The sequence below is a fragment of the Lissotriton helveticus genome, chromosome 2_1, assembly GCF_964261635.1.
Source record: "Lissotriton helveticus chromosome 2_1, aLisHel1.1, whole genome shotgun sequence".
Lineage (NCBI taxonomy): Eukaryota > Metazoa > Chordata > Amphibia > Caudata > Salamandridae > Lissotriton > Lissotriton helveticus.
In genome coordinates, this window is record NC_136059.1 from 120,678,715 (window position 1) to 120,750,803 (window position 72,089).

Here is a 72,089-nt window from a genome sequence, read left to right on the forward strand (position 1 = left end):
CGGCTGCACCAGGACTGCCATTGGCGTTCCACTCGGTTGGATGGCCGGGGAACCGCTCCGGTGGCCGGGGTGAAGAGCGGCTGCTGCTGCGGAAAGCTCAAAATGGCGGCCGACTCCCCGGATTTGGGCCTGGTCCACTAGAACGGCTCTGGACTACCCTGGAACTCGAATGCTTGCCTGCTCGGGCATGAGCCCCACTCTTGAAGACGTCCTCTCAGTTTTAAAGGTTCTACGAGAGTCGTTGTCCCTCGACTCCCGCGGGCTTCCGACGGGGGCAACCACCACTGTTGCTCGACTATCCCCCATGGATATACCGCTGCCACGGGTGTCCTCCGCCTTATCCACATCTGGTGCCGTGAGGGAGGCTGATTCAGTGCATCGACGGAGGGATACGCCTGCTGTCCCGCTCTCCGGAAGTGGCCACAACATTGTCACAGGATGGTAGTGCTCTCATGCTGACGCCAGTTTTTGTCCGAATTACTAAGAGACACTGTAGACTGCCAACTTGATCAGCTCCGGTGGGACCTCAGCGTGACCCGGTAGGGAAGATTTTGCCTCCCTCGCCTTTGAGTCATGGTTCATGCTGCCTGTTCTTTCTGTTGACGCTAACAAACTTTTTGAACTGCCGAAAGGGATTCTGGTCCTGCCGCTAGTTATTGGAGACATTGAACTATACTCTGTACTGTAGAAGTTACAAGAAATTAAGAATATAAATAGGGAAATTGCTATAGTTTGAAGACATTTCTGAGGATTTTGTGATTATCAAACAATTTCAGGAATTAATGTAAATTATTGCTTTCCAGGATTAGTGGTATGCATCACATTTCGGAAAGCAGAACTTCAATCTGGCGGGAATTTCTACATTCCCACTGTGACACAAATGTGCTTTTCACATGTAACTATTGTCAATGAAACACATCTGGGCTCAGGCTCACCCAGGTAAAAGGAACGTATACGCCCAAGCGTGAGATCGTCTTGACACAAACCTGACTCAAGTGTTGCTGCTGATGCTATGCAGACAAAAACTGGTTTTCAGTTTATACATTCTGCAGGATTTTTCCATCCAAGGCTGGTTGAGAGTTTGTAGAAGGATGGCTTCAGATTTTCAACATACTACTCTTCAACATTCTTCATAAATGTAAGAATGTGAGACTCACTAGGAGAACGGCCGTTTATCTTTCCTTTCAAAATGCTGCCAACAATATTTTCTGAATGGAAGACACCATCTTGTAGCATAAAGGGCTGCGTCAAGGGTGGTTTAGCCCAGAATGTCTTGTTTTCAAGTGCTCGTAATGACGAAGCCAGGACTGTGGCAGAGCGTCCAAAATCCACAAAAAACACCACTGTCAACTCTTCAATAACTTCCATCACCCATCACCGCATTTCCAAAGGAACAGCATAGCAAGCTTTCGTGGCCTTTAGAGTTTTCGGAAGCAGTTTCCCAAGACCATCACTGCAGCCATTGCAATCCAACAGAGGAACTTTTTCCAAGATCGGCATATTAACAGGGCTGCTGGTGTAATCGGGGCTCTTGCAGCCATTCAACTTAATTGAGGCTTTCACAATGACAGACCGCCCACTGAACTTCGTGCCATGACATTTACTTATAACATTCTGCTGGGTCTTCGCCGAACTGAAGTCTACAAATGCAAAGCATTTCATTCCGCTTTGACATTTCTTGACATGTAGTGGGTTGAAGTCTTTAAAGAGGTCCACAATTTGCTCCTCAGTCACATCACTTGAAAGATTCCCCAAGCCAGGCAGGTCCCACACCACTTGAAAGGACCTGCCTGGCCTCGACCAAAATGGCGCCAGTATGGGAGCGACTTGCAACTCCTTATGACGTTCTAGTTACTTAGCCTTGACGTTATGGGGGATGTATGCGGTCTTTGTGCACATGGCGGGCGGGGAAGGGTACTGACTGGGCATACGGACAACCCTATTGATGTCGGTTTTTCATTATTGATTATTGTATTATTAAAGCTTCGAAGTAATGTTACCCATGATACTCGCCCATGGTGTGCGTATGGACGATTTTATTGTAACTGATCCTGTTATACTTTCAATTATAAAATCAACCTTCACTGATCCTGCAACCGTTTGTCACGTTTAGTTGTTTCAATTAAATGGCTCGCTTGTTACATACTCCTATACCCCTGGCCTTTCCTACGCGCGGTCTGTACTACCGCCCTCGGGCGATCTATGTAAAGAACAGACTACCATTGCCGAGACACAAGGGACTGCATCTCAGAGAGATAAGTCAAGTACGTGGTTTATGCACGCTGATGTGCTTTGAACGCTGCCCCCCCCCTCTTTTCTTTTTCTGCAGGTTACATTGGAATTTCAGCTGAAGTATGGAGAAGACCTAAACCGCACCGTGTTCCACGCGAGGAAAAATAGGCTAGCTCTGTGAGATAGTACATTATATGTAGGAGCTATCTCTGGGAGCGTGAAAGATTGTATGGTATGTATGTGCGCATGGGCCCTGATTTGTACGGTATGAATGCGTATGTGTGGCGCACGACTGGGTCAATAAAAGAATGCTTTTTGTATGACTGAGGCGTTGATCGAACGGTTAATGGAATGAGAAAAATAAGCCCAAACATGGTATCCGCATGTGAAGGACGAAAAAAAATATAGCACTTTCCTTACTTAGGAACGACTCTCTCTGGAGCTAGTGAATGGGAGAGTAGCCTACACCAGAAACTTGAAGGGTTATTTCAGTACGACAAACCCGACCCCAACCGATATCCCAAATGTACACCCAAAATATTGCGCACCAGTAAATCAATTTATGTGCTGACTAAATAAGAGAAGTTGAGAGTACCCCGGGTTGGGGTTCATCCAAGATCCACCTCAGCCCAGAAATTAGGGATATTGTTATGTTTTAGATTTACCCCTTCTTCTCCCACCCTCGTAGAAAAGTCAGAATTGTACCATCGCACGTCCGACTGACACCCCTCCTTTACATCAGCTTGGATCATCATTTTCTAGATGTTGGAAGGCCCCACCATGAGTATAAGCACGACTGGACTAGTGTCCGACCAACTAAAAAAGGAGTAAGTGTTTTCGAAAACGAGGTTACCAACAAAAATTGTCTACTATTAGGAAGGAAGTAGAACAAAGAGCTCGACCCCCAAATGAATGAATTGGAATACTGAGAATACGCAACGCGCATGAAAAAGTCCTTATGCCCAAAATAGCTCTGTGTTTTGTCTTCAGTTTCCGTACTTGATGTATGTAATGTTGCAACCTGTCTGGTATTGTGTGTACGTAAATTATGAATTTATGTTTTCCCTCAGCTTGTGTTTTATACGTGAAACCGACCCGTACTGTTCTATATGTGTGTGCACTGAATAACCTATTATTATACACGTTTTTCTCTCTCTCTCTTTATGTTGTACGTGTACTAATAGCCTATTTGGTGCGCACAACGCTCTCTCCCTCTGAGGGCTCCATTGCTCCCTTTTGAATAAATGACGACACTGTACCTCGCCGGTACAGGTATAATTGGCTTTAGACACGACAGTGTTTGAACAAATTGATAGAAACAAAACGATCGTATTTTGCCATATTACTACCTCTCCTTTCTGTAAAATGTTGGAACTTAATTGGCTGAGAAAGAAAGGACAGGTAAGACGACTGATATCCCCTAATCTGACCCTTAAAAGGGAACTATATGTCAGTGGTTTTTTGTTTTAATGACTTAGTAACACCACCCTCATCATTTAGATTACCACCGCCCATTGCACAAAAGCGTACCGGGCGCTCCCTACGCAAAAAAAATGATTTTTTTGTTTTCTTTTTTTTTTGCCCCGCGGGGCCCTTTTAAAGCCTCCACATCAAACCTAGGGGGTCAGGGAGGATCTACTATGCCCCCTTATGGTAATTTCCCCCTTTGTTTTAGCCTCCTCTTGTCTCTCGATCCTACCAAGAGACAAGATGGCGGCCGCTCCGGACAGTTTAGAATGTTGACAGACACCGGAGAGCCAATCAGCTTCACTTCGCGAAGTTCCGTTACGCGTCAAGTTTGCGAACCGGGGCGCTACCCGGAGCGCTGTTACAGATATATATATTTTTTTGAACGTTAATTTATCAAAATCCACTGGAGCACATATATTGAGACCTAGCAAAGGCACATCGGGCTAACAGTCCCTACAATTTTGCCAAGTTTCATGCAAATCCATTCAGCCGTTCGGGCTAAAAGTGAGGCCAACCGCCCTATGGAAATTAACATGGGAAAAACGTGTTTTGGGACCCCCTTTTTTCTCGGCCCCCCCTTGACGAACCCCCCCAAATTTTCAGGGGCTGCTCAGACACAAAATGTTCCATTTTCCTGAAAATTTCAGCCAATTCCGTCCACAAACGCCAAAGCTATTAGACATAGAATTTTCAAAAATCCCATAGAGAAAAAATCCTAACTATATATACTTACTGGCGACCGCCAGTAGGTAATATATATATTTCTTGTACCTCCTCTTCTGTTTCATTTCCCTCACTTGCACTATTTACTATTTTTTATTTAATTTTTTAATTTTCTATTTTTTTCCCCCCACCACCATTACACTCTTTTCCTCTATATCTATCCTTTGTTCGACCTTTAAATGATATAGTAAGATGTAACATGTAAATGATGACTATAATGGTTGAACTTGGATATACTGTATATATTGTATATATTGTACATAATGCCTATTTGGCCAGTCTAATGCTTTAGCGTTGCCATAGTCGGTGACATGCCGATACACGGCGAGATCGTGATCTATAACCGACTTGGGTTTGCTTCTGCTTGAAATGCAAATAATGATGATTCATAAGCAGCCCGTGGCGCAATGGGAATCTTGAGCATTCATCTGATCTGGGATGTTGTAATTTGTATATACTCTGTAAATAGGATTCGCTGGATTCCGTGATTTGCCGATACACGGCGAGATTGCAATTTTCACTGATATTAAGTGATTGTAGGAATCTGTATAAATCAGGGGTCAGACGTGCTTGGTGGGAATAGAACCACGCATGGGAAATACCCACTTAGAAATGGCCGCTCCATTTACACAGTATATCATGGTGTCTGTTTCCCTTCACATGTGACAGGAAGTAAAGTCCGCATATAATGTGCTAGTTAACATTGCATGCATTGACACTGACGAAGGACTTACAGTCCGAAACGCGTCTGTTTATCTGTTGGAAAAAGCCGAATAAAATTGACTGAGTAACTATACCCCCGCGAGTGCGTGATCGTTTCCTTGGATGTTGGGACGGTTGGAGCTGGAATATATATATATGCATGGGGCATTTTGAATTGTCGAGGTATCGTTTTAACTCGTGGCCCGCCACCCGCTCCTCAGGCATCAGGACGCTGCTGGTTTGTAACCGCGGATTGAGACTGCTGGGTGAGGCGCTAGGAACACACTCGCGCCCCCGTACCTGGTATCCTGAGAAGTGTGTGGCCAGAAAGAAGGGGACAAAAGGCATCAATTGCAGATAACACCAAGGCTGCTCTCCTGGACAGTGAATAGACGGTATGCAGCATTATGGGACTAGTAGTCCCCAACACTAGCGCAACCCGACGTTCATTGGGCGTGAGGCTCCTGGACACTGTTAAGAGGAGCCAGCGTCGACAAGAGAACACGCCTATTGACTTTGTATCTGAGGAAGGCACACGCCGAAACCGGTCATGCACCATCGTCAATAAAAGCAACCCTTTTGAAATCCCGTGTGTGTCCCTGGTTTCTCTGTTTCTCTGTTCCGGCAGGAAGGAGTTATTGAGTTTATATATATATATATATATATATATATATATATATATATATATATATATATATATATACACTGAAAAAACCATAGGTTTTACACCAGTTATAGTTAGGAATTAGCATTAAAAAAAACTATTAAATTCACTGAAAAAACCATAGGTCTTACACCAGTTATAGTTAGGAATTAGCATTAAAAAAACCTATTAAATTCACTGAATAAACCATAGGTTTTACACCAGTTATAGTTAGCTGAAAGTCTTACTCGCATAAAACCATTGAAATTCCCTCGTTATAGTTAGTTGGACTCACTATAACTTGCGCGTGCAATGCACTGCTGATGACGTCACATATTACATCACTCATGACATGGTCAGTGACATCACTCATGACATCACTGATGACACAATCCAGTGAATGTGTGTCTTTCCGAAAAATAAATATGTGTTATATATGTATATGTAAAAGTTGATGGAAGAATAAATGTTTAAATACGTGTGTACATGGATGTTTTTAAAAAAAAATAATTGATTGGTTAACTGGCTTATTAAGTGTATCGTAGGCAACACATATATTAGTGAGTAATGTTTAAATATTTAAATATAAGGATTAGTGTTTCACTTTGTGTATAAGTGGCAGCATGGGTTGGTGAGTAGCTACATGTGTATGTATATGGGTTATTAGATGTTTGTTTTAATATCATTATGAGTGTCTATATGGTTTGGTGGGGGTATTACTTAACACATAAATGCATGAATGAATGACTCTCTCTTTGGATCTGTTTTGAAGACAGCATATGTGCAGGACTGTATGGGTGGATGAGTGTGTATATGTGTGTGTTAGTGAGTGAATGACTGTCTCACTAGTGTCTTTATCAATAACTACATATGTTTTAATTTAATTTAATCTATTATATGTGAATATTGATGTATATAAGTGAGTATATGTGAGCGTGAGGGATTGTAAGAGTTCCTGTTTAAATTAGTATGTGTTTCTATAAGTGATTGTTTAAGAGAGTAAGTATGTGTAAGTTTCCGCAGAAGAAAAGTGGTAGTATGTGTATAGCTGTATATGCAAATAAATGGATGTTCAATAGTTTATTTGCATGTGTGAGTATGTGTGTGAATAACTTTTGAATGACTGTCGGTGTGTAACAGGATGTATAGGTATATCACTACATATGATCAGTGAGTATATGTATGAGTGACTATATAGAACTGTTGGTGAATGAGTGGATGTGTATATAGATAGTGGAATTATTGAATTGGTTGTTGTAAGTGGTATGGGTATCTCTATTTTTTTGAAAATTTTACTTTCTATTTTTGAATATGTGTTTCAAGGGTTACATTACAGTGAAAGGAGGTCTCTCACTCTGTCACAAGGATGGTGTCATCAGTGATGTCATGAGTGATGTCACTGACCATGTCATGAGTGATGTAATATGTGACGTCATCAGCAGTGCATTGCACGCGCAAGTTATAGTGAGTCTAACTAACTATAACGTGGGAATTTCAATGGTTTTATGCGAGTAAAACTTTCAGCTAACTATAACTGGTGTAAAACCTATGGTTTTTTCAGTGAATTTAATAGTTTTTTTTAATGCTTATTCCTAACTATAACTGGTGTAAAACCTATGGTTTTTTCAGTGAATTTAATAGTTTTTTTTAATGCTAATTCCTAACTATAACTGGTGTAAAACCTATGTTTTTTTTAGTGAATTTAATAGTTTTTTTAATGCTAATTCCTAACTATAACTGGTGTGAAACCTATGGTTTTTTCAGTGAATTTCAATGGTTCTTTAATAGCATCTCTTTATAGGTATAAAAAGTGAAACATTTTAAAACGAATTTTATATTGTATAAATATGTTAATTTTTATTAATTTTTTTTTTATTTTTGACCCCAGGTCGCTCCCGGGGCGCGTACCGGTGAACACACGGGTAAGCGCAATATTACGGCGCGCCCTGGGGGAGCGTCCCGGGAGCGCTATTCCCACGAACGAAAACAACATCTTGATGTATCGCGTAGACGCGTGATGCGTCATATGACGCACAGCGTAATCGCAACCGAAAGCACGCGATCGCATACGATCGCGGAACGTCCTGACGTGCTTACGCTATGCACCCACGGGCGCGACTACGGGACACGCCCTGGGGCGCGTAGCGTAAGTGCGTCGGGTCATGTGACCTGAAAATAACACTTTCAATTGGTGCAAAACAGTTTTGGTTTCCAAATGAGTATAGCCTGGGTCTTGTGACCAGCCTGGGTCTTGTGACCTGAAAATAACACTTTCTATTAGTGCAGAACAGTTTTGGTTTCCAAATGAGTAAAGCCTGGGTCTTGTGACCTGAAAATAACACTTCTGATTGGTTCAGCACAGTTTATTTTTCCAAATGACAAAAAACCCCACCTTTCTTCCTTACACTGACTTTGTCCTTTGACTGAGGAAGACCTGTTTCATCTACAGAGACAATTCTTTTGTACTTTGAAATGGCTACTGTAGCAGCAACAGCTGGAGCATTTGCACCACCACCACCACCACAACCACCAAGAGGACCACCACAACAATACATTGGTGGTGAAGAAGAGGAGGAGGAGGAAGAGGAAGAGGAGGAGGGGAGTAGATGGCTGCCTGAACAAAATACCCCATACAAGCCAAAAGAACACATTGTATGGGAGTTTTTTTCTTTTCCAGAGGGCAAGAAAAAAGTTAATGCGGCCAAGGTAACATGTCGAATCTGTGGTGCAGAACTCTCAAGGGGCAATCCAGATAAAAAAATATTCATTTGGTAATAATACCATGATTCGGCATATGATCCGGAAGCATCCTAATAACTATTCTCGTGCAGAGATCAGGGAACTGGCCAGTCACCTCCCCCAGTGTTCAAGGACCAGCTCCAAAAGAAAGCAACTCAGTCAATCGGGACCAGAAACAACAGAGATGATGCCTTGCATACAACCACGTTTTGCTGATTTCAGAGTCACATGTAGTGAATGTGGCAAGCTCATGGCCTATGGAGAAAAGAGCGTAAAGCTCATCGTCCTTGCTGGTGACAATCACATTTGCCCCCCAAAAAAATAAGTCATTTTTTACGTTTTTTTTGTTTTTTGCTCCAGTTGAGCCATTTTCAATTCCCTTTCTCTTTGTTTCTTCCCATAAAAAATACAAAAAAAATATAAAACTGTTTTGAAAAGCCAAAAAAAGTACAAAATGTTCAAAAAACATTAAAAAAATATAAAACAACAAAAAGAAGAAAAAAACCAGTTATTTTTAGAACTACCTTTCATTTATAAAATTAAACCTATATTTTTAAAGGATCTCTGTCAATTTTTTGTCCTTAGGGTACGCGTACCGGGACGCGCCCCCCCAAAAAATGAAAAAAAATTTTTATGAAGGAGTTAGTATGAGGGAAGGACACAAAGAGAGTTATGTTAAGAGAAAAAAAGCTACAAGATGACCACAGAGGGATGTTTATTACATAGTAAAAAATAGAGAAGGTGTAATTGGATAAAAGTGAGAAAAGTAAAATGACTAAAGGAGCGAAAGAAAGGAAGAGAGAGGAAGAACACTAAAGTAGAGATAGTGTGAGACTGTGATTGGCTGTTAAAAGAAAAAGAAAGGACAGTAAAAAATGGAGAATGAAGGGTAGTGGCGGAACCGGGATAAATGAAGAACGATGAGGGAAAGTGAGAAAAGACCAGGTAGTATAAGTAAAGAGGGGTGAAAGAGGGGGAAAATTGAATTAGGATAAGACATGGGGAGTGACAAAGAAAAAGGACAAAGAGAGTAAAGGAAACAGTACCTGAATAGGCTTGAGTAAAACAGCAAAGAAAGATAAGTAATGCAGTGTGTGTGACTTATAGGGAGTCAGTGGGTGTAGGTCGGGGTGTGGGTGTGTAAGGTGTGTCTGTGGGTGTGGCTGTGTGGGTATTTTGGTGTGGATGGAGGTGAGGGTGTGTGAAATATGTGTGAGGAGTGTATGAGTGTGGGGTGTATATGTGTGCGATGTATGTGTGTGTATGGCATGTGTGTGTGTTTGAGGAGTGTGTGTGTGGGAGGATTTTGTATGTGTATGAGGTGTGTGTGGGGTGTATGTTACAGGTGTGTGTATGTGTTGGAAGGGGGATGAGGTGTATGTGTAGGAGTAAGGTAAATAATTAAGAAAAAGAGAATGAGTGAAGAAGCAAAGGAAGGGAACAGAGGGTAAGTGAAGTAAAGAAAAGGGATTGAAAGAAGTTGAATGTGAGATGGGAAATCGGAAAAGGGGAGTAAACATGTAGAATAGGAATAAGTGAGGGAAGCAGAGTAAAGACACAGGAGTGTGGTAGATTGAGAAAATGTTAGCGAGCTTAAAGCAAAGGGTGATGACAAACTACATTTTTTTAGTCATACTTACCATATAATAAATATAACTTTAATTAATTTTTTATACTACACTTTGTATCTGTGAAAGAGAGAAGAAAAAATAAGTTATAATTAGTAAAATATGTATTTTAAATGAAAAGATACAAATGAAGAGGTTAAAAATCATAACACTCTATTTAGGAATAAAGTTAGAGTGAAGAACACAGAAAAGGAAATAAAGTAAGGTAGAAGGACAAAAAGAGAGAAAAAGAAATAGAAGGTGAGCAATTTACAAAGAGTAAGGCATATAGATTCACTGACAAAGAGAGAGAGAAGAACAGAGAAATGAACTGAAGGTAAGAAAGATTCTAAAACAATGTGAGTTAGCAAAACTAAATCAGGAAACAGAAGTAAGTAAAAAGATAATGACTGAGACAGAAAACAGTCTAATTAAGGATGCATTTAGAAGAATGAGGAATAGAAGATAACTGAGAGTAAATGAAGAACAGTCATAGAGTGAAAGGATGAAGGGAGAGAGGATAATATACAACGATTGAAGAAAATGTACTGAGGAAGTTAGTAGGTAGACACACTAAGAGAAAAACTGAGTGAGATGGAGTACAATGAGTGAGAAAAGGAAATGAGTAAGAGAGCAAAAAGAAGGAAAGAGAGGAGAAGATGACTAAAACAGTGGTACTGAGAGAAAATAATTTGGTGATGAAAGTAAAGAGAAGGACATTGAAAGAAAGGAAATGAGGGATAGTAATGGAACCAGAGTAAAAGAAATGGGATGAAAAACAATGAGAGAGGAGCAGTGAAGTTATTGTAAAAGAAGTGATAGAAGGTAGATAAACACAAGTGAACATAACACAAGGAGAGTGAGGCACTGAGGACATAGAGGTAGTGAACAAAAAATAGAGAGAAGAGGTCAAAAGTAAGGAGCAAATAAAGATAAGCGAGGGAGAGTGGATGATTTATAGTGATAGACTGCGACAATACTGCTGAGTGACTTAAGAGGAATTACTAAAAGACCAAAGGAGGAAAATACGGAAAAGAGAAGTAAAGCAGAGATACTGAAAGCTGAAAAGTTATGCAAGGGAGAGAGGGGATGCACACAGTTGAAATGAGAATGAGGGGTTGTCAAAGAAGTGGAGTAAAGGAACGGGGGTTACAGAGAATGAGAGAAATACATTATAAGTGAGTAAAAAGAGCTGGAAGAGGATGGAAAAAGGAAAGTGAGTGTCAGAGAATGGGAATACAATTTAATTTACATAATCCAAAGTATAAAATAACTTGTACAACATGTTACATAGTTTATTTTTGCTGTTCTCAGAATATATTGAATTTCACTTAAAACAGTGAGTTCAAATTACTCATCATATGACAGCGGGAAAAAAAACACAATCTAAAAGATTGTGTTTTAAAAAAAAACTTAAATACTGACAAATGACAAATATACGCTAATCTTAGATTGACTTACTTTTCCTTGAGGCCAAATACTGTATCATAGAGGTCCTTTTCTCGTTGCAAAGTACTTTGCTGTTCACTTAAAAATCCATTTCATCGACTTTCTATAAGAAAAGCTCCAAGAACATCTGAAATATTTTCAATATTTTCATATACTCCTTTTTTTCAGTCATGACTCTTTACTCATTCCTGCACCTTTCCATTTGGCCAAATAGTGTCAGATGTATGAGTATATGTTCAAATTAATTCTAAGGCACTCTGAAATGACCTTTTCCTGACGTTCTGAAAGAAAGGCTCTACAACATTTTCACAATATTTAAGTATTTGTCAAACCATCTCTGACTCACTCATGTTCATCATTTTGTATAATACTAATATCACTTACTATGAGATCCACTTACAGTACCTATATGACAAGTACATTTTTTATATTGCCTGGATCACTTTTACTCAGAATATATTTTTAAACAGCAAAATAACGTTTATTAACTACTCCCGCCATCATTGGCAAATTACTTTTACCTATATTTTGGCTGTAAAAACACTAGGTATGAATTTATAAAGCCAAAAGGCAAACGTTGTTTGAAAGTCAAATGAGTGTTGTTACATTGGGTCCAACCTTTTGAAGTTTTTAAATAGCATGTGTAATGCCCTGACGTTGTAGAAGGACCGTCATGAAAAATAATAGCTACAGTTGCAAAGGTTCTTCCTGATATCGATAACTGAGAAGCCACGACATTTTTAATAGAAGTTGTCAATTTAGTTCCATCAGGTCTACACCGTTGGAACATTAAAATGACATAGTGACCATAATTTTGTAGAAATAATGTGGACAGCATTGTAGACTTACATTGGGTACACACCATATTGTGATCCGCTGCTTTAACTAGATTATTAAAAGTCACTGATTTGCAGTCTGGTAAAGTCAAATATATAAATCTTTCAGAGTCTATTCTAGTACTACTTGATGAAGCACAGTTATCACAGTCATGTTGCCATTGATAAGAAAGGTTAAAAAGATTTTTTATATCTACTCCTTCATCTTCCAATACATCAAACATATACATTAAAAATTCCTGACTATCCTGCTGAATTATCTGTGAAAATTGATTTTGACCTGAACATATGTCTAGAAGATTTCTAATATCTGAAACGCTTTCTATTTTTCCTCTATCACTACTACATTTCTCTAACACAGAATTCAATAAACAGCACAATGTTTGTTCCCGATTTTCGACAATCTGTTTTTGTAAATTTTGAAGAAAAAAAACAACATTAACTACTACATTAGCATAGCAGTTGACACCAGAACTGTTTTCAAACTGAAATCCAACAACATCTTCAACAGAATCCTTTTTCTTTCTCTTTACAATTACACTTTTATCAACTTTTTGCCTTTTTGCTGATACCTCACTGCAATTAATCTCATTTCTTCTTTTTCGGCCTACCACACGTTTTTCAAACAGAGGATATTGAGGCAAATGTGGTGCATACTCTCTTCTTTACCTATTGTATTCTTTAACACAATCTAGATCAGCACAAATCTTTGTTTAATCACACTCAATCAAATACAATCCTGATAAAGTTCTGACTCGTGATAATGCCACATATGCCATACCCTCTTTAAGCACAGAACTTCCAATGTTCACCTAAGCACTTTCTACACTTAAACCTTGAGATTTATGAATTGTCACTGCATATGCCAAACAAATAGGAAACTGTTTTCGGCGAACATATAAGTCTTTCACGAGCAAAAATCTAGCTGAACAACGACAAATTTGTTCTATTTCATCAATGCCATCAAATTTAATTTTAAAAATTTCAATTTCATCTCTATTTTTGTAATTCACAAAACCAACAACATGACCCATGGCTCCATTTACCAGACCTCTTTCAACATTTAAATTCCTTCTCAAAATGATAAGACAATTCAAACACACATTCAGAGTCTTTTCAAAACCAGCAGTTTTAGATATAGTCTTCTCTAATGAATCCAATTTTGACTTCACATTTTCAGACAAAACAATTGTTGCTCCCATATGCTCTATTTTATCTGTAGCTTCCAGTTTCACTATCTCTTCATTTTCTAAATTTAACATTTTGTGGTTGAACATGGACCATTCTTTCAGAGTTAGCATCAAACATATGGCAGATTTCTTCTTGTTAATTTTCTTAAAAATATTCTCTGGAAGAATGTTTTCATTTGGGTACAAATTTGAAATTAACCTTCCATGTAAAGCTTCTTTCCCTTGCTGACTTATTTTTCCAACTCTTACATCTTGTAAAATATTTTTATAATCTTCATCCTTTGCCTGCCGCATATTTTGAAGATGTTCTGCATATTTGAAGTTTAACCATATATTAACGTTTCCAATGCTTCCTAGGCACTTCCTGGTATCTTCATGCGTGAGCATTTTGAACACAGGTTGTCCTTTCACTGGAGTCAACTGCAGAAGATCTCCAAAAACAATAATATGTTTTCCTCCAAATAAAACATCATAGTCTGTTCTAAGAATTTCTTGCATTCTCAAATGCACAAAAGCAAGCATTATATTTGACACCATGCTTACTTCATCAATGATAAGAAGTTTCATTTTCTTCAGGACTCTCGAAACTTCGGAACACGCATCTCCAGATAGATTGTGATATTGCAATTTGTTATCATGCTCCACTGGCAGCATCAGTAAACAATGTAAAGTCATCCCTTTAATATTATGTGCTGCCAGCCCAGTTGGAGCGGTAACAACACAAGACAGCGGTGATTCAGTCCTTTTCTGCAGATAAGATGCAATTGCTTTAATCAGAAAACGTTTTCCAATTCCCGCTTCTCCACTCACGTACAGTCGGACAGGCTTAAATGATGTACATGAGCACTCTTTCTTCTCATGACTCAATCCATGTTCAACCTGTTCTGTGACTTCGTCATATATCTGTTTCTGCTCAAGGTTTAATTGTTTCACCAAATCTTCTAAATTAATTACATCCTCTTGAGCTTGCTCCATAGCTCTTTTCCCCTCATCCATGGCAGTGGCAGCTTCATTTTGGATAATTGGTCCTCCTAGTGGATCCTGACTCAATGAAGCAGAACTCTGACTGCCTTGAGAACTGTATCTCGCAATCTCTGCAGCAATTGTTGATTCTTGCTCTATTTCTTCATTCAACATTTGCAGATAATTTGGAAAAACAGGACATTCTATGGTATCCTTCGTTGCTTTAAAAGAGTCTTCATAACAGAGAAAATCTCCAAGTAGTTCCTCTTCTTCACGCCATGGTTTAAAGAGTTGCAAAAGAGCCAAATAATACAATTCTCTTTTATCTGGATTATCACAACTCAATTTTCGATGATTAATCAAATGACCTTTTTTCTGTTTCACTAGACATCCTTCACATCCAATGACAGCATATATTCCATTATTGATATCTTCCCTGATTTTCCTCTTATAAATATATCCTCGCAGAACTTCATATAGACAGGCGTTCTCAAGGTGAGGACTTCTATTTGGATAGTATGTATCCAACATGTTTGTCTTCAGAATATCTGTACTTTCTGGTTCTTTCTCCGCCAAATACTCTATCTCTTGTACAGATTTCAAAACTCGATTTCGTGTTGCAGCAAGACCTAGACTCACCCAAATGATGGTTCTAGATTTGGCATAGAGACTTGCTGACGACAATCAATCAGAACATTCATATGCTCCAATTTCTCGATGCGACAACATCTTCAGACAGTAACTGTATAATTTCTTGCTTAGGCTCTTTTCATGTGAAATGTCCTCCCACATTTCCTTCAGTTCTGTCTTTTCTTTTTTTGTGATGTAAGACGTCACATATCGAGCCACAGCAATAGAGTTGTCAGCAACGAATTGAATATCCATGTTAGCATTCCACATGGACAAAATCACTGGGTTGTAGTCGTTGATGTAATTGGACTCTTCGTTTCTTTTTAAATTGTATGTATTTTTTGGTGATTTCCTCGTCACAGAATGTCGCAGAGAAGACTTCAAATTATTTACTCTTCCTTTAGAAATCACTGGTCGTAGAAAGCGGAAACGACATTTTGTGTAGAACTTGTCCTTGTTTCTGAATTTTCGACGACAGTACTTTCCACAACGATGGGATTGAAAGCGTAAAACTCGTTGCCTTAAACTGTTTTCTTCGGTAGTTTTCAGAACAGCACATGTTGAATACTCTTCAATGAAGCTCATCACTGTCTCATCCGAATCTGTTCTAAATTTGGGTGCATCTTTAATCCATAACAACATATGTATGTGAGGAGCACCTCTCGCTTGATACTCCTTTCTCCAAAAGAAATCCAAAACCTCTCCAATGGGAGGATTTTTTTTGTTGGTAATAAAAGACATCATAGCTTCAAATCTATGATTGAAATATTTGCATACATTCACTGGATCCAAAGAACACAGTTCTCCAGGTGTTTTGAATTCTATATTTTGTATATTTGCATTTGCCTCTCGTAGAAATTGAAGTAAGTCGTCCCATGCATACTCGGCACAGCTAAGAGTGAGGAACCATGTAGGAGTTCCTAAGTTTCTTAGCATACATTTCAAATCCCCATGACGACGGTACCAATACTCGTTTGTGCCACGCTGACATGCCATGAGATTGATTAGATGAGATTCTAAAATATTATCTTGCAGATTCACTTTCTCCATAAAGTCCCTCGCCGAAACATTTTGCAGATGTGCTCCACTTTTCAGTATATGGTTTACTGCATAAGAAAGACCAGACAAGTCACTTTCATACAGTAGATGAAACAAATAGGGAATGCATTGACGAAATCTTGGATCTTCAGCATATTATCTTACAGTTCAATATTCAGATGCAGGAATTTGAAGTGGTCGATCGTCATATCGTCCACCCTGACCTGTTGGAAATAGCTGTGGAAAACAACGAGCTTCCAAACTTTCTTCCCATACACTAATGGGACTTCCTTTTGCTGCTTTCATTTGAAACAATTCAATTGCATTCCCCATTACTTCTTTGGAATGCAAAGGATGAACAGTATAATGTTCATATGTTTCTTCACTTCTAGACACATCAACTTTTTCAATTTGGCCGCCTGAACAATCACTGTCTTCATCTGCAGCTGTTTCCTCTGCTGCAACACATACATCTTTGTAATACTCATTGTTTTTGACTAAATACAACGTTGCCTTTTTGACTTTCCTAACATCCACTAAATCTTGCCAGATTTTTTTACTCTTTGTCGGAACCCCATTAACTAGAATAACTAAAGGTTCCTCTTCTACTTTTTCTATACCAATTGTATCAATATTTTTTTTTAAATCCAGAGGCAAATAAACAACTCTTCCCTTTAATCCTCTCTGCAAATCTGTGGAAGGCAATTTCCCTATCTTAGGCTCCATGCGAACAATTGTCTGAAAAGGATGGACACATTGAATCAAAATAGACTCATATGTATTTAAATCCATCAATTCACGGGGAATGTCTACCAACTCCAGATTATTATGAACAGCTCTAGCAGGCATTCTGTTTTGATTTAATTTATCATAACAATATTTATAAATACGCTGATCAGAACTCAAATCAAAACAATTCTCCACCCACAAATAAGTTGCAAATTCTTTCCACTCATAATTATTCATCTTTTCACTTTTTACGTATAAATCAACTAATCTAGCTTGATGCTTATAATGACTTCGTAGACAACACACACAAGTAAAATTTGGCCTTTCACTTGATTTCACCTCAAACCTGGTAATTTCCTGCTCAAACCTTTCTATATTTGAAATCTGTACATTGTCTTCCACATTGCCTTGAATTGCTGTGTCAATTTCTACACTGTCCTCTTTTTCACCAAAATAACAAATCTCAATTTCTTCACAAATCTTCTTCACATCTAATACAGTTCCATGCAAAAGAGCACTGTTTAATTGTTTAAGCTTCAGTGCTGGACTTTTTGCATAATACAACATTCTCACTAATTTCCTCATTTTGGTATGATGTACTGCTAACATCCTAAAATGATAAAAAACACTCTGACAGACTTTTCTTGAAAGGCAAGCCAGTGAATGCCCTTGCAAACCTGTGTTTTCTCTCACTCTGCAAGGATCTAAGTCTTGCAACAACTTCACTTTCTGCTTTAGACTTTCCTTACTATATGTACGTAAGAAATTACAAAACAAATCAATTGATTCCTGTCGCACACCACAAATACGACTACACTTCAAAGTGTACACTGGACCCTTAGTACGTCTCCCTAAACCTTCATCAGTTAACACCTCCTCTGGTTGCCTAGGCACAAGTTTCTCTTTTTCAATCGGACAACCGTCTTTCACTTCATACGCTCAACCACTGGTGTCAACTGCATGCACTAAATCTTTATCCTGGAAGTAACTCTCCTCATTAAAAAATGGCTCACAACTTGAACTGTGCATCCATTCTCCCGAAAAAAATTTACAAAAATTAGTCCGATTAATTACTCTTTTCCATCTACTGTTTGATTTGAAAACATCAATTGTCTTGTTAAGTGTCCTAATTCTATTGATTATTAAAATAAATAATTTTTTCTTAACTTCAAAAGCCTGATCAACAATCTTCTCAACACTTTTCTTTTTCTTATAAAAAGCAGCTCTCTGTTTACCTTTCCTAATGTTTTTTAACACATTTAAAACCACCCTATTGCGAAACATTCGCTTACGAATGTCTCTAAACTGATTCTGCCTTCTATTCCTATACATATTATTCTCTCCTGCTCCAGTTGTAGAGTTCTTTGAGGTTCTTTTCTATCCTTTTCAAATTTACTCTCTCATTCTCTTTTTCTACATGCTGTCCATCATTTTTTTGCGATGTACATATGTTATGTATGAAAGACTTAGTTCTCTTACCAGGAGCTTTGTTCCTGTTTTTTGAAGTATTTGTTGTGGAAGAGTGCTGTAATTCCGTTGCTCTTTTTGTTTTTTGGCGGTTATCTTGTTTTCTTAGCCTTTCCCTTGAAGGCATTTTGTCTTACTCTTGAAATCAAGATTTCAATCTGTGTTAAAGAAAAAAATAGCACACTATTACCAAACAACAAAGCAATGACAAAAACAAAACGGTCTCTTCAGGGTTACAGATCAAGTCAGGATTCTCCAGGGGTGCAGAAGAGGTGAGGCCTGTATTGAAGAGTGTAGTGGAAGACAGCTCTGTCCACAGGTACAAAGTAGGTGAGACCTGTGTCTAAGAGTCCAGTAGGGGATAGACTTCATGAAGTCTAGTCCACTGCACTCTTATACAAAGGCTTCACCACCTATGCTTCCCAGGAAAGGCCTCTCTCCCACTACAGTCTTGAACATAGACCTCACCTCCTCTGTCCCTCTGGACATGCCTCACCTCATCTCCACAATCTACTTCCTAATCTCAGGTAAATCAGGTGACATGATTGTGGAAAGATCACATTTTTTATGTAATCATGCACACACAATTTATTCTTTCTCAAAAATGTAAAACACATTAATTTGCCCTAAAAATGTTCCAGTAGTGTAATGAAAAACTTATACATATCACCTTATCTCTGTTTTTCAAATTTTATTCTAAAAAAAGATTATGAGGCCTAAGCAGGACTGCTCATGTGATGAAGCCTGTCCAGGGGAGCACAAAACGTGAGGCTTCTGTCCAAGATTGCAGTGGACAGGACTAAACTGGAGTAGTGTGCAAAAATAGATGAGCCTCATTTATAAAACCCTGTGTCAGTTTTGCACTACTGATGCGTCATTTTTGTGACGCATTGGCGACATAAAACATGTGCCTTGTTGCACCATATTTAAAAAGTGACGCATGTAGGTAGATGCGTCATTTTTTAAACCTCTGCACCACATTATACCTCTGTCAAGTGTAATGTACACAGAGGGGTCAATTCTCCACAAAAAGCCTCGTAATAGTGACGCAGTGAAATCTATGACATTTCACTGCGACACTTTTGGGACACTGTTACATCAAAATCTTGCACCTGCCTCACAATAGGCATAAGACTGAACCAAACGCTTTCACATGCAGCTTTCCCCATGATATAGGATTCTGACACCTAAGCAGCAGTGCAGATGAGATGAACCCTGTCCTGGGGAGCACAAAAGATGAGGCTTGTGTCCAAGAGTGCAGTAGACAGGACTAAACTGGAGTAGTGTTAAAAAAAGATGAACCTCATTTATGTGGCCCTGCATCACTTTTGCACTGCTGATGCGTCACTTTTTGTGACGCATCGGCGGCATAAAACATGTATCTTTTTGCGCCATATTTAAAAAGTGAAGCATGTAGGTAGATGCGCCACTTTTTAAACCTCTGCGCCACAATATACCTCTGTCAGGTGTAATGTACACAGAGGGGGCATTCCCCCGCAAAAAGCCTTGTAATAGTGACGCAGTGAAATCTATGACATTCCACTGCATCACTTTTACGACACTGTTACATCAAAATCTTGCACCTGCCTCACAGCAGGCATAAGACTGAAGCAAACGCTTTCACATGGGGCTTTCCCTATGTGATAGGTTTCTGACACCTAAGCAGCAGTACAGATGAGATTAACCCTGTCCAGGAGAGCACAAAAGGTAAGGCTTGTGTCCAAGAGTGCAGTGGACAGGACTAAACTGGAGTAGTGTCCCAAAAAATATGAACCTCATTCATGAGGCCCTGCGTTAGTTTTACACTGCTGATGCGTCACTTTTTGTGACGCATCAGCAGCATAAAACATGTATATTTTTGCGCCATATTTAAAAAGTGACGCATGTAGGTAGATGCGTCACTTTTTAAACCTCTGCGCCACAATATACCTCTGTCAGGTGTAATGGACACAGAGAGAGTGCATTCCGCCGCAAAAAGCCTCGTAATAGTGACGCAGTGAAATCTATGAGATTTCACTACATCACTTTTAGGACACTATTACATCAAAATATTGCACCTGCCTCACAGCAGGCATAAGACTGAAGCAAAGGCTTTCACATGGGGCTTTCCCCATGTGATACGATTCTGACACCTAAGCAGCAGTGCAGATGAGATGAACCCTGTCCAGGGGAACACAAAAGGTGAGGCTTGTGTCCAAGAGTGCATAAGACACGACTAAACTGGAGTAGTGTTCAAAAAAAGATGAACCTCATTTATGAAGCCCTGCGTTAGTTTTACACTGCTGATGCGTCACTTTTTGGACGCATCGGCAGCATAAAACATGTACCTTTTTGCGCCATATTTAAAAAGTGACGCATGTAGGTAGATGCGTCACTTTTTAAACCTCTGCGCCACAATATACCTCTGTCAGGTGTAATGTACACAGAAAGGGTGCATTCCCCCGCAAAAAGCCTCGTAATAGTGACGCAGTAAAATCTATGAGATTTCACTGCATCCCTTTTATGACACTGTTACATCAAAATATTGCACCTGCCTCACAGCAGGCATAAGACTGAGGCAAACGCTTTCACATGAGGCTTTCCCCATGTGAAAGGATGCATTGCTAGAGTTGCGTCATTTTTGTAATACACTCCAGCAATTCCTCACTTTTGCACTTACAAATACATCAGAAAGAGTGACTTTTCTGTAAGTCCTAGAAACATGTTGCGTTATACATTAAATATAATGCACCATTGGTGTCACAAGGAGTGCACAGTTAAAAGTGACGCATCGCTCTTTTCATAAATAAAGCTCTCAGTGTGCTTCCAAATCTGAGATAACACAGATGTCATGATTGTGAAAGCTTCAAATTATTTTACTTAATCATGCACACATTTCTTATTCTATCTCAAAAATGTAAAAGCTATTAATTTGCACCAAAATCGATTTTTCAATAACTTTTTAGAAACACAGTGCAGATCCTATATACAATCATTCCATTTCAGTCTTGAAAAGTCACTATTTTACAAAATACATTTCCTATCTCTTGCAAACATTCCTACTAAGCATTACCCCAAAAATTAAGCAAACAAACAGCAAAGAAACTCAGTCTGCTTCCCAATCTGAGGTAAAACACGTAACATGTTTGTAAAAGATTCAAATATTTTTATGTAATTATGCACACACTATTTATTCCTTCTTAAAAATGTTAAAACCATTCATTTACACTAAAATCGTTTTTCAATTACCATTTTATGAACAGAACACAGGTCCTATTTACAAGCATTCATTTTGACTACTAAAACCCATTGTTTTGCACTAAAATCGTTTTTCAATTAACATTTTAGAAACACTGCCCAGATTCTATATACAAGCATTCATTTTCACTACTAAAACCCACTGATTTGCACTAAAATCGTTTTTCAATTACCATTTTAGGAACACAACACAGGTCCTATGTACAAGAATTCATTGTCACTACTGAAACCCATTTATTTACCCTAAAATTGATTTTTAAAGTAACATTTTGGATACAGAGTGCAAGTCCTATGTACAACCATTTAACTTCACTACTGAAACATCACTATTTTACAAAATAAAAATCCTCTATTTTACAAATATAGAAACCATGTATTTTCAAAAAACATCAAGCAAACCAACAGCAAAGAAAATCAATGTGCTTCTTAATCTGAACTCTCTATCCAAATGAATCATAACTCACCTTTACAAATGCTTTAGGAGATTCAGAACAGTGTCAGATACACACACCAATATTTCTTTAGCAGAGCAAAAGGTATGTTCTCCAGGCACTGCAAACCTTAATGGCAGAGACAACCTCTCATTCTACACACATATTGCTCATGGTAACCAATCAAAACTCTTCCCTTTGTATTTTCAAACCAACACCCTTCCCCCCTCAGCCCTTTCTACATGTTACCATAGCAACTCCCTCCTCACTAAGCTCTCAGGTTTAAAAGTTTATTCTACAATGTTGCAAATCACCTCAGGAAGGATGTTTGACCTGCGAATACACCAGCTTATCTAGGGCAAGGTTTCTTTAAATGACTTTTTTTTAACCATTCAAATTACTTCTTACACAGAACACAACCATGCACCCTAACTTTCAGTTTTCAACTATCTCAATCTACCAATCATTGCTTGTGATTCAAGAGCACTGAAAGTCTCCATTTTTTTTGCAAACTCCTATTGTTCCAACTGCCATTTCTTTCCCACACTTCATCTGACAGCACCAGAATCTCCTCTCACCATGTATTCTGTCTGGATTATTGGACATAGCTATATCCACTGGGCTCAAAGGTATGCAGCTACCAGACATTTTCACAACCTTGATTTATCAAATGTGAACATCAAATGGATTGGCAAGAGAGGATTAAGATGTCACCAATTGATTCCATGGGTGAAAACCTTTTTGCATTTGCCACACCCTGACCTCTTAATTGTGCACTGTGGAGGAAATGACTTGGGCACTTTGACTGGGGTAGGTCTGGAAATGCTTTTAAAGGACACCTTTGATCATTTGATGTCACTTTTTCCACAAACTGCCTTGGTATATTCCAATATATGCCAAAGACAGAAATGGAAGTGGTCCAACCAATTTTGTCCACAATTTGAGAAAGCACGGAAACATGTGAATAAATCTGTTTCTGCTTACATGAGAGACTATGGAATGGGTTCAATATACAACAATAACTTGCGTTACAACATGCAAGATATTTACAGAGAAGATGGTGTGCACTTCTCAGATGAAGGGAATAGAATATTCCTCTTAAATTTAAGACTGTGCATTGGTACCTACTTGTAGGTACCTAAATCCGCCACAGAACCCAAAAGCTCTTTTCAGGGCTACCCTACCTCTAATCACTCCAAATGATTATCTTTTTGTAACTTTTTTCACCAAAGTACGCTCCCCGGTGGGCGTAACGGGCGCTTCCCCCGCGAAAATGTAAAAAAAATTTTTTTTTTGGCCTAAATGGGCCTCCTAAGCCCCCCTCAGAAAACCTAGAGGGTCAGGGAGTGCCTACCGTGCCCCATTATACACATTCCCAACGTTGTTTGTCCTCCATTTTCTGTCTCAAATGTACCGAAACACAAAATGGAGGACTCCCGTAGCGCTCACCGGTACGCGTACCAGGGCGCGCACCGGGAAGCGCTCCCAAAAAATGTTAAAAGTTAATTTACATAAAAACCACTGGAGACACTTTCACCAAATATAGAATAGCTCATACTACATACCAATCCCTACCATTTTCCCAAATTTGGTGGAATTCCATTGAGCCATTTAGCCTGTAGACCTCTCTAAATATCCTGAGGTAAATTACTTCACAAAAACACATCTAAAGTGTCAGAATTGACAACCAATTAAAATGTTACTTTCATTTTCTACTTTTTTTTCCTGAAATTTGATTGGTTATGTACATGAATATATATAAAGAAAGAGAGGGAAACACAGCCATTTTGACTACTACCTCCTGAAGTACATTTCAAGAAAATTTTCACTGAGAAATTAAACTGCTTTTTGAAAGGTAAGTTGTTATTTTGAAAACTGAAGTATGTTGTGCACTTTAAGTTAATTTGAAAAACTGTTTTTTTTAAAACTTTTTTTATTAAGCATTTAACATTTTTCCATACAAATACATTTCATATTACAGCACAAAAAGTTTTTTTCTTTACTTTACATATCCAGATAAATTCCATATATACCTATATATGAGAGGGAAAATCATAGTACATCATAATAACAAAGTAAATATATATAACCCAGATTTAGAAACATCTATGTACCTTACATATTGTACTTTTCTTTATATAGCCGTTGCTTGGGCCTGCGCTACGTCAGCCCTACCATTCTTCCAGCTAATCACAGGTTGCCAAATCTTCCGTCCTAATAACTTAGCTCTTCACCCCTTCCTGTCGTATATTGCTTTTTCCAAGTTATATGTAGAAAGACAGTTCGCAATCCATGTTTGGAAAGAAGGAGGCGCCTTATCCAGCCATGCCCTTGCTATACAAATTCGATAGATTGCCATTGAAACAAACAGAAATTCCACTGGTAATCCCTCTATACTTTCCCCTGCCCCCACCCCCAAAATAATTAGTACATCTGTAAGCTTCATTTTAAATTTTAGTGAAATTTCAAAAAATTCCTCAATTGCGTTTTTTAGAGTAAACAACTGTGGGCATTGAGCAAACATATGTACAATATCTGCCTCATTAGAACCACAACGAGGGCAAAGTATCCCAGTCGTTCCACCCCACTGTGCAATTCTAGCCGGTGTGTGATATAATGAGTAAATAGTCTTATAATGTTGGGACTGTAATGTAGCCGAGCAGAGCATAGTTCTACCCATATCAAGGGATGACTGAAAATCTACCGTATCGGTCCCCAACTTTTCACTCCATTTTAGGGCATATTTCCCCCTATCATCACATTTGATTACACTGAGTTCAGCATAAAGATGTCTAATTGTACAGCAGTTAGATCGTTCTATATATTCCATTGCTTTGTTTTGACCAAATCCTAGCGGACCGCCCTGCTTTTGGAAGAGAAAGCTTCTTACTTGTAAGTATTTAAAAAACTGCATCTTTCTATTCCGAATTTGGCTTGTAGCTCTCCAAATTGTAATATACTCCCCTGATTATCCAAAAGGTTACCAATCTTTACAATCCCCTTATTACTCCAGTCCTTCATAGTTGTATCCCTAAAAATGTCTCCTGGTAATGAGGTATTCGTATTTAATCTTGTATAGTTATTATACCTACCCAAACCCAAATACTTTGAGATCACCCTCCATACCATATAAGCCGCCCTTAATGTCTTAAAACGTGTATGTTTAAAGTAACTAAAGTCGATTGTATTTAAAAATCCATTCTCCGCCCCCTCACCCAATAGTGCAGAAAAGACATTAGTGAAACCTAATCTAACCTCGTTTTGCCCTAGACCACTCCCCCCAACCAACCCCCGAAAATACTGCAAGGCAGCAGCCCAATAATAAAGCCTAAAGTCTGGTGCCCCCCAACCTCCCTTTTCTCTAGATAATGTAAGATATCGATAGGCTCTCCTTGTCTTCCCCTGAGCCCATATAAGTCTGTTAAGTATCCCTTCTAATTTGTTAAACCAGTTATGGTCAAAATGTAATGGGATAGCTCTAAAAAGATACAAAAATTTCGGGAAGGTCACCATCTTTATTACATTAATACAGCCCATTAAAGACTTTAATGGGAAAACTTTTTCTGATAGTTTTATACTATCCCTCTGTTATAGTTATAGATTTTGATAGTCTTATCTTATAGTTATGGATGGATTTAGGCTTGTCTTGTATAATTATGAATTTACTTAGGCTTCATCACATACACTTTTTTATATTTCTACTTCCAGTCTGATACCATACACTACCCAAAGATAAATTCACTGTTAAAAAATCCAAACTACCTGTCTGAACTTAAACCCAACAGTGCCCTATCTCTACTGGTATATTTTTTTTATGCAAATTTCAGCACGAAAATGGAAGGAGAACAAAACGTTTCCTTTGAAATTGTCCTAGAGACGAACAATGAAGAAATCATTGAACCCAATGACTTGGAATTCATGGATGAATCACGGGACCATGAACTTTTACAATGTGTAGAATCTGTGGATTTGCTCATTCAAAATGAGGACATTTCTGACAGTCAAATGATAGAAGTTATGTTTAATTTGGAAAAAGAATCTGAAAAATAAATTTATATTTAATAATTCTAAAATTGTTTGAGACATTATTCATTGTTATATGTAATTCTTAAACTAGTAACAAATTGATTATAATGTAAAGTCAGACTTATAGTATACTGTGCAACTTTTTTGTGTTACATAGTAATTTTGCTCATAGATACTTCCTTTTTCCCACTATATTATCTCCAATGTGTATTTGACATCTCTTTTTCATCTCCTGCCTCCATGTTCTTTCTGCTTTCCTGACAGACTATGATATGGATCCCATATACCACAATAACTTCTGTAACAACATGCAAGATATCTACATCGGAAATGGTGTACATTAAATTTAAGACATGTTGGCACTTAAAACACCCAAACAACACAACAACTCTATACAGAGCTACCCTACCTCTAATCACTTTCAATTATTATTTTCCTGTTTCACTGGGTTTTCCCCGTGGTACGCACCCCGGTACGCTCCCCGGTACGCTCCCCGGTGTGCGTACCGGGCGCTCCCCCCGCAAAAATCGAAAAAAAAAATAGTAATTTTGTCCCGCGGGACCCTTTTATGGCCCCCACATCAAACCTAGGGGGTAAGGGGGGGTCTACCCTGCCCCCTTTTGGTCATTTCCCCCTTTGTTTTTTGCCACCTCTTGTGTCTCAATCCTACCGAGACACAAGATGGCGGCCGCTGCGGACTGTTTCGAATGTTTACAGACACCCGAGAACCAATCAGCTTCCCCTGCGCAAGTCGCATGGCGCGCCCGGAGCGCTCCCCGGTACGCGTACCGGGGCGCGGCTATAGATATATAAATTTTTTTGAACCTAAATTACTCAAAATCCTCTGGAGCACATATCTTGAGACATAGCAAAGGCACGTCGGGCTACCAGTCCATACAATTTTGCCAAGTTTGGTGCAAATCCATTCAGCCATTCGAGCTAAAAGTGAAACAGACCGCCCTATGGATATTAACATGGGGAAAACACGTTTTGGGACCCACCTTTTATCTCAGCCCCCGCTTCCCGGATCCCCCCAAACTTTCAGAGAAGGACCGGAGCGCCGCGAGGCAAAGTTGTTGAAAAATTCAGACAGATTCCTCAACCGGCACCAAAGTTATTCCCAAAAGAATGTTGGGAATTCCCTATGTAAATCAATCCTAACTATAACTACCTACTGGCGACCGCCAGTAGGTAACATATATATATATATATATATATATTCGCTCCAGTGTAGAAACACCAACCACACTCGCGGGGCTTCCAAACACGTTTTATTTCACCACAAGTTGCTCAATAGCTGGAAACCGGGAACACAGTCTTTGATAAAACCTGCTTCGTCTGTTGTCCTAACGCGTTTCAAAGGCGGAGGCCTTCTTCATCAGAGGAGGACGAATGTTTTTGCAGGGTAGTGGCAGGAAACACCTTCATTTATAATATTGGCACGCCCCTGGATGAGCGCAGTGCCTCATGGTGCTTGTAGTCCCGCCGTGATGTCTACTTGCAGTATTGCAACAGGTTCATGGTTACCATAGTAATGAAGTGTCCTCGTGTTGGAAACCCCTCGCCAGCCAGCCTGCGCGGTGTAAGTACTGTTGAAGAGAGGTATATGACCGTCTCCCCACAAGCTGGATGCTCGCCATCTGGACTCCTTACATCGCGCTGCATGGCGGTGCTCGGCGTTTTTGCAGTTCTGCTGCCACGCTCCATCCCCATCAAGATGCCGATCACTCTTTCGGCGGGTGCAGCAAGGAAGGTGATGGGACCTTCCAAAATATTCGCTCCAGTGTAGAAACACCAACCACACTCGCGGGGCTTCCAAACACGTTTTATTTCACCACAAGTTGCTCAATAGCTGGAAACCGGGAACACAGTCTTTGATAAAACCTGCTTCGTCTGTTGTCCTAACGCGTTTCAAAGGCGGAGGCCTTCTTCATCAGAGGAGGACGAATGTTTTTGCAGGGTAGTGGCAGGAAACACCTTCATTTATAATATTGGCACGCCCCTGGATGAGCGCAGTGCCTCATGGTGCTTGTAGTCCCGCCGTGATGTCTACTTGCAGTATTGCAACAGGTTCATGGTTACCATAGTAATGAAGTGTCCTCGTGTTGGAAACCCCTCGCCAGCCAGCCTGCGAGGTGTAAGTACTGTTGAAGAGAGGTATATGACCGTCTCCCCACAAGCTGGATGCTCGCCATCTGGACTCCTTACATCGCGCTGCATGGCGGTGCTCGGCGTTTTTGCAGTTCTGCTGCCACGCTCCATCCCCATCAAGATGCCGATCACTCTTTCGGCGGGTGCAGCAAGGAAGGTGATGGGACCTTCCAAAATATTCGCTCCAGTGTAGAAACACCAACCACACTCGCGGGGCTTCCAAACACGTTTTATTTCACCACAAGTTGCTCAATAGCTGGAAACCGGGAACACAGTCTTTGATAAATCCTGCTTCGTCTGTTGTCCTAACGCGTTTCAAAGGCGGAGGCCTTCTTCATCAGAGGAGGACGAATGTTTTTGCAGGGTAGTGGCAGGAAACACCTTCATTTATAATATTGGCACGCCCCTGGATGAGCGCAGTGCCTCATGGTGCTTGTAGTCCCGCCGTGATGTCTACTTGCAGTATTGCAACAGGTTCATGGTTACCATAGTAATGAAGTGTCCTCGTGTTGGAAACCCCTCGCCAGCCAGCCTGCGCGGTGTAAGTACTGTTGAAGAGAGGTATATGACCGTCTCCCCACAAGCTGGATGCTCGCCATCTGGACTCCTTACATCGCGCTGCATGGCGGTGCTCGGCGTTTTTGCAGTTCTGCTGCCACGCTCCATCCCCATCAAGATGCCGATCACTCTTTTGGCGGGTGCAGCAAGGAAGGTGATGGGACCTTCCAAAATATTCGCTCCAGTGTAGAAACACCAACCACACTCGCGGGGCTTCCAAACACGTTTTATTTCACCACAAGTTGCTCAATAGCTGGAAACCGGGAACACAGTCTTTGATAAAACCTGCTTCGTCTGTTGTCCTAACGCGTTTCAAAGGCGGAGGCCTTCTTCATCAGAGGAGGACGAATGTTTTTGCAGGGTAGTGGCAGGAAACACCTTCATTTATAATATTGGCACGCCCCTGGATGAGCGCAGTGCCTCATGGTGCTTGTAGTCCCGCCGTGATGTCTACTTGCAGTATTGCAACAGGTTCATGGTTACCGTAGTAATGAAGTGTCCTCGTGTTGGAAACCCCTCGCCAGCCAGCCTGCGCGGTGTAAGTACTGTTGAAGAGAGGTATATGACCGTCTCCCCACAAGCTGGATGCTCGCCATCTGGACTCCTTACATCGCGCTGCATGGCGGTGCTCGGCGTTTTTGCAGTTCTGCTGCCACGCTCCATCCCCATCAAGATGCCGATCACTCTTTCGGCGGGTGCAGCAAGGAAGGTGATGGGACCTTCCAAAATATTCGCTCCAGTGTAGAAACACCAACCACACTCGCGGGGCTTCCAAACACGTTTTATTTCACCACAAGTTGCTCAATAGCTGGAAACCGGGAACACAGTCTTTGATAAATCCTGCTTCGTCTGTTGTCCTAACGCGTTTCAAAGGCGGAGGCCTTCTTCATCAGAGGAGGACGAATGTTTTTGCAGGGTAGTGGCAGGAAACACCTTCATTTATAATATTGGCACGCCCCTGGATGAGCGCAGTGCCTCATGGTGCTTGTAGTCCCGCCGTGATGTCTACTTGCAGTATTGCAACAGGTTCATGGTTACCATAGTAATGAAGTGTCCTCGTGTTGGAAACCCCTCGCCAGCCAGCCTGCGCGGTGTAAGTACTGTTGAAGAGAGGTATATGACCGTCTCCCCACAAGCTGGATGCTCGCCATCTGGACTCCTTACATCGCGCTGCATGGCGGTGCTCGGCGTTTTTGCAGTTCTGCTGCCACGCTCCATCCCCATCAAGATGCCGATCACTCTTTCGGCGGGTGCAGCAAGGAAGGTGATGGGACCTTCCAAAATATTCGCTCCAGTGTAGAAACACCAACCACACTCGCGGGGCTTCCAAACACGTTTTATTTCACCACAAGTTGCTCAATAGCTGGAAACCGGGAACACAGTCTTTGATAAAACCTGCTTCGTCTGTTGTCCTAACGCGTTTCAAAGGCGGAGGCCTTCTTCATCAGAGGAGGACGAATGTTTTTGCAGGGTAGTGGCAGGAAACACCTTCATTTATAATATTGGCACGCCCCTGGATGAGCGCAGTGCCTCATGGTGCTTGTAGTCCCGCCGTGATGTCTACTTGCAGTATTGCAACAGGTTCATGGTTACCATAGTAATGAAGTGTCCTCGTGTTGGAAACCCCTCGCCAGCCAGCCTGCGAGGTGTAAGTACTGTTGAAGAGAGGTATATGACCGTCTCCCCACAAGCTGGATGCTCGCCATCTGGACTCCTTACATCGCGCTGCATGGCGGTGCTCGGCGTTTTTGCAGTTCTGCTGCCACGCTCCATCCCCATCAAGATGCCGATCACTCTTTCGGTGGGTGCAGCAAGGAAGGTGATGGGACCTTCCAAAATATTCGCTCCAGTGTAGAAACACCAACCACACTCGCGGGGCTTCCAAACACGTTTTATTTCACCACAAGTTGCTCAATAGCTGGAAACCGGGAACACAGTCTTTGATAAATCCTGCTTCGTCTGTTGTCCTAACGCGTTTCAAAGGCGGAGGCCTTCTTCATCAGAGGAGGACGAATGTTTTTGCAGGGTAGTGGCAGGAAACACCTTCATTTATAATATTGGCACGCCCCTGGATGAGCGCAGTGCCTCATGGTGCTTGTAGTCCCGCCGTGATGTCTACTTGCAGTATTGCAACAGGTTCATGGTTACCATAGTAATGAAGTGTCCTCGTGTTGGAAACCCCTCGCCAGCCAGCCTGCGCGGTGTAAGTACTGTTGAAGAGAGGTATATGACCGTCTCCCCACAAGCTGGATGCTCGCCATCTGGACTCCTTACATCGCGCTGCATGGCGGTGCTCGGCGTTTTTGCAGTTCTGCTGCCACGCTCCATCCCCATCAAGATGCCGATCACTCTTTTGGCGGGTGCAGCAAGGAAGGTGATGGGACCTTCCAAAATATTCGCTCCAGTGTAGAAACACCAACCACACTCGCGGGGCTTCCAAACACGTTTTATTTCACCACAAGTTGCTCAATAGCTGGAAACCGGGAACACAGTCTTTGATAAAACCTGCTTCGTCTGTTGTCCTAACGCGTTTCAAAGGCGGAGGCCTTCTTCATCAGAGGAGGACGAATGTTTTTGCAGGGTAGTGGCAGGAAACACCTTCATTTATAATATTGGCACGCCCCTGGATGAGCGCAGTGCCTCATGGTGCTTGTAGTCCCGCCGTGATGTCTACTTGCAGTATTGCAACAGGTTCATGGTTACCATAGTAATGAAGTGTCCTCGTGTTGGAAACCCCTCGCCAGCCAGCCTGCGCGGTGTAAGTACTGTTGAAGAGAGGTATATGACCGTCTCCCCACAAGCTGGATGCTCGCCATCTGGACTCCTTACATCGCGCTGCATGGCGGTGCTCGGCGTTTTTGCAGTTCTGCTGCCACGCTCCATCCCCATCAAGATGCCGATCACTCTTTCGGCGGGTGCAGCAAGGAAGGTGATGGGACCTTCCAAAATATTCGCTCCAGTGTAGAAACACCAACCACACTCGCGGGGCTTCCAAACACGTTTTATTTCACCACAAGTTGCTCAATAGCTGGAAACCGGGAACACAGTCTTTGATAAATCCTGCTTCGTCTGTTGTCCTAACGCGTTTCAAAGGCGGAGGCCTTCTTCATCAGAGGAGGACGAAGGTTTTTGCAGGGTAGTGGCAGGAAACACCTTCATTTATAATATTGGCACGCCCCTGGATGAGCGCAGTGCCTCATGGTGCTTGTAGTCCCGCCGTGATGTCTACTTGCAGTATTGCAACAGGTTCATGGTTACCATAGTAATGAAGTGTCCTCGTGTTGGAAACCCCTCGCCAGCCAGCCTGCGCGGTGTAAGTACTGTTGAAGAGAGGTATATGACCGTCTCCCCACAAGCTGGATGCTCGCCATCTGGACTCCTTACATCGCGCTGCATGGCGGTGCTCGGCGTTTTTGCAGTTCTGCTGCCACGCTCCATCCCCATCAAGATGCCGATCACTCTTTTGGCGGGTGCAGCAAGGAAGGTGATGGGACCTTCCAAAATATTCGCTCCAGTGTAGAAACACCAACCACACTCGCGGGGCTTCCAAACACGTTTTATTTCACCACAAGTTGCTCAATAGCTGGAAACCGGGAACACAGTCTTTGATAAAACCTGCTTCGTCTGTTGTCCTAACGCGTTTCAAAGGCGGAGGCCTTCTTCATCAGAGGAGGACGAATGTTTTTGCAGGGTAGTGGCAGGAAACACCTTCATTTATAATATTGGCACGCCCCTGGATGAGCGCAGTGCCTCATGGTGCTTGTAGTCCCGCCGTGATGTCTACTTGCAGTATTGCAACAGGTTCATGGTTACCATAGTAATGAAGTGTCCTCGTGTTGGAAACCCCTCGCCAGCCAGCCTGCGCGGTGTAAGTACTGTTGAAGAGAGGTATATGACCGTCTCCCCACAAGCTGGATGCTCGCCATCTGGACTCCTTACATCGCGCTGCATGGCGGTGCTCGGCGTTTTTGCAGTTCTGCTGCCACGCTCCATCCCCATCAAGATGCCGATCACTCTTTTGGCGGGTGCAGCAAGGAAGGTGATGGGACCTTCCAAAATATTCGCTCCAGTGTAGAAACACCAACCACACTCGCTGGGCTTCCAAACACGTTTTATTTCACCACAAGTTGCTCAATAGCTGGAAACCGGGAACACAGTCTTTGATAAAACCTGCTTCGTCTGTTGTCCTAACGCGTTTCAAAGGCGGAGGCCTTCTTCATCAGAGGAGGACGAATGTTTTTGCAGGGTAGTGGCAGGAAACACCTTCATTTATAATATTGGCACGCCCCTGGATGAGCGCAGTGCCTCATGGTGCTTGTAGTCCCGCCGTGATGTCTACTTGCAGTATTGCAACAGGTTCATGGTTACCATAGTAATGAAGTGTCCTCGTGTTGGAAACCCCTCGCCAGCCAGCCTGCGCGGTGTAAGTACTGTTGAAGAGAGGTATATGACCGTCTCCCCACAAGCTGGATGCTCGCCATCTGGACTCCTTACATCGCGCTGCATGGCGGTGCTCGGCGTTTTTGCAGTTCTGCTGCCACGCTCCATCCCCATCAAGATGCCGATCACTCTTTCGGCGGGTGCAGCAAGGAAGGTTTTGGGACCTTCCAAAATATTCGCTCCAGTGTAGAAACACCAACCACACTCGCTGGGCTTCCAAACACGTTTTATTTCACCACAAGTTGCTCAATAGCTGGAAACCGGGAACACAGTCTTTGATAAAACCTGCTTCGTCTGTTGTCCTAACGCGTTTCAAAGGCGGAGGCCTTCTTCATCAGAGGAGGACGAATGTTTTTGCAGGGTAGTGGCAGGAAACACCTTCATTTATAATATATATATATATTACCGACTGGCGGTCGCCAGTAGGTAGATATAGTTAGGATTTTTTCTCTATGGCATTTTTGAAAATTCTATGTCTAATAACTTTGGCGTTTGTGGACGGAATTGGCTGAAATTTTCAGGAAAATGGAACATTTTGTTCCTGAGCAGCCACTAAAAATTTGGAGGGGGTTCGTTAAGGGGGGCCGAGAAAAAAGGGGGGTCCCAAAACACGTTTTTCCCATGTTAATTTCCATAGGGCGGTTGGCCTCACTTTTAGCTCGAACGGCTGAATGGATTTCCACGAAACTTGGCAAAATTGTAGGGACTGGTAGCCCGATGTGCCTTTGCTAGGTCTTAATATATGTGCTCCAGTGGATTTTGAGAAATTAACGTTCAAAAAATATATATATCTGTAAGCGCGCTCCGGGCAGCACCCCGGTTCGCGTACCTGACGCTTAACGGAACTTCGCGAAGCGAAGCTGATTGGCTCTCTGGTGTCTGTCAACATTCTAAACAGTCCGGAGCGGCCGCCATATTGTCTCTCGGTAGGATCGAGAGACAAGATGCGGTGAAAAACGAAGGGGGAAATGAAGGAAAGGGGGCAAGGTAGACCCCTCCTGACCCCCTAGGATTGATGAGGGGGATATTAAAGTGCCCCGCGGGGCAAAACATTTTTTTGGCGATTTTTCGCCATAGAGGCGCGTCCCGGTACGCGAACCGGGCAGCTAACTGGCAGCGTAACGGGAGTCCGCCATCTTGTGTTTTTGGAGCGTCCGGTTCGCGTACCGGGTAGCGTCCCGGTAAGCGTAACAAGAGAAACAGTAAAAAAAAAAAATAATGGAATAGATTATCAAGAAAACTTTGAAAAATTGTAGGGACTGTTTGTTTGATGTGCCTTTGCAAGGCCTCAAGATATGTGCACGTGTGGATTTTGTCTAATTAAGGTTAAAAAAAATATATATATCTGTAAGCGTGCTCCGGCGCGCTTACGTTACCGGTTTTGTTTGCGCTTCAGAGCCGATACGTCACGGTTATGCGACGCGTCATGAGGCGTCTCACGTGGCTACGTGATACGTCACGTAATAAAGAATATATTTTACAGATATAGATATTAGCTTTTAAAAAACCATTGAAATTCACTGAAAAAACCATAGGTTATAGACCATATATAGTTAGGAATTAGCATTTACAAAACCTTGAAAATTCATTGAAAAAACCATAGGTTATAGACCATATATAGTTAGGAATTAGCATTTACAAAACCTTCAAAAATTCACTGAAAAAACCATAGGTTATAGACCATATATAGTTAGGAATTAGCATTTAAAAAACCTTGAAAATTCACTGAAAAAACCATAGGTTATAGACCATATATAGTTAGGAATTAGCATTTACAAAACCTTGAAAATTCACTGAAAAAACCATAGGTTATAGACCATATATAGTTAGGAATTAGCATTTAAAAAACCTTATTTTACTCACACAAAACCATTGAAATTCCATATATAGTTAGTTGCACTAACTATATATCGCGCACCCGCAATCCACTGCTGATGATGTCACATATTACATCATTCATGACATGGTCAGTGACATCACCGATGACATCACTGATGACATCTCAAATGACATCACTGATGACATCACTGATGACAACATCCAGTGACTGTATGTTTCTGTTAAGTTAAAATATGTCTTACATATTGAAGAATGAGTGGAAGTATAAGTGTCTGGACAAAGGATTTAGTAGGTGCATGACTGAATGTATGAGTGAGTGATTAAATGTGTCTCACTGAGTGCATGGGTTAGTGACTAAACTGTCTTAATTTGTACATCATTATGTATGTTGTTCTGTAAACTGCTGCATGTGTTGATCAGTAGCTATATGAGTAACTATATGGGTTATTGATTGATTGTCCAAGTATTTGTATGGGAGACTGAGTGTGTGTGTGGCTGGCTGGGAGGTATGTGACTCTGTGCAGATCAATGTGTACTTGTATCAATGATTGTATAAGAGAGTAAGTATGTGTTAGTATATGTTTGAAAATGTAAGGTGCTCTATGTTTAACTGTATAGATTAGAAAATGGAAGTGTGATTGATTCTTTACAGGACTGACTAGGTGTGTGAGTAACTCCATGGATGAGTGGCAGAGTGTGAGTGTCTGTATAGGTGTATGAGTGCATATGATAGTGTTGTAAAGATGAGTGATTGTATGTATGAATGATTGTATGGGTGAATGAGTGAATGTGTGTAGACGTAGGAATCAGTGAGTGCGTATGTAGTAACTAGTATTGGTGTGTCAATGGTTTCAAAAATTATACTCTGTATTTAACACTGGGTGTAACAGAGGTTATATTAAAATGTGAGGAGATGCATTGTATTGTCACATGAATGATATCAACAGTGATGTGGTCATTGATGTCAAATGAGATGTCATCAGTGATGTCATCAGTGATGTCATTTGAGATGTCATCAGCGATGTCATCAGTGATGTCATTTGAGATGTCATCAGTGATGTCATCAGTGATGTCACTGACCATGTCATGAATGATGTAATATGTGACATCATCAGCAGTGGATTGCGGGTGCGCGATATATAGTTAGTGCAACTAACTATATATGGAATTTCAATGGTTTTGTGTGAGTAAAATAAGGTTTTTTAAATGCTAATTCCTAACTATATATGGTCTATAACCTATGGTTTTTTCAGTGAATATATATATAGAGGCGAAACGCGTCATGGCGGCAGCGCTGGCTTCTACGAATTAAAACACTGTTCACTAGCACTCCTTGGGTCGGCTCTTTGTTGCAGTTATTCGAACTTCGCTGTTTTGGTGTGACAAGATTCGCCACATATATATATATATATATATATATATATATATATATATACCCTCCTGCGGTCGCCAGTAGGTAGTTATAGTTAGGACGTAGATTCCATAGGAAATCCACAACATTCTATTTGGAATAACTTTGGCGCTGGTGGGTAATTCGTCAAGTGGGGACCGAGGAAAAAGGGGGGTCCCAAAACGTGTTTTCGCCATGCAATTTTCCATAGGGACCTTTAGCCAGGGCTACAGCCCGAACGGCTGAACGGAATTACACCACATTTGGCAGAGAGGTAGAGTTTGGTTCTCAGATTGTGCTTTTCATTAAATGGTGTAAATCCGTTCAGTAGTTTCTGAGAAAATTACAAGTAAAATCATAGCGCTATCTAGAGACAGAGTTCTACATACATACGGAGATCCGTTCAATTACGAGCGTGAGCTGCATGCTGATTGGCTGTCAACTGTCTGTAAACTCTCGAAACCAGGAAGTGTTGGTGGCCATCTTGTGCCTCGATAGAACCAAATCACAAGAAAACAGTAAAACAAAGTTGAGAAATAAGGAAAGGGGGCAGGGTAGAAACATTCTGACCCTATAGGGTTGCTCAGGGGTCGTACATGGATGTTTAGGCTCTATTTTACAAAACAAAAATCACGGGGTACGCTTACGGAAATCCATACAATCACAAGCAGGAGCTGCATGCTGATTGGCTGTCAACACTCCGAAACTAGGAAGTGTTGGCAGCCATCTTTAATTTTGAAGCATGCGGGGTGATCACAGCTCTCCTACATGCTTTGGGGACCGGCACCTTACTAGGGCAGTAATATTTAAAATAGGGGGGTCCGTGATGGCACCGATTTCCCAGCCCCGGGAACTTCCAGTACTCAGGGTTTTTTAAAAAGAAAAATTGTGGCGTACGCGTACGGAAATCCGTACAATTACGAGCACGACCATTGACTAATGTTGAGGATAGCGAAGGTCCTGTTTATTGTTTTTTATGAGGTTGATAGACTATTTCACGTAACACAAATGTTCATGAGTACCATTTTACAGGTTACTAATGGAGCATTAAGCTTTTTTTGCCCTTCAGGGAAATTAAATAACTTCCAAATTAGAACTTTTTTCTTCTTCGTTGGAGGCTCTAAAGGAATGAAATCTCCTTCTGAAGAATAGGTGGAAGATGAGTCCATTGCTGTTACTATGGTGTTCTTTCTTCTATTTGGCAGGATTCTAAGAAGAGATGGTTCTTATTAGAAAGTCAAAGTAGAATGAATAAAATGGGAGGGATCTTTCAACAGTTGGTGTAGGATGTGTTATGAAGCAATACACTAACATAGATATACTTACTGGCTCTTTTTCAGATAAAGATTCAATTTCTTGTACAGATTAAAGTACTCGATTTCATGTTGCAGCAAGACCTAGACTCACCCAAATGATTCTTCTTGATTTGGAGTAAAGATTTCCAGATGATAAGCCATCTGAATATTTATATACGCTCCAAAATGTAACTATATAATTTCTTACTTAGACTCTTCTCATGGGAAATCTCTTCCCACATCTCCTTCAATTCTGTCTTTTCTGATTTTGTTAGGTAGGATGTTACATATCGAGCAACAGCAATGGAATTGTCTGCAACATATTGAATGTCCATGTTAGCATTCCACATGGATAAAATTACTGAGTTGTAGTCATTTATGTATTTTGATTCTTCATTTATTTTTAAGTTGTAGGTATTTTTTGGAGACTTTCTTGTGATAGTATGTTGCAAAGATGACATAAAACTGTTCACCCTTCCTTTCAATATTACAGGACGTGGAAATCCAAAATGACATTTGGTCTAGAATTTGTCCTTAGATTTGTACTTTTGACGACAGTATTTCCCACAACAATGGCTTTGGAATCGTAAGACTTGTCTTAAGTTCTTATCTTGTGTACTTTTGGGTATATCACATGTAGCATATTCTTCAATGAAAGACATCACAGTATCATCTGACTCACTTCAAAATTTGGGAGCATCTTTGATCCATATTAGAATATGTATGTGAGAAACACCTCTCGCTTGATACTCCTTTCTCCCCAAAAATATCAAAACCTCTACAAGTGGAGGATTTTTTTTTTATTGGTGATAAAAGACATCATAGCTTCTAATCTGTGATTGAAATACATGCATACATTAACTGGATCCAAAGAGCACAATTCTCGAGGTGTCTTGTTTTCAAAATTTAGTATATTTGAATTTGTGTACTCAAGAAATTGTAGTAAATCATCAGCACAACTTAGAGTAAGGAACTATGTAGGAGTTTCTAAGTTTCTTAGCATACATTTTAGTTCTCCATGACGACGGTACCAGTACTCATTACTAACATGCTGACATGCCATGAGATCAATCAGGTGAGATTCCAAAATATTATCTTTCTGCTCTACTTTATCCATAAATTCCTTTGCCGAAACATTTTGCAGATGTACTCCTGTTTTCAATATATGGTTTTCTGCATAAGAACGTCCAGAAAAATCACTCTCAAACAAAAGATGAAACAAATCTGGAATACATTGTCAAAATCTTGGATTTTCTGCATACAATATTGATGTCTGGTATTCCTGTGGGAAACAACTGAGGGAAACAACAATGTTCCAAGCTTTTTTCCCATACACTAATGGGACTACCCTTTGCTTCTTTCATTTGGAATAACTCTATAGTATTCTCCATCACTTCTTTAGACTGAAGTGGATGAACACTGTAATGTTCGTAGATTTCTTCAGTTCTGAAAACATCCAGTTTTTCAATTTGTCCAGATGGCAAGTCACTATCTTCTACTACAGTTATTTTTTCTTTTCCCCATACACATTTTTGTAATATTGATTTTTTTAGAAGATACAAAGTTGCCTTTTTCACTTTCCTAATATCCACTAATTCTTGCCAGATTGTCTTACTCTTAGTAGGAATGCCATTGACAAGAATAAATAAAGGTTCATCCTCTACATTTTCGACACCAATTGTCTGTGTTTTAAGTAAACCAAGATTGTATTGAATGTTTTCTGTAGTGCCAGCGCTCTTGGTATATAGTTGTAAACTGTACTGAGCGGAGAATTGATTGAAGGCACTTCTCAGGACACATAGTGAAGAGACATTTACATTGAAAGCTGAATTGAAGTTGTGAACCCCGCTGTCTGTAATGTAGATCAAAGGTACTAATCGATACAAACATTGATGAATGCTATTTTGAACAGTTAACAGAATCTGAGGACAGAGAACAATTGTCACTGCCTTAAATAAAGCAAGGCTAGATCCAATGGTGGCCTTAATGTAGAAGGAAAGTTGAATTGAAGTTGTGAACCCGGCTGTCCGGTCAATACGGTCACATGGTGATGATTTGTGAGTTAGTAATACGTTTGGCTCTGAGCTTGAACGTACCCTGTGATGATGTGTGGTTGGGGTGAGGTACAGTAATTGAAGTAATGTCTTTTGTTGATTGAATTCTGCATCAATTCCATTCAAAAGGGATAGTATGTCTCACTGTGACATAAAAGTGTTCACTCTTGTTAGTGATGATTTATTGTGCGCTGAGTAAGTAGTATCTTTGGCGGTGAGCCTGTATGTTCCCTGTGCAGTGTAGATTGAAGGCAGTTGTTAACAGACATAGACAAATGGTTTTTGTCACTTATTTAAACAAAATGTGAGACACATATAGTAGAATTTTATCTGCATTGAATAAATGAAGGATGAATTTCCTAGTGTTCAAACTTTGAGAAAATCTGAGGATATTTTGCAATAGTCTGTGTTTTAAGTAACTCAAGATCGTATTGAATGTTTTCTGTAGTGCTGGCACTCTTGGTATCTAGTTGTGAACTCTACTGAGCGCAGAATTGATTGAAGGCACTTCTCAGCACACATAGTGTGGAAAAATGTACATGAAAAACTGAATTGAAGTTGTGAACCCTGCTGTCCGTATTCTAGATCGAAGGTACTATCGGCACAAACATTGATGAATGCTATTTTGTACAGTTAACAGAATCTGAGGACAGAGTACAATTGTCTCTGGCATAAGTAAAGCAAGGCTGGATTCAATGCTGTCCTTAATGTAGAAGGAAAGCTGAATTGAAGTTGTGAACCCGGCTGTCCGCAGTGTAGATTGAAGGTACTAATCGACACAAACATTAATGAATGCTATTTTGTACAGTTAACAGAATCTGAGGACATGGTACAATTGTCTCTGCCTTAAGTAAAGCAAGGCTGGATTCAATGATGTCCTTAATTTAGAAGGAAAGCTGAATTGAAGTTGTGAACCCTGCTGTCCACAGTGTAGATTGAAGGCTCTAGTGAGCACAGTTATAGATGAATGCTATTTGTCACATTCTTTTACAAAATCGGAAGACATAGAAATCATTAGTCTCTACCTTAAACAAAGCAAGGCTGAATTCAATGTTTTCTGTAGTACTGGTGCTCTTGGTATCAAGTTTTGAACTCTACTGACCGCAGAATAGATTGAAGCAGTTCTCAGCACAGATAGTGAAGAGAAATTTAGATCCAAAGCTGAATTCAAGTTGTGAACCCTGCTGTCCGCAGTGTAGATTGAAGGCTCTAGTGAGCACAGTTATAGATGAATGCTATTTGTCACATTCTTTTACAAAATCGAAGACATAGAATCCATTACTCTCTGCCTTAAATAAAGCAAGGCTGGATTCAATGTTTTCTGTAGTACTAGCACTCCTGGTATTACGTTATGAACTCTATTGACCACAGAATAGATTGAAGGCAGTTCTCAGCACAGATACTGAACACACATTTAGATCTAAAGCTGAATTCAAGTTGTGAACCCTGCTGTCTGCAGTGTAGATTGAAGGCAGTTGTTGACACAAAGATTGATGAATCCTATTTTGTCACAGTTAAGAGAATCTGAGGACCCTGCACAATTGGCTCTACCTTCAATAAAGCAAGGATAAATCCAATGCTGTCCTTATTGTAGATGGAAAGCTGAATTCAAGTTGTGAACCCTGCTGTCCGCAGTGTAGATTGAGGCTCTAGTGAGCACAGTTATAGATGAATGCTATTTGTCACATTCTTTTACAAAATCGAAGACATAGAATCCATTAGTCTCTACCTTAAATAAAGCAAGGCTTGATTCAATGTTTTCTGTAGTACTGATGTGACTCGTGGTATGAAGAGGTAAACTCTGTTGTTCATAGTTTATATTTGAAGGTAGTAGTTAGTACAGACATTGAGAACTGCTTCTTGTGCCATCCATTAAGAAAATTGTCTCTGCCTTACATAAATGAAGAGAGACGCAGTGTTTGCGGCGGCAGGACCCAGGAGCCGCAAGATGACCAGGAGTGCAGCTGACCCTCCCCCTTGACACCGGGGGCATTATTTTTGACCTCGCGCCTCCGGCTTTGTGGGAGATGCAGCGTTTGCTTCAGTAGGACCCATGAGCTGCAAGGGAGACTAGGAGTGCAGCTGACCCTCCCCCTTGACACCGGGGGCATTATCTTTGACCTCGCGCCTACCGATTCATGGGAGACACAGCGTTTGCGGCAGCAGGACCCAGGAGCCACAAGGAAGACCAGGAGTGCAGCTGACTCTCCCCCTTGACACCGGGACATTATCTTTGACTTCGCGCCTCTCGCTACGTGGGAGATGCAGCGTTTGCGGTGGCAGGACCCAGGAGCCGCAAGGGAGACCAGGAGTGCAGCTGACCCTCCCCCTGGACACCGGGGGTGATTTAAACAAGCATCATTTCCGGCCAAACGGGGCACGTGTGGGCGTGCGCCGGGCTAAGTCCGGGCAAAGGGCAGGCCGTCTGTGGCCATCTGGGGCCCTCATTTCATTTCATCTGCTGATTGCTGCTGCTGGCCACTAAAGGTACTGTTCATTCTAAACTTCTCTAACTTCCATTGTTGGAAGTGGGACTAAATTCCCTGCCTGCTTGATCATTTGACTATCCTTCTGCATCCCAAGGGACTGTTTGCTGCTGCTCCCTCGGAGCTTGTTAAATTCCTGTTCCCAAATTTTTACATCTATTACTAACATCATTAGTTAAGAGCTATGGGAAAACGAAAGGTTATGGAGGGTGGGGGTGCGCCCATCAGCAAAAAGGGAAAAAAATCTGAAAAACTCCCCATGCGGCCATGAACTGTGTCCTAACTAGAATTGAAGACATAGTTGCTGAGTGTGAACTAACCCTAGCCAGTGACAATTCGATGGCTACAGCCACCGATGGCCAAAGGTCCCCATGTGTTGCACCGAAGCAGAAACAAAAATGTATCCCTACCATGTTTACCAGCCAGAACCCTAGCAAGCAGAGCCCCAGCTCTTTGCAAAAAGCAGGTCCAGACCCTGATCTTACTGCCCAAAAAACATCAGAGCCATATCCCAGTGAAGGGCCGGATTAGGATCTCGTCACACTCCCATTGGTTCCATGTTTGCTCCTCTCAATTTAGACTGTGCCGTCATAGTGGAAAATTCCGGAGGGACAATGAGGGGCAATTGCGATAGAGCTAATGGGGGGGAGAACCTGGGGATAACCTATGTATGACCTCCAAGTTGGAACTTCTTGATAGGATACAAATCCTGGAAAAGCTAGTGGCAATCCTAACGGAGAAGGTGGAGGGTCTGGTAAAAGGAAGGATGACAAGGGGTCCAGAGCCCCGCACCTTCTCCATGGGGGAAACAAAAATTGCTAACCAGGCTGGTTGTGTCCCACAGAGAGTAGTGCCATCAAAAGTCCTTCCCCCAAGACCAATGATCCAAAGGGTGGTGTGAGGGTAAGTGGACCACCAGACACCTCTAGGTCTTATGCTGATTCTTTGACTCACAGTTTGGTAACAGGGCCTTCATTGGGGCAAGCTCCTTCTACGAGGCCCAAACAACCAGTGGCTAGCCACATCCCAGACGCAAACAGGTTCTCACCATCCATAGGTGCACGAGAGTTTTTACCATCCCACCCGTGGCAAGGCCAATTGTGTATATGACCCATGTTCCCAAATGAACTATGCTAGGGGGCTATAAAAGTAACAAGTTTATACACAATAAAGCTATTCATTGGTTGAGGCACACAAAGGGGTGTAGATCTATTATAAGAGACAATATGACGAGTGTAAGGAGGATAACTAGGGCTGATTCCATAACAGATTATGTGGAGGTGGAATTCTCAGATTCCACCATAGCAGAGAACCTTTTAACCCTTGACTATAGAACATCACCTCCCGATCACTCTTCTATTCAGATCCGCCGGTTTCCCCTCTCAACTCTGGTTCGTGCGCCAGAGAACTCAGGGCTGAGCCAAATTGATTGACTAGCAAGCACACACACCCTCCCCTTGGGCCCGGACCTGCACAAACCAGGTGGAAATGATCCGAGTCAGGCCCCCCCGGAATGAGCTGCCGCTGCCTCTTTGATTAGCGGGGAGCTGGCGGCGGACATGGTCGACCGACTAGAGAGAAGTCCAGCAAATGTTGAGAACTCCAGACAGAAAATAGTGGGGGTAATTCAGGTCATATCCTGGAATATAGCAGGTTTACAAAAAAACCTAGCCGACTAGGATTGGAATGATAAGGAGACATGGAGTCTGGTCCTTCTTTACAAACCGGGGTTCACTACATATCATATCCCCGCAACCACCTCAGGCAGGGGGCGCCCATCAGGGGGACTCATTATTTGATTGAACATCGAGCTGAACTGGTGAATATCAAAACACGATATCCCATCCCAGGACATTCTCCATATTTCAATTGTAGGGAATGAGGTAAATCCCAATCTGGAAATCTTCAACATCTATGCTAGAGGGTCCTCGGGTGCCCAGGCTAGTTCCACCATATCAACACTCAAGACGGAATTGTCGTCCATCAATACCAACGCAAGGATCATCGTTGCCGGTGACTTCAACTGCACCTTTGAACCCCTATGCAACGAGGGTATTTTGGGCATTGGGGACGAGGACTCCAAGTGGGCCATACCCCAACTCAGTCTGGCCCCTATTAAGAGATGGACCCAGAGAGCTGTCCAAATCAATGCCCTAACACTGGAGCATAATTTGCGAGCAGCAAATGGTAGAATCCGATCGGATCCTATGGGTGCATGTTCTTACAATAGATCTAGGTCCCCATCACGTATCGACTATATTCTATTAGATGTAGGGTCGTGGGCTGACCTTATTGACATGGAGGTGTTCCCCAGGTGCGACAGCGACCACAACCTGCTATGCATGCAGGTGAGGCGTGCACGGGATACTACATCTATTGAGCCACCTGGCCCCAGGAGGCAGTTAACAAGGCAGATATTACCCTCCAAATGCAACCGTCGTCTGAGATGGAGTAAGGTCGCCAGGCAGGAATCCACTCTGGAAAGTATTAGGGAGGCCATAAATCATAGCATCTTGGAACTCGATGACATAACGAGTCCCCCCCCAGTAGCCCCGCAGGAGTCAAAGCTTACAAAGGTTTATAAGGAGGTCATGGGGAAGGTAGGTGAGTTCTTCCTGGTCAAAGAAAATGGTGGCCGTAAGGCCCCTCGCCAGGGGCTGCACACCCTTGGTACTCCGAGGCATGTAGGATTAGGAGGCAGGAACTAACAAAAGCCCTAAGATAAAGATCAACCTAGTATAGCCGCAGCGAGAAAAATCTACTATCGGACAGTTGATATAGCCAAACATCTGTGGGAGGAAATGCATTGGCGAGATTTGAAATCTGCTGCCCATCTGAAAGACTCCACTAGATTCTGGAGCTAATTAGCATTGACACCTGAAAAGGAGTAGAACCTTTAGCAAACCATATAGTGGGGCGCCAATGGTATGAGCCCTTTTATGGCCTGTATTCCAGTGAGGTAGAGGATATACCCATTGAGCTGGCGCTAGGATCTACCCGCCCCAAGCCCCACACCCATGGGTAACTGTTTGGATTAAGAGAGGTACTATCGGCAATCACAACAATTGCCCTGGGCAAACCGCAGGCCCCAATGGTCTCCCGGGGGACCTAATGTTGCACAAAAAAAATCTTGGTCAGATTTTATTCTCCGGATTCTCAACCTCATTGCGAGTGGATACCCAATGCACGACTCTTGGACGGGTGCTGAGGTGGTGACTATTAATAAGAAAGGGGACCGGGAGGACCCTGCCAACTATAGACCGATCAGTTTGATCGATCTGGCCCAGAAAGTAGTTGGCAGGGTCCTTCTGACAAGATTGAGGTCCTGGATTGATGAGGAGGGCATTTTGTCACATTTCCAGGCTGGTTTTAGACAGGGGATTGGCACGATGGACAGGGTTTTCAGATTTCTTGCTCTCTACTGGAAGTCTGTTACAATAAAAAAGGGCAGCCTTTACATGGCATTCATCGATTTAAGAACAGCCTTTGACCTGGTCCCTCGCGCCAAGCTATGGCAGACAATGTTCGATCTTGGCACCCCCGCTCTAATCCTGGACCTCATTAAAAGGCTCCAATAGGGGAATTACGCTAGAGTGAGGTGGGGTAACGAGAGTCAACTGACTGAGAGGATAGCGGTCAAGAGAGGGGTCCGCCAGGGCTGTGTTTTGGCCCTGACGCTGTTCTCCCTATTCATCAATGGAGTGGTGGACCACTTGAGGGAGGACGGGGGCGATGCCCCAACCCTGGCAGGGGAAAAAAAACACACTTCTATTTGTGGATGACACGCTCTTGATTTCAAAAAGCCCCATGGGGCTACAAAAAGTACTTGACCGCTTCACCCAGTTTTGTGATGCCCAAAACCAAATTAATGGCCCTGGCACCATCGAAAAACTTTAAAAATGACTTTAGATTAAATGATACCCCCCTGGAGCTTGTCGAGGCCTTTGACTATCTAGGAGTGAGGATTAATAGTCGGATGACTTGGTCCTCGCACCTGGCCAAAATGGGGGCTATTTCTATTTAACAACAGATATATCAGAGGGTCTGGAAAAAGAACTCAAAAAATGCACGCCATGTAATCCAAATGTTCATTAAGCATGTGTGTAACAATCTAAGGTCATACCTGTAGTGGTCAACCAAGGATGCCCATCAGTCACCATATGGAACCATCATTTGGGATTCCAAACAAGACCAAAATCAGGAGTGCCACTATACTTTCAAAGTGAAGGGTCCAGATGTATTTAAAGGTACCCTTAACCGGTCAGATTGGTCTTATTATGGTCTTGCTACTCAATTAAGAGGATCTTAGCACACATGATACATGGGGGACTGATGTTGCAGTGCACAAAAATAAGTGTGAAAAAATAATAAGAAAAAGTGTAATTAAAATTGGATGAGAGTGTACTGATAATTTTATTCGGGTGCTACCCAAACCTCCAATGTTAAAAAGTAGTTACTGACAGTCACTATAGTATGGACTGCCTAGATGTTTTATATGGTCAACATGTTTCAGCAATTCGTGATACAATTGTCATTGAATGAATGAATGAAATAAGATTTATAATCGCGCAACTTAGCCCAGTGGGCATCAAGGCACCTAGCTCAATATCTAGCTGAGTCAGCAGGTGACAGGAACTTACTGGTAGGCTTTAATGAAACACCAAGTTTTAAGGGCTTTCCTAAAGAGATCCAGTGAGGGTTGAGATTGGATCTCCAAAGGAAATGTGTTCCATAGTTGGGGTGCCAAGATGGAAAACGCCCTACTCCCCCATCTAACCTTCCTAGAGCGTGGGACTACCAGTTGATTCAGTTCCACAGAGCGAAGACATCTGCTGGGTACATAGCGAGTAAGCAAGGACCCAAGCGCGTCAGAAGGGAATGTCATGAGGGCACTATACGTAAGGCAAAGGAGTTTAAAAGAGACCCTAAAGAAGATAGGGAGCCAATGAAGGCTCTTCCTTGCCACAGTAGCAGATGCACGCCACGGAAGGGCCAGCACGAATCGCGCAGCAGCGTTCTGCACCACCTGTAAACGCTGCAGAAGACAATTGTTGGACCCGGCGTAAAGCGAATTACAATAATACAGCCTGGAGCCAACAAGAGCAGTCATGATCTGCTTGCGTGCCTGGTAAGAAAGATAATGAAGGATTCCTTTAAGGGTCCTCATAACACCCCAACAGGTGGCGACTGTCCTGTTTACCTGAAGCTCCATAGAGAGCGAGGTGTCGAAGATGACGCCAAGATTCCTAGCAGATTGGGTGGGAGTGGGGCAGGTGCCAAGGGATGAGGGCCACCACTCACTCGATCACGCGTCCTGGTCCTTACCAAAGACCAGGTCCTCTGTTTTGTCGCCGTTCAACTTTAGGGAGTTAAGAATCATCCACTCTGCAACAAGCTGCATGCAGGACCTAAAGTTGAATGCGGATGTACTCACAGAGTGGGCCAGAGACACCATGATCTGCGTGCCGTCGGCGTACGACACCACCTCCATCCCCTGAGATCTTACTAATCTCGCGAGGGGAGCCACGTTGATATTAAACAGGGTCGGGCTTAAGGCCGATCCCTGTGGCACCCCACATTGCAAAGATTTAGCAGGGGAGAGGAAATCTCCGAGCATCACTCGCTGTTCTCTATGCTGTAAAAAAGAGTTCAGGAGACTCAGGGCCGGCCCTGTTACCCCTGCCTCCCTCAGCCGAGATGTTAAGGTTGAGGGAGACAGGGTGTCAAACGCCGCCGTAAGGTCCAACAGCACTAACACGGTAGTTTGGCCGAGATCTACTTTTTGGCGAATGTTATCTACCACCTTAGTCAAAGCAGACTCCGTGCTGTGGAACTTCCTAAAGCCATGTTGGGACCCGTCCAAGAACCCAGAAGAATCCAGGAAGATGGATAAGTGAAAGTTCAAATGAGCTTCCAACATCTTTGCAGGGGCAGGCAGAAGGGACATTGGTCTGAAATTTTTAAGAAAGCCAGGGTCCAATGAGGGCTTCTTAAGGAGAGGCCTTACTATTGCCTTCTTCCAGACCGTAGGAAAGGCGCCATGTTCCATAGCCCCATTCAGGACCATTGCTTTCTTCAGGACCGTGTCTAGTAATGGCTACTGCAAACAATAGTGATTAAAGAAACCAAAATGTGTGCTCAAAATCACAACAGATACAGACATCACCTGAATTCACTAGGTGTCCGCATCGTTTCTTTCACTCTTCCAAGTCGTGTAAAACTACTACAAGGAAATAAACACATGAAGATAGAAAACAGAAGAAATAGCGTGCAAAGTTCAGTTCATAATTTAAAAGTGTAAATTCTTTTTAAAGTCAAGTGACCATATTATGTATCACTGGCACTATGTTCGTGCATATGTCTCAATATTGGCTCTGATTTAGGAAATACCAATCTGGTACATAGAAACCATCTTACCGTACTTGTAAGAGGTCAAGACCTCACCCCACCTGGCCACGGCTCAGGAAAAGGGGAAGCACCGCTCTACAACAAAGGAGATAAATAAACAGGACTCTGTTATCCAACTCCATTGAAAAAATTTTGAATTCATCCATCCCGTGTCTGTACAACCAGTCACACGTCCATTGCCCACTCATAAGGTTTACATTTTTTTTTTTTTTTAAGTGTTGAAAAACACAGCTCTCGCGTTTTCAACAGGAGCTGAAGCAACCCGGCTGCACGAGTAAAAGACCTATTAGCGATCGTTTACAGAACCTAGAAGGCAGCGTGTCTTCAAACGGGCAAAGACGCCCGAACGAGCAGGCGTCAATCATACATTTTAAAAGATTAAGTTTGAAGAAAGAAAGGATTGTCCTTCTCCTCGCCTACCTGTCCGTCGGTACTTCACCACTCGGCATCCAAGCCGATCGGGGAGGTGCCGCGGCCGGCAGGAGCAAGGGATTATAACCCCGCGCGTGATTGGTCAAAGGACCGATCACGTGGTACGTTGTTTTGATGAGATGTGGCTGTAGATGGAAGCAGGTTCCTGATTGGTTTGACAAGGCTAGTTGTCAGCCAATCATCATGAGGCAAGCAAGATACTACCTGGCCCAACCCTGTGTAAAGGTTTTGAAGTTCACAGAGTATAACTTTATCAATAAGGGCATTTTCTTTGTGAACAAGGTGGTATATGTATAGGGAACAGATCAAGTGTTCATAGCGGCAAAAGTGCATAAGCCGAAGTGTTAACACTGCAGAAGCCGTCCATGGTACAGTGAGACAAAATGGAATTTTAACCAATGTGACCAAAGACCGTGGGGCAGGTACGGACAGGAACATTGGCGATTGTCTACATTGGTAATAGTCTGGCCAAAGCCTCTCTGAGTCAGGATATTATATAAAGTAAAGAGATGATGTGTGTGAGCGAGCCTACTGGACAAAATAGGCGAATGATTACATTATCCGCTAAGGAACACCGTCTCTCTTGGGCTTGACCATTACTTATTTATTGAGGTGTCACCAGTTTTGAAACAGTGATGTGGACATTAAATTATAGGGTTGACCAGGGTATATCATCGTTCAACCCCACACGGTTAGTTCCCAACTTAAACACCCATTTCTGTTCTTTGAGTAAGAGATATTTGGACACATCCGAAACATGTGCTGGAATATGTAGTTTTTCAATAACTGTCCACTGGAACGCCGTTGAAGGATGGCGTGCTTCGAGAAAGTGGTTTGTCAGTTTCGTTGCTTGTCTCTTGCACCTGATGGTGCTCCTATGTTCAGAGATTCTGACCCTGATTTTACGGGTCGTCATCCCTATGTACCTAAGGCCATAGGGGCAGGTGATGAGATAAACAAGATTCTCACTGTTGCAATTCGTGAATTTTGTTTGAATCCACGGCCTTGACATGCCTATGTCTATTTCTGTTGTCTTCCTTGTTTGTGGGCAAGCTTGCCTCATACCACAGGGATGATGACCAGTGACAGGCGGAAGGTCCCAGAGAGAACCCAGAGCCCTGGGTCTCTCGTCACGTGGTCGGGTGTGGACCAATCGGTCCCTGAGGTTGGGTCCTCTTTTAAATGAGAACAGTGGACTCTGAATTGAGACATGATCAGAATTGAGAATAGACCAGTGCCTTTTGACCACTTTCTGTATGCTGTTAGATAGTGTTCCAAAAGTTGTTACGAAAGTGAGCCTATCCAGAGGAGGTTTTTGGACAGAGGGTTCAAGAAGAGCCAACCGATTGTTATTCCGGGCACGCTTCAATGAACGGTGTACCAGTCTAGATGGATATTTCCTTGAAATCAATTGATCCTTCAGGGCCAGAGAGTGTGTTTTGAAAGCCACAGGATTTGAACAGTTCCTCTGGACCCGTAAAAACTGTCCATAAGGCAAGTTTTCCCATAGGGATTTAGGGTGGTGGCTGTCAAAGCATAATAAGGAGTTTTTCGCCAAAGGTTTCCTGTACAATTCTGATTGTAATCCCTCCGGAGTTGCTGTAATGAGTAAGTCCAGGAAAGCTAGTTGATCGCCACCTACTTCAATCGTGAAGCAAAGGAAATCTTTTCTGTTGTTTAACCAAACCAGGAAGTCGTTACACCTCTCTTTAGTACCCCGCCATACCACTAGGACATCATCGATGTACCTTTTCCATATTTTTATACAATCGATGAAAGGATTTGTGGTCACCAGTATGTGCTCCTGTTCAAAAGAATGAACGTAGAGATTTGCCAGACTGGGAGCGTAAACGCTCCCCATACTGGTACCTGACGTCTGGAGGTACATCGAGTTCTCAAATTGAAAGAAATAGTGTTTCATTGCCAGGGTGGCACAGGCAATGATGAAGCTAGGTGGTGTAATACTGTCTAGGTCTCTTGACTGTAGCAGAAGCTGTATGTCTTCAAGAGTCTCGTCCTGTGGAATTGATGTATATAATGCTTCTACATCAAAAGAGACAAGGAGATCTGTGGTAGCATCAAAATCAATTTCCGGCAACAGACGTAATACGTCTGTTGTGTCCTTTAGATAGGTAGGCATTTCTCGAACCATAGGGCGCAAAAAATGATCAACAAATGTTGATAAAGGTTCGAGGATGGAACCAATGCCCGAAATAATTGGGCGATCCGGAGGTGGTCTCTGCTTTTTATGCACCTTGGGTAGGGCATAAAAATATGGAGTGATTGGATGTACGGTACAAAGAAAGGTAGCCTCCTTTGGCGTGATCCATCCTTCGGACAGCGCTTCTTCAGTCATAACCAAAATTGTGGTTTTCAGTTCCTGAGTAGGATCAGTCTCCAGGAGGCGGTAGGATCTCACATCGCCCAACTGGCGTAAGCATTCAGGGGGCTATTTCTAAACACCAGCGCCTCTCCTACAGTTGACCCGTGACCCCCGCCATTAAGGTCTATGAGAGAAAAGCCTTGCCCTCATCACTATACGGAGTTTCGAGAAGGTCACAGATCTAGTAAGATCATAGAACAAGTTTTTTAGAGACTTGGTCTCGGTTCCTCCATCATCCCCACTAATCCCGCTTCGCTATGACTTGGGGAGACATCCAATAAACGAGGTGGCAAGATTTTGCCCTTTATTGTTTTGGACATGCCTCAGAAGGTGCCCGGAGTTATACCACTATGCCACTGCATTGACCGAATTATTAGAACTAGATGTGGGCCACAAGATACACTGGCTATCCAAATTGAAACAGCTAGTGGAGGATATAAGTCTGGGAGAAGCTTGGGTGAGTCAGAACCCGCCGCCCAAAGCAGTTGTAAAAAAGACCTATTGGGATTGGGTGGCCGCGGCCGCTGCAAAAAGCGGGAACCACGGTACTCTGACAGAAATCTACCTGAGCGCTAAGCCTGCGCCCAAATTAGAATCTTTCCTAGATCTTATCGAGTCCCTGAAAGACAGGGCCCTGTACCTGAAGTTCAGGTTTGTTACCCTCCCATTGAACGACTTCAGAGCAGGCTGGTCGGCACCTGAGGGGGAGTGATTTGGGGTGCTCGGGCTGTGCCTCCCCTGCGAAATCAGTCGCCCATTTCCTCTTCACCTGTCCAGCTTATGGCCATGCAAGGAGGAAATGGCTGAAACCCGTTTGTTCCAACCTGGGTTGTAGAGACCACAGGGTGGCGCAGCGTATTTTGTCATTGAAGACTTCGATCCCCAGCCTAATCTGTGGGGTGGCCAAATACCTGGGCTGCGCCTGGCTGAGGAGGATGACATTTTCTAGGATGATTCAAGCACAGGCTGTGGAACTCCCGAACGCCACCTTGTAATGTTGTGCATCTCGGTTTTTTTACGATAAATAATTTTTAACTGCTTATTGAATACATGACCAATTTGTCTATCAATGTATGAATTATGCATTATACATTATGTTTGGATCTTGCTATATATTGCACCTTTTTAAATATTGATTAATGTATTTTTAGTGGGAGAAGTTTTTCCCCTTCACCCTTTTTAAAACTTTTTTTTATACTTTTATGATATTGTATATCGAATAAAGTTATATACAATACATTAAATGAAGACTACTTTGAATGCTGTATATAGTGTAGATAGAAACATGAATTCAAGTTGTGACCCCTGCTGTCCGTAGTGTAGATCGAAGGCAGTAGTTGACACAGACATGGAGGAATGCTTTTTGTCAGTTACATAACCAAAACATGAAGACATACATCATGAAATATCTCAAAATTATTTAAATAAAGGCTGAATTTCCTACTGTTCAAACTTTAAGAAAATCTGAGGACATTGCGATATTGTCTTTGTTTTAAATAAATCAAGATTGTATTTAATGTTTTCTGTAGTGCTGGTGCTGTTGGTATTTAGTTGTCAACTCTACTGAGTGCAGTATTGATTGAAGGCAGTTCTGACCTCAGATACTGAAGACAAATTTACATCCAAAGCTGAATTGAAGTTATGAAGTCTGGTCTTTGCAATGTATATTGAAGGTAGTACTCGACACAAACATCAATGAATGCTATTTTGTTCAGTTAACAGAATCTGAGGACATAGTACAATTGTGTCTGCCTTAAATAAATTGAGACTAATATGTCATACTCTGTTTTAAGAATTTGCTGCATTCTTAAATGCACTAAGGAAAGCATTAAGTTTTATACCATGCTTACGTCATCAATAATGACAAGTTTCATTTTCTTTAAGAGTCTTCACAACAAGCATCTCCAGATAGCTTGTGGTATTTCAATTTGTTGTCATGCTCCACAGGTAGTATAAGTAAAAGATGTAATGTAGCATTGGAAATGTTAACATTTGGTCATATTTTGAATATATGGAATTTTTTACAAATATGCGACAAGCAAATGATGCCAATTAGGTAACTATTCTATAAGATATAAGAATTGGAAAAAAACTGAACATGGGAAAGACGTTTTATATATACGATTACTTTGGAATTTGTTTGCAAATCAAAATATTGTTTTTGAGTTTGTAGCTACTTTTAGAATAATTGATAACCCTAGTCAAGAAAGGCAGCAAGTGTGCAAATTTCCCACTGCCTTCGGCCGAGGTAGTAGCTACATTAAAAAGGTTCGATAAAGGGCCTTGACTTTGAATCAGAATATGAAATTCAAGAATAATTGATAACCCCAGCCAAGAAAGGCAGCAAGTGTGCACATTTCTTACTGCCTTTGGCCGGGGTAGTAGCTACAACAAAAAGGCTCAATAAAGGCCCTGCACATTGAATAGGAATATGAAATTGAACAATAATTGAAACCTGTGTCAAAAAAGGCAGCATGTAGGTGTGTGTAAGTGTGGATGATGTGTTGATTGATTGGAAGATGAATAAGGTGAAAAGCCGACCCGCACAATACACACTGCCTTGTCAGGGAAGTGGATGTTTGGATTTCTAGTCCATTGCATAGAGTGGGATTTGGATTCCACAGTGAGAATCTTGAGAAACGGCTTCCACATTTAAGTAAGCAAGCAAGTGCATAAAGTACACACTCCCGACACTGGGCGGTAGGGTTAAAAAATAACAATATTGGCCCATTTCTGGGGATTGTCATTAGAATTTCAAAATTATTCGGCAACCGCAGTAACTCTTGAGTGACTGACACAGATCCGGTAACCGAGACTGTACAAAGTTGTCTAACTCTTGGAGTGGGTGACACGCACCTGGCAACCCAGGTGGCAGACGGTGCACTAACTCTAGGAGTGACTGACATGCTGCACGCATCCGTCAACTCAGGCGGCTCACCGTGCACTAACTTTAGGAGTGATTGATGCACTCTGCAACCCAGGCAGCACTCAGTGTATCAATTTCAGGCTTGAGTGACACGCACCTGGCAAACCAGGCTGTACTATGTGAGGGGCCTGTGTTACACTCCTGCTCTCCCCTGCTGCAGTGTCTACCGGCAGATGCTGACAGGGAGAGCATGGTCGGGGTAGGTGTATATAAAGGGCCTGCACTTTGAATTACAATATGAAATATTACAATAATTGATAACCCCAGCAAAAAAGGAAAGAAGTAGGTGTATGTATGTGTAGATGATGTGTTAATTGAGTGGAAGATAAAAAATGGTGAAAAATAATAAAGGCTGTAGATGCGCAAAGTATGCACTGGCTTGTCAGGGAAGTGGATGTTTGGATTTCCAGTCCATTACACAGACTGTGCGTCGGATTCCGCAGTGGGAGCCTGAGAAATAGGTACCACATCTAAGCAAGCAATGGAAGTGCACAAAGTACAATATATTGTACATGTTTCCAAATGTTTTCAAATAAAAGCAATGAGACTGTGGGTTGAAAACCAATTATAGGTTTCAGAGCAACCGTGTTAGGACCATAGTAGTGGTGAGACAAAATGATATGCAAATAGCAATATGCTTCCGATGGGCACTATATATTCGTTTGGTAGGCGTTCATAAATGTCATCCCCTGAAAACCCTCTTTGCTATTTACGAGTATTTTAAAGAAGTAAGCTATTAAGATGACTAGCTTCCATTGGTCATAGTCGGGACACTTCAATTGCTGTAGGAAAACCCTTTAGAGACATACGAATGGTTATGTTAAATATGTAGCTTTTTTTAATTTCATAAAGAGAAATTATTTTGACAATTTTATATGTGTGCAATATAAGAAATAATAAAGAGATATATACACTTCTTTTTTAGGGAAAAGTTACCTTCAATTTAATAAAAACTATTGATTGGTCTGAATTTTCTTACTCAGTGAATCATGAATGATTGTCTTGGTTAAAGGTTTGGAAATCTATTGAAAATATTATAGAAATATGATTTTTAGTATGGAGAGTTTACATTTTATGGTACAGATGTCTACTTTAGATACATTACAAAATTAATTAAAAAATGTAGCCTTTAATTTATAAAAAAAAATTAGACAGTTTAAACTGTTACAACCAGTTATATTTTCGAACAATAACTTTAAAAACGGGATGATAAATGTTGTAAAACTTGCACTTACCAGAAGTATCCAATGACAGCCAGTATTTGTCGGACTAAGAATAATGTCCAATTTCTCAAAAGGTACCTGAGGAGTTAAAAATGCAATCATGAATAGGTTTACATTACAACCCGACTACATACGTTTAGACTTACAAGTGTTCGAAAACATGAATATCAACGCAATATATATTCAAAATAAACAAACTCCCCTTGAAAAACTTTTAAAAACATCTTACTTCTGTCATAGTCTTCTAAACGTTACTCGATTCTACTCTAAAACATTAATTCAAAAAAATTACTAACTTTCAATATTTCTTTACACCTGTAATACTGAAAAGTCATATAATAGATATGAATATTTACCCGAAAAGCAGAAGAGCGATATTTGCCCAGGAATATACATGACGAAACTGTTGCTGAGTTTGCTAAACAGTAAGGTTAAAATAAAAGGTTTTCAGTACACATATTGATGAATTATTATTGTTTATGGCTAGGTAACTGGAACATCATTACACCACACATCTAAAGTATGTCCATTAGTTAAAAAAAGGTACCCTTTAATAGATTACCTTTCACGCTCGATCCATGGTTCTGGACTTTAGTGAAACCATCAGGATATACAGTAAGGCTTCCGTAATGCTGAAACTATTGGTACTTGGTGGCATCCATTTCTATTTCAAAAAAAGATAAATGGGAAAAAAAGTGAAGAGAATTCTATGATAGATGTAAAGAACAAATTTGACAAGCACACATTCAATTACAAAGACATAAATAAGTATAAAGGTGTCTGAATTCATATTTAGTAAAACAACTGTCACTCCGTCTTCACAGCTCAATCCGCCCACGAACTTTAAGTGAGGGAGAGGAAATACCTATCATTACATGCGAGGAAGCAATTTCCTGAGCGGGAGAAAACTTATATTAACTTTGGGGTTAGGGCACGCACGATTTATAAGAATAGAGGTCTGGGAGGGCCATATGACGCAGCAATAACTATTAGAACCATGTACGCACCATTTAAAAGAATACATACCTGGGAGGGTCACGTGACGCAGTCATAAATATTAAAACTAGTGGGGGAATTAGGAGGGAGCAAACACGATGAACCATAAAGCATATATTCCACAGAAATAAAGCAAAACAGAGCTGGGAGGGCCACGTGACTCAGTAAAAAAAAATAATACTGTTATCAACGCACAATTTATAAGAATACAGGCTAAAGCACGTGACAGTTCAAAAATACGAAACAGAAATTCATGCACGCACAATTTATTTAAACAAAGGCCTAGGAGGGCTCCGTGACGCAGAAGGAAATATTATGATTAACCATATAGATCATTAAGAATAGAGGCCTGGGAAGGCCACGTGACGTAGCAATAAATATTAAAAGTCACGAGAAGATAGAAGGGAGCAAATATGATGAAGCACAAAGGATATGGCGCACAAAAATAAAGCAAGACAGAGCTGGGAGGGCCATGTTACGCAGTAAAAAAAAATAATATTATCATGCATGTACAATTTATAAGAAAAGAGACCAAAGCACGTGACACACTTTAAAAATACAACACAGCTATTGATGCATGCTCAATTTGTAAAAAAAGAGGCCTGGGAGTGTTTAGTGACACAGAAGGAAATATTACCATCATGAACAGAAGATCAATAAGAATAGAGGCCTGGGACGGCTGGTGACGCAGAAAAATATACTATCATACAGACACAATTAATAAGAATAGGGGCCTAAGCATGTGGCGTACTACAGAAATACGACACAGAAATTCATGCATGCACAATTTATAAAAATAGAGGCCTGGAGCACATTGTGACGCAGAAATAAACTTTTCTATTATTTAGCGACAATTTAAAACCATTGAGGGCTAGGAGAGCAACGTCATGCAGATAGCAAAGCACATGACACACTTTAAAAATACAACACATAAATTCATGTACGCTCAATTTATAAAAAAAACAGGCCTGGGAGTGTCCTGTGACACAGAAGGAAATATTATGATCATCAATGGAAGATCAATAAGAATAGAGGCCTGGGAAGGGTCGTGAAGCAGAGAAAAAATACCATCATGTACGCATGATTAATAACAATAGAGGCCTAAGCATGTGGCCTAGTACAGAAATATTTTACAACAAGGGGTGGTGATGGACAGAGTCTCTGAATTAAGCAGAGTACTCTCACCCAGTCAAGAGATCAGGGCTAGATCCAACACCGTTTTTTAGCTCATTGCACCATCCCAGTTTCAGAACCTGGCTGTATGCAAATTAGTCTGTCCCTGGCCCAGTGCATCATGGGAACAGGGCAGACCAGACTACAAAAGCCAATTCTTACACTGGGAAGGAAACAAGCTTCCGGGGACCGGTTTCTGCCATTTCAGGCGTCTTCGGCCCGGCTTGCTTGAATCCTGATGGTGCAATGAGCAAGGGACTCACATCTGAGTATACCCTTCCACGCTTAGGGTGGACAAAATAATTTACAACAAGGGGTGGTGATGGACAGAGTCTCTGAATTAAGCAGAGTACTCTCACCCAGTCAAGAGATCAGGGCTAGATCCAACACCGTTTTTTAGCTCATTGCACCATCCCAGTTTCAGAACCTGGCTGTATGCAAATTAGTCTGTCCCTGGCCCAGTGCATCATGGGAACAGGGCAGACCAGACTACAAAAGCCAATTCTTACACTGGGAAGGAAACAAGCTTCCGGGGACCGGTTTCTGCCATTTCAGGCGTCTTCGGCCCGGCTTGCTTGAATCCTGATGGTGCAATGAGCAAGGGACTCACATCTGAGTATACCCTTCCACGCTTAGGGTGGACAAAATAATTTACAACAAGGGGTGGTGATGGACAGAGTCTCTGAATTAAGCAGAGTACTCTCACCCAGTCAAGAGATCAGGGCTAGATCCAACACCGTTTTTTAGCTCATTGCACCATCCCAGTTTCAGAACCTGGCTGTATGCAAATTAGTCTGTCCCTGGCCCAGTGCATCATGGGAACAGGGCAGACCAGACTACAAAAGCCAATTCTTACACTGGGAAGGAAACAAGCTTCCGGGGACCGGTTTCTGTCATTTCAGGCGTCTTCGGCCCGGCTTGCTTGAATCCTGATGGTGCAATGAGCAAGGGACTCACATCTGAGTATACCCTTCCACGCTTAGGGTGGACAAAATAATTTACAACAAGGGGTGGTGATGGACAGAGTCTCTGAATTAAGCAGAGTACTCTCACCCAGTCAAGAGATCAGGGCTAGATCCAACACCGTTTTTTAGCTCATTGCACCATCCCAGTTTCAGAACCTGGCTGTATGCAAATTAGTCTGTCCCTGGCCCAGTGCATCATGGGAACAGGGCAGACCAGACTACAAAAGCCAATTCTTACACTGGGAAGGAAACAAGCTTCCGGGGACCGGTTTCTGCCATTTCAGGCGTCTTCGGCCCGGCTTGCTTGAATCCTGATGGTGCAATGAGCAAGGGACTCACATCTGAGTATACCCTTCCACGCTTAGGGTGGACAAAATAATTTACAACAAGGGGTGGTGATGGACAGAGTCTCTGAATTAAGCAGAGTACTCTCACCCAGTCAAGAGATCAGGGCTAGATCCAACACCGTTTTTTAGCTCATTGCACCATCCCAGTTTCAGAACCTGGCTGTATGCAAATTAGTCTGTCCCTGGCCCAGTGCATCATGGGAACAGGGCAGACCAGACTACAAAAGCCAATTCTTACACTGGGAAGGAAACAAGCTTCCGGGGACCGGTTTCTGCCATTTCAGGCGTCTTCGGCCCGGCTTGCTTGAATCCTGATGGTGCAATGAGCAAGGGACTCACATCTGAGTATACCCTTCCACGCTTAGGGTGGACAAAATAATTTACAACAAGGGGTGGTGATGGACAGAGTCTCTGAATTAAGCAGAGTACTCTCACCCAGTCAAGAGATCAGGGCTAGATCCAACACCGTTTTTTAGCTCATTGCACCATCCCAGTTTCAGAACTTGGCTGTATGCAAATTAGTCTGTCCCTGGCCCAGTGCATCATGGGAACAGGGCAGACCAGACTACAAAAGCCAATTCTTACACTGGGAAGGAAACAAGCTTCCGGGGACCGGTTTCTGCCATTTCAGGCGTCTTCGGCCCGGCTTGCTTGAATCCTGATGGTGCAATGAGCAAGGGACTCACATCTGAGTATACCCTTCCACGCTTAGGGTGGACAAAATAATTTACAACAAGGGGTGGTGATGGACAGAGTCTCTGAATTAAGCAGAGTACTCTCACCCAGTCAAGAGATCAGGGCTAGATCCAACACCGTTTTTTAGCTCATTGCACCATCCCAGTTTCAGAACCTGGCTGTATGCAAATTAGTCTGTCCCTGGCCCAGTGCATCATGGGAACAGGGCAGACCAGACTACAAAAGCAAATTCTTACACTGGGAAAGAAACAAGCTTCCGGGGACCGGTTTCTGCCATTTCAGGCGTCTTCGGCCCAGCTTGCTTGAATCCTGATGGTGCAATGAGCAAGGGACTCACATCTGAGTATACCCTTCCACGCTTAGGGTGGACAAAATAATTTACAACAAGGGGTGGTGATGGACAGAGTCTCTGAATTAAGCAGAGTACTCTCACCCAGTCAAGAGATCAGGGCTAGATCCAACACCGTTTTTTAGCTCATTGCACCATCCCAGTTTCAGAACCTGGCTGTATGCAAATTAGTCTGTCCCTGGCCCAGTGCATCATGGGAACAGGGCAGACCAGACTACAAAAGCCAATTCTTACACTGGGAAGGAAACAAGCTTCCGGGGACCGGTTTCTGCCATTTCAGGCGTCTTCGGCCCGGCTTGCTTGAATCCTGATGGTGCAATGAGCAAGGGACTCACATCTGAGTATACCCTTCCACGCTTAGGGTGGACAAAATAATTTACAACAAGGGGTGGTGATGGACAGAGTCTCTGAATTAAGCAGAGTACTCTCACCCAGTCAAGAGATCAGGGCTAGATCCAACACCGTTTTTTAGCTCATTGCACCATCCCAGTTTCAGAACTTGGCTGTATGCAAATTAGTCTGTCCCTGGCCCAGTGCATCATGGGAACAGGGCAGACCAGACTACAAAAGCCAATTCTTACACTGGGAAGGAAACAAGCTTCCGGGGACCGGTTTCTGCCATTTCAGGCGTCTTCGGCCCGGCTTGCTTGAATCCTGATGGTGCAATGAGCAAGGGACTCACATCTGAGTATACCCTTCCACGCTTAGGGTGGACAAAATAATTTACAACAAGGGGTGGTGATGGACAGAGTCTCTGAATTAAGCAGAGTACTCTCACCCAGTCAAGAGATCAGGGCTAGATCCAACACCGTTTTTTAGCTCATTGCACCATCCCAGTTTCAGAACCTGGCTGTATGCAAATTAGTCTGTCCCTGGCCCAGTGCATCATGGGAACAGGGCAGACCAGACTACAAAAGCAAATTCTTACACTGGGAAAGAAACAAGCTTCCGGGGACCGGTTTCTGCCATTTCAGGCGTCTTCGGCCCGGCTTGCTTGAATCCTGATGGTGCAATGAGCAAGGGACTCACATCTGAGTATACCCTTCCACGCTTAGGGTGGACAAAATAATTTACAACAAGGGGTGGTGATGGACAGAGTCTCTGAATTAAGCAGAGTACTCTCACCCAGTCAAGAGATCAGGGCTAGATCCAACACCGTTTTTTAGCTCATTGCACCATCCCAGTTTCAGAACCTGGCTGTATGCAAATTAGTCTGTCCCTGGCCCAGTGCATCATGGGAACAGGGCAGACCAGACTACAAAAGCCAATTCTTACACTGGGAAGGAAACAAGCTTCCGGGGACCGGTTTCTGCCATTTCAGGCGTCTTCGGCCCGGCTTGCTTGAATCCTGATGGTGCAATGAGCAAGGGACTCACATCTGAGTATACCCTTCCACGCTTAGGGTGGACAAAATAATTTACAACAAGGGGTGGTGATGGACAGAGTCTCTGAATTAAGCAGAGTACTCTCACCCAGTCAAGAGATCAGGGCTAGATCCAACACCGTTTTTTAGCTCATTGCACCATCCCAGTTTCAGAACTTGGCTGTATGCAAATTAGTCTGTCCCTGGCCCAGTGCATCATGGGAACAGGGCAGACCAGACTACAAAAGCCAATTCTTACACTGGGAAGGAAACAAGCTTCCGGGGACCGGTTTCTGCCATTTCAGGCGTCTTCGGCCCGGCTTGCTTGAATCCTGATGGTGCAATGAGCAAGGGACTCACATCTGAGTATACCCTTCCACGCTTAGGGTGGACAAAATAATTTACAACAAGGGGTGGTGATGGACAGAGTCTCTGAATTAAGCAGAGTACTCTCACCCAGTCAAGAGATCAGGGCTAGATCCAACACCGTTTTTTAGCTCATTGCACCATCCCAGTTTCAGAACCTGGCTGTATGCAAATTAGTCTGTCCCTGGCCCAGTGCATCATGGGAACAGGGCAGACCAGACTACAAAAGCAAATTCTTACACTGGGAAAGAAACAAGCTTCCGGGGACCGGTTTCTGCCATTTCAGGCGTCTTCGGCCCAGCTTGCTTGAATCCTGATGGTGCAATGAGCAAGGGACTCACATCAGAGTATACCCTTCCACGCTTAGGGTGGACAAAATAATTTACAACAAGGGGTGGTGATGGACAGAGTCTCTGAATTAAGCAGAGTACTCTCACCCAGTCAAGAGATCAGGGCTAGATCCAACACCGTTTTTTAGCTCATTGCACCATCCCAGTTTCAGAACCTGGCTGTATGCAAATTAGTCTGTCCCTGGCCCAGTGCATCATGGGAACAGGGCAGACCAGACTACAAAAGCCAATTCTTACACTGGGAAGGAAACAAGCTTCCGGGGACCGGTTTCTGCCATTTCAGGCGTCTTCGGCCCGGCTTGCTTGAATCCTGATGGTGCAATGAGCAAGGGACTCACATCTGAGTATACCCTTCCACGCTTAGGGTGGACAAAATAATTTACAACAAGGGGTGGTGATGGACAGAGTCTCTGAATTAAGCAGAGTACTCTCACCCAGTCAAGAGATCAGGGCTAGATCCAACACCGTTTTTTAGCTCATTGCACAATCCCAGTTTCAGAACCTGGCTGTATGCAAATTAGTCTGTCCCTGGCCCAGTGCATCATGGGAACAGAGCAGACCAGACTACAAAAGCCAATTCTTACACTGGGAAGGAAACAAGCTTCCGGGGACCGGTTTCTGCCATTTCAGGCGTCTTAGGCCCGGCTTGCTTGAATCCTGATGGTGCAATGAGCAAGGGACTCACATCTGAGTATACCCTTCCACGCTTAGGGTGGACAAAATAATTTACAACAAGGGGTGGTGATGGACAGAGTCTCTGAATTAAGCAGAGTACTCTCACCCAGTCAAGAGATCAGGGCTAGATCCAACACCGTTTTTTAGCTCATTGCACCATCCCAGTTTCAGAACCTGGCTGTATGCAAATTAGTCTGTCCCTGGCCCAGTGCATCATGGGAACAGGGCAGACCAGACTACAAAAGCCAATTCTTACACTGGGAAGGAAACAAGCTTCCGGAGACCGGTTTCTGCCATTTCAGGCGTCTTCGGCCCGGCTTGCTTGAATCCTGATGGTGCAATGAGCAAGGGACTCACATCTGAGTATACCCTTCCATGCTTAGGGTGGACAAAATAATTTACAACAAGGGGTGGTGATGGACAGAGTCTCTGAATTAAGCAGAGTACTCTCACCCAGTCAAGAGATCAGGGCTAGATCCAACACCGTTTTTTAGCTCATTGCACCATCCCAGTTTCAGAACCTGGCTGTATGCAAATTAGTCTGTCCCTGGCCCAGTGCATCATGGGAACAGGGCAGACCAGACTACAAAAGCCAATTCTTACACTGGGAAGGAAACAAGCTTCCGGGGACCGGTTTCTGCCATTTCAGGCGTCTTCGGCCCGGCTTGCTTGAATCCTGATGGTGCAATGAGCAAGGGACTCACATCTGAGTATACCCTTCCACGCTTAGGGTGGACAAAATAATTTACAACAAGGGGTGGTGATGGACAGAGTCTCTGAATTAAGCAGAGTACTCTCACCCAGTCAAGAGATCAGGGCTAGATCCAACACCGTTTTTTAGCTCATTGCACCATCCCAGTTTCAGAACCTGGCTGTATGCAAATTAGTCTGTCCCTGGCCCAGTGCATCATGGGAACAGGGCAGACCAGACTACAAAAGCCAATTCTTACACTGGGAAGGAAACAAGCTTCCGGGGACCGGTTTCTGCCATTTCAGGCGTCTTCGGCCCGGCTTGCTTGAATCCTGATGGTGCAATGAGCAAGGGACTCACATCTGAGTATACCCTTCCACGCTTAGGGTGGACAAAATAATTTACAACAAGGGGTGGTGATGGAAAGAGTCTCTGAATTAAGCAGAGTACTCTCACCCAGTCAAGAGATCAGAGCTAGATCCAACACCGTTTTTTAGCTCATTGCACCATCCCAGTTTCAGAACCTGGCTGTATGCAAATTAGTCTGTCCCTGGCCCAGTGCATCATGGGAACAGGGCAGACCAGACTACAAAAGCCAATTCTTACACTGGGAAGGAAACAAGCTTCCGGGGACCGGTTTCTGCCATTTCAGGCGTCTTCGGCCCAGCTTGCTTGAATCCTGATGGTGCAATGAGCAAGGGACTCACATCTGAGTATACCCTTCCACGCTTAGGGTGGACAAAATAATTTACAACAAGGGGTGGTGATGGACAGAGTCTCTGAATTAAGCAGAGTACTCTCACCCAGTCAAGAGATCAGGGCTAGATCCAACACCGTTTTTTAGCTCATTGCACCATCAGGGATGGGGCAGTGAGATAAATAACGGTGATGGATCAAGCCCTGATCTTTGGACTGGGTAAGAGTGGTCTGCTTAATTCAGACACTCTGTTCATCACCACCCCCTTTTCTGTATCGTTTTTGGCCACTATAGGTGTGGCAGGGTATACTCAGACATGAGTCCCTTTCTCACTGCTCCATCAGGATTCAAGCAAGCCGGGCCGAAGAGGCTGAAATGCCAGAAACCGGTCCCTGGTAGCTTGTCTCCTTTCTGGTGAAGAATTGGCTTGGTAGTTTGGTCTGCCCTGTTCCCATGATGCACTGGGCCAGGGACAGACTAATTTGCATATAGCCAGGTTCTGAGCTGGGATGGGGCAGTGAGATAAATAACGGTGATGGATCAAGCCCTGATCTTTGGACTGGGTAAGAGTGGTCTGCTTAATTCAGACACTCTGTTCATCACCACCCCCTTTTCTGTATCGTTTTTGGCCACTATAGGTGTGGCAGGGTATACTCAGACATGAGTCCCTTTCTCACTGCTCCATCAGGATTCAAGCAAGCCGGGCCGAAGAGGCTGAAATGCCAGAAACCGGTCCCTGGTAGCTTGTCTCCTTTCTGGTGAAGAATTGGCTTGGTAGTTTGGTCTGCCCTGTTCCCATGATGCACTGGGCCAGGGACAGACTAATTTGCATATAGCCAGGTTCTGAGTTGGGATGGGGCAGTGAGATAAATAACGGTGATGGATCAAGCCCTGATCTTTGGACTGGGTAAGAGTGGTCTGCTTAATTCAGACACTCTGTTCATCACCACCCCCTTTTCTAGTACAGAAATATGACACAGAAATTTATGCACGCACAATTTATAAAAAAAGAGGCCTGGAGTCCATCGTGACGCAGAAGAAACTTTTCAATTATATAGCGACAATTTAAAACCATTGAGGGCTAGGAGAGCCACGTCATGCAGAAAATAAAACCCTCATGCACGTACAATTTATACGAACAGATAGCAAACCACGTGACACACTTTAAAAATATGACACAGAAATTCATGTACGCTCAATTTATAAAAAAACAGGCCTAGGAGTTTTCCGTGACACAGAAGGAAATATTACGATCATCAATGGAAGATCAATAAGAATAGAGGCCTGGGAGGGGTTGTGACGCAGAAAAAATACCATCATGCACGCACAATTAAGAAGAATAGTGGCCTAAGCACGTGGCATAGTACAGAAATATGACACAGAAATTCATGCACGGACAATTTTGTAAAAAAAAGAGGCCTGGAGCACATCGTGACGCAGAAAGAATCTTCTATTATATAGCGACAATTTAAAACTATTGAGGGCTAGGAGAGCCACATGATGCAGAAAAAAATACCATGATGCACTTACAATTAAAAGAACAGATTCCGAAGTACATGACACACTTCAAAAATACCACACAGAAATTCAAGCACAGTCAATTTGTAAAAAAAGAGTCCTGGGAGTGTTCCGTGACACACAGAAGGAAATATTACGATCATCAACAGAAGATCAATAAGAATAGAGACCTAAGCACGTGGCGTACTACAGAAATACCACACAGAAATTCATGCATGCACAATTTATAAAAATAGAGGTCTGGAGGACCTTGTGACGCAGAAAGAAACTTTTATACTATGTACATACAATTTAAAGCCATTGAGGGCTAGGAGAGCCACGTCATGCAGAAAATAAAACCCTCATGCACGTACAATTTATACGAACAGATAGCAAACCACGTGACACACTTTAAAAATATGACACAGAAATTCATGTACGCTCAATTTATAAAAAAACAGGCCTAGGAGTTTTCCGTGACACAGAAGGAAATATTACGATCATCAATGGAAGATCAATAAGAATAGAGGCCTGGGAGGGGTTGTGACGCAGAAAAAATACCATCATGCACGCACAATTAAGAAGAATAGTGGCCTAAGCATGTGGCATAGTACAGAAATATGACACAGAAATTCATGCACGGACAATTTTGTAAAAAAAAGAGGCCTGGAGCACATCGTGACGCAGAAAGAATCTTCTATTATATAGCGACAATTTAAAACTATTGAGGGCTAGGAGAGCCACATGATGCAGAAAAAAATACCATGATGCACGTACAATTAAAAGAACAGATTCCGAAGTACATGACACACTTCAAAAATACCACACAGAAATTCAAGCACAGTCAATTTGTAAAAAAAGAGTCCTGGGAGTGTTCCGTGACACACAGAAGGAAATATTACGATCATCAACAGAAGATCAATAAGAATAGAGACCTAAGCACGTGGCGTACTACAGAAATACCACACAGAAATTCATGCATGCACAATTTATAAAAATAGAGGTCTGGAGGACCTTGTGACGCAGAAAGAAACTTTTATACTATGTACATACAATTTAAAGCCATTGAGGGGTAGTAGAGCCATATGATGGATAAAAAAATATCATCACGCATATACAATGGCTGATGTTGTGACGTCTTCTCTTACTTTTGCTTCTGTCGTCTTTTGTCGTGTCTTCAAAGGCTGCGGTTTTGCTGGGTCTGGGGTGTTTTGGGTGCGGGCGCCGCCACCTCAGCGCCTATGATATTGTGGCTGGGAGGCAGCAGCAGTGTGACACCATGTCGAGTGTCAGGAGTCCTCCTCAGCTCGAGCAATCAGTTCGTAGTAAAATCGATGACAACAGTCTGTCTGTCTTCACAGCAAAGACAGGCAAAAGAGAGCATGCTCATGTCAGTGCCCGCATTATATGGGAACCATGGGGACTGACCAGACCAAGCCCAGGGCCGTCATTGGTAGCGTTTTCGCGGTGTACAGGAATGACCACCCTGGGGGACATCCCATTGGCTAATGTATTGGTTTCTAGGCTTAGTGATAGCAAGAAAGCTAAGTGGTAGCATGTGGGGAGTGTGGGCGGGCGTGCACCGTGCATGTGCAAGTGTGAGTGTGTGCACCAACAATTAACAACAGAGAGAGATGGGAGCGGCGTTATCATGTGCGCAGAGGCAGGCCCAGAATCAATCTCCAATGAGTGACCACTTCCAATCATTCTCGTTAGCGCACTCTGAGCTCTGATTTGTCACTGAGAGGGTGATCACACCATACTTTGTACTGTTAATCATACTCAGCCGGTACCCGCGCATACGGTACGAATATGCTTTGACGTTACGCGTCGCGATGAAAGCTTCCATGTGATGTCATGTACGGCGTCCTGTACGCGAAAGGTGCCAATGTTTCTACTTGTTTAGAAACATATATTTATGTATTTAATGTACATACTAAGGGAAGACATTATTTGGGATGACTATGAAAATATTTTTTTTACACTTTTATCGTCATATATTTCTTTTAAAAACAATTACACAAATCGCGGTAGAACGTCATGCGTACTCATATCGTAAGAGCACGGTAAGCGCACCATAAGCATACACTTCCTATTGCAACTGTTGAAAGTTCCGTCCCATTATAATCATTCGACTTTGACTTTCTAAGAAGAAGCATATCTTTTGAGAATCTTGTCAAATAGAAGGACGATCACTATAATAACAGCAATGAACTCATATTCCAGCAGTTCTTCAGAGTGAGGTTTCATTCCTGAAAAACCTCCAAAGAAGAGGAAAGAAGCTCTAATTTGGAGGTTTTTACTTTTCCAGAAGGGCAAAAAAAGGTTACTGCTCCAAAAGTAACCTGTAAACTTTGCCAAGCAACTCTTTCAAGGGGTGATCCATCTAAAAAATACTCCTTTGGCACAGCAAATATGGTGAGACACATGAAGAACTTGCACCCCAACAACTTTGCTCGAGCTGCAAGGCGGAGGTTTTAGGACAACCCATCTGCTGCTACACCAAGCACATCAGCTGCTGGAGCAGCATTTTCAGCAAGCAGTCCACACTCACAAATTGATCCTGACTTTGGTGAAGTTAAAATTGTATGCATTTATTGCGATAAACTTTTGTGTTATGGGGAACAGTCTATTAACTTGAGAAAACGCAGGATGCAGGGGAATAGGTGTCCTCAATATTAGTTTTTTTTTTTCATTCCTTTTGTTCCGGTTGGACACTTTTTGGGTTCCAGTTCCATTTCTGTGGTTTAAAAAGAATTTGTTGACAAAACACAAAAAGTCAAAAAGAGCAGTTCTTTTCAGAACTACCTTCACTGGTCAAAGAAAGAACTATATTTTGATGTTAGTATGTAAACGTTTGTCAGACTGAAAGTGTAGTTCATAAATGAATGAATGAATACATTACTAGTGTATGGAGAATGTGAAAGTGCAGAACTATAAGGAAGTGCTACAGCATAAATCTATAAGTTGTTTACCTATAGTATACTGTAGTACCTCCGAAGCACTTGAATGTAACATATGCACATAAATATGTTACAAGTCTTTTCTTCAATTTGCACTGCTGGCGAAACTGCTTGGGTGAATTTGTATTAGTAAGGATTTGGATTTACAACCCCCTTGTGCCTCTTTTACACAGCTGTTGCGTCACTTTTGTGATGCAGCGGTGGTGCAAAAGATGTGCCATGGTGTGTGCTATTACCAATGTGACGCATCTGGAAGGTGCATCACATTGTAAAGCTCTGCGCCAGAAGGAGGCTTTCCTGCCCGGGGGGTGCAGCAGTGCCTCCTAAAAGGGACTGAGTGAAATGTATAAGATTTCATTCAGCCACTTTTGAGCTTATGCTGCGTCAAAACCCTGCATCTGCTTGAAGCAGGTGTAAGGATTGACACAGCATTGTGAGCATAGGGCCCCAAGAGCATTGCTGGAGCTGTGTTACGCTTGCAATCCAAGTCAAGCAATAATTAATACAAAAAAAAATTTGCCATTTAGTTTTGTTATTATTTTATAATAAGAATATGAAATATAATTTAAAAAATAAAATAAATATAAATATTTATATAAAAAATATAAGAAATTAGTATAAAAAGAAAGAAATCATAATTAATACATTTATAAATGATCATTTACAAAACCTTTGAAATTCACTGAAAAAAACATAGGTTTCACACACGTTGTAGTTAGGAATAGGCATTTAAAAAACCTTGCAAATTCATTGAAAAAAACATAGGTTTCACACATGCTATAGTTAGCTGGACATTTCTCTGATAAAAAAAAAACATTGAAATTCCCCCGTTATAGTTAGTTCAGCTAACTATAACTCGCGCGCCGGCAAAGCACTGCTGATGACGTCTCATATTACATCACTCATGACATGGTCAGTGACATCACTCATGACATCACTCATGACATCTCAAATGACATCACTGATGACATCATCCTTGTGACAGAGTGGCAGACCTCCTCTCAGCGTAATATAACCTTTAATACACACATTCAAAAATAGAAACTAACACTTTAAAAAAAATGGAGATACCAAAACCACTTACAACAACCTATTCAGTAATTCCAACATCTACATACACATCTACTGATTCACCAACAGTTCTCAGAGGCCGTGTCAGCGGAGGTGGTTAGTGGCTACCGCATCTCCCCTGTGTGTTTCCTTAATAGGGGGCTTTTCATTTTTAAATGCAGTTTCAAATATGGTACTCTGTATTTTACAGTGAGTGATGAAAGGTTATACTAGTGTATGATGAGGTGTATCAGATTGTCATGTGAATGATGTCATCAGTGATGTCATTTGAGATGTAATCAGTGATGTCATCAGTGATATCACTGACCATGTCATGAATTATGCAATATGTTACATCATTAGCAGTGCATTGCGGGCACCCAAGCTATAGTTAGCAGAACTAACTATAACAGAGGAATTTCTATGGTTTTGTATGAGTTAAATGGCCAGCTAACTATAACACTCCTGAAACCTCTGTTTTTTTTCTCTGAATGTCCACGGTTTTTTAAATGCTAATTTCTATCTATAACGTCTCTGAAACCTATGGTTTTTTCAGTAATTTCAAAGCTTTTTTAAATGCTAATTTCTAACTGTAACGTCTCTGAAACATGTTTTTTTTCGGTGAATTTCAAAGGTTTTTTAATGTTAATTTTCAAGTGTGATAGTAGTTATACCTATTTTCTACAGTTTTTTAACTGTTTATTTATAAATATTTTATTCACTGAAAAACCTTTTATATTTTTCGGAATTTTTTTTAATTCAATCCGACATATTTATGATTTTTTTTGTTTTCATTTTTTATTTTCTTTAACCCCTTCGTTGTTGATGACGGAGCGGTTCCGTCATCAGCATCAGTTGGGCTGTGCTGATGACGGAACCGCTCCATCATCAGTACAGCCCTCGGGGGAGCGCTGTCGCTCCCCCCCTGGGGCTCCGATCGTGGTGGCAGTCGTGGGGGCGGCAGCGGAAGACTTTGCGCTGCTCCCCCCGCCACCCCCGTACTTCCTGGTGATGTCAGCGCGCTGTCGCGCACGCCGACGTCATCAGGAAGTGCCAGACGCCCTGGGAGCCATTTGCTTCCAGCGTGTCGAGCAGGTAGGTCTGTTTCCTGCTCTCCGGTGGGGTGGGGAGGGCCATTACTCGGTGCCTTGAGGCATCAGGGGGGAGGACTGATGTCCCAATGCAGGGCATTCCTGGTTCAGGATCGCGCACAGCGTCGCGATCCTGCACCAGTAATGCCCCACTAGACACCAGGGATGCTTTTTTGCTGAAAAGGAAGCGACCCCTTGGGCAAGGGTCGCTTCCTGGGGCCATAATATTGCAGGTCAGACTTTTCTGCTCCCCCTGGGTCGAGATCGCTCATTTTAGCGAGCGATCTCGACCTCGACCGTTTTATTCGGGAATCTGGACCCAGGGGGGGCAGGAAAGTCCACTAGACACCAGGGATTGTGTTTTTATTAGTAAAGGAAGCAACCCCTTGGGCAAGGGTCGCTTCCAGGGCCACAAAAATGTAGTGTAGACTTTTCTGCCCCCCTGGGGGCAGATCGCCCATGTTAGCGCCCATGTTAGCGCGTGATCTGGACCCAGGGGGGGCAGAAAAGCCCACTAGTTACCTGGGATTTGTTTATAATTGTAAAGGAAGCGACCCCTTGGGGAAGGGTCGCTTCCTAGTGGCCCATAATTTTTTTTAGACTTGTCTGCCCCCCCTGGGGGAAGATCAGCTGTTTTTTTGGGCCACATCTGGACCCAGGGGGGGTAGAAAAGCCCACTAGACACCAGGGATTTTAGTATATTTATAAAGGAAGCGACCCCTTGGGCAAGGGTCGCTTCCAGGGGGCATTATAAATATTGTGTACTATTCTGCCCCCCCCCCCGGGGGCGGAGTGGCTGTTTTTTTTACAGTTTCTGGTCCCATGGGGGGATAGAAAAGCCCACTATACTCCAGGTTTTTGTTTTTTATAGGGAGCGACCCCTTGGCCAAGGGTTGCTTCCTTGGGCCCATTTGTTTTCAGTATGTTCTGCCGTGTCTTTGTTTGGCCTCTCTGCCCTCCGTAGGGTTGCTTCCAGGGGGCCCACGTTTATAATGATTTATAATCTTCCCCCCTTGGGGACAGACACCCCATTTGTGACATACCGTGTGACATAGCCTGTTGTAATGTGTGTTATTTTTGTTTCTTCTAATGTGTATTGTTTTTTTTTCTCTTTAGATTGTTG